This window comes from Silene latifolia, chromosome 1, assembly GCF_048544455.1.
Source record: "Silene latifolia isolate original U9 population chromosome 1, ASM4854445v1, whole genome shotgun sequence".
NCBI lineage: Eukaryota > Viridiplantae > Streptophyta > Magnoliopsida > Caryophyllales > Caryophyllaceae > Silene > Silene latifolia.
In genome coordinates, this window is record NC_133526.1 from 16,713,213 (window position 1) to 16,785,301 (window position 72,089).

Consider the following 72,089-nt stretch of genomic DNA (forward strand, 5'->3'; position numbering starts at 1 on the left):
AAGAACCAGTTGAGTGAAAGGGAGTACCAACATACCATATATACATACCAACACGAATAAAAAAAAACACTACTCGACACCATATAATATTTTGATCATGCTCGAAACACAATGTTAATTACGAATATCCACCTCCTTAGCTTGTCTTCCGATGTTCACAAAATTCATTTTTCTAGGCGAAATTCGAAATAATTGTATAAATTTACTTCAATCGGACACAAATCATGTACAAATTATTTTTTTCATTTTATAGATAATTCAGTCTTCATTTCAAATATATATATATATATATGTACAACACTGCAGACACTACAGACAAGACACATCGACAATTTATCCTTTCCCCTCAAAATTGGCCATATCAAACATTTTCTGCTAAATAAAACTAGCTAACTATAACATAATCATATATTATGTGTAGGTTATACTACCTCACTACATTGCAAGTAATTACACTTGTTTTAAAAATAGTGGAAAAAAAAAAGGACTTTATTAAGTGTTAATCCTGTCACATAAGAGAGCAAGCATTAGGATTTTCATCACTGAACATTTGAGGAGGCTGTGAAAATTCAGGAGCATGCCAATATTCAACAACTTGGTGACCGTATCCTTCCCTTTGTTGCCTTGGATCGTAAGCGTATGAATATGCTTGGTCGTATCCATACGGGTTATACTCCATTCTGCTAACCTCAATTCTAGAACTGTTATCCTTTGATGAGCTTGCCTCGGCTCCATTATTACCACCTTTCTTCTTTTCTCCCCCACCACCCTCTTTCTTGTCGCCTCCTCCCTCTTTCTTGTCGCCACTGCTGTCTTTCTTGTCGGCATTGTCTGATCCTTTAGGTTTTTCTGATTTACCGCCACCTTCTTTGGGCTTTTCGTTCTCTTTACCAGCGTCTTTAGTCTTTTTATCTCCAGCAGCGGCTTGGTCTTTCTTTGCGGGAGCAAGTTCTACGGCTCTCTTTAGCTTGACGTTTAAGTAAGGCAAGAGATCTTTCATATTCATTGTCCCCTTTGTTGTGATTAGATCTTTTTGTAAGTCAACATTTACATCTTGAACTCCTGTAATCAAAACGATATCCAATATCAGACAAACGATTAAAGCATAGTTTACGAAAATAAAGATGACGGCTTTTATAAAGCATAGTCTGAGCGCAAATCTATACAGTACTTATAATAGCATTTCACAAATTTATGTTTGAATTATTAAAGAACTCTGCCTTTCTCTGATATAAAAAGCAGGGCAATCGAAATTATGATGAAAAAAAATTATTAGAAAGATACGTCATGGATCGGAGGGAAATAAACCAAAAGAGCCAGCCAAAATTATAATCACGCTTACTGATAAGGTGTCAATTCAACCTAATATGACATTAAAACAACCCCAAATATAATTGATTAATAAAGTTTTAAGTTAATTAGCCCTCGGAAGAATGAAGAGTTAGTTAATCACCTTCGCACTTGCTGACAATTTTCTTAATCTTCTGAGCGCATCCTTCACAGTGTACCCTTGTCTTTAGTTGTACAGTAGCGACAGGGGGCTGTACAAACGAATTAAAAAGGATTAGTTAATTAATCAATCAGGCGGAGTTCAATAAACTTTCTGATGACGATTAATATTAGTATACAACAGAATTCAAATAAACAATGGTATCAAAGGATTAGTTAATTGATCAATCAGGCGGAGTTCAATAACCTTTCTGATGACGATTAATATACATCAGAATTCAAATAAACAATGGTATCAAATTGGCATCGGAAGATTATATAAATTCAATAAACACATCATTATCATAATTCTTGCATGGATTAGCTAACAATAGTGGCATGCAACATGTACAAGCATAATCCGAACAACAACTACCTCGAAAACAAACAAATTAGATTACTTCATAATGTTTAAAAATTCAGCTGAACTACTCCAACTATAGAACATACTAAAAACAATTTTTTTTTGCAAGAATATACTCCACTAGAATCATATAATTGAAGCTTAACCACAAGATCGCGAGCAAACCAAGAAAAGCAGATTATGACAAGTTTGTGGTGTTTATAATTAATTTGATTACGTAGGCAATCATTGTTAACAGCTTCATTTTTTTATCAAAACATAATAGAAGCATCTAAAGTTGAACTTGGCAAAATAAGTAAAGACCCGATCCTAAGCCGAAAAATATGACGTAAGTCACAAAGCCACTGGAAACCGTATTCATGTGAACCAAAAATGAAAGCTCGTAATTTATGTTTCTTTGAGCATGTATTTGCTTCTGTTGATGATGTTTGTCGTTGATTACTAACGGATTGTGTTAAATCGTGGCTGCTACTGGCTATATTAACTAAATGAATGTATATTATCCAACCCAATATTAAGTCATTTAACCCTGATAGTGCACCCGATCCCTAAATGACTCTATCCACCTCAAAACCAACCCGAAATTTTGATGGTTCTAAATGACTATTAGTTGCTTAATTTGGATTTATGAAACTTGTCCCACTTTTGTATTCAATCTCAAATATGAACACCAAAGTGATACCATATGGAGTAGTAATAAGAATTTATGGTATGCAAAAAAAGAACACTAATTTTCAAATGAGACGGTCTCACGATAAGATTATCATTAAATTGATCCGTATAATAAGATGACTCTAATATAGCATGAGATTGTTTCCTAAGAAATCTCCTCATCTCCCCTCCTTGCTAAGAATTGACATAATCTAAATACAGAGTATAAAAAAAGAACTTCGCGGCTTAAGTTCACACATAAAAAAAGAACTTGGCGGCTTAAATTCACACTACCTCATCGCTTATATAGCAATAAAATGAATAGACTAACAAAGATTCAATTAATTTGACTAATCTGCTTCCATTCTAGGCAAAAGTTTTATCTAGAATGTAAATGTACTCAAAGGGTAAACAATGTCTACATTCACTGATTCACCTATCATAATCACGATTTATTATTTACCTAATTGTTTGCTAATTGTCGCTTTTCCTTCAATTTCACTCCTAGCATGATTATCATGAAAATGAAAACAAAAAATAAGATTCAGTCTAGTCAAATAAGGCAATGAAAATTCATACCTCCTTAGGCTTCTCCTTATCCTCTGACTTTTTCTTATCATCGGATTTTCCCTCAGACTTTTTCTTATCATCGGCTTTTCCCTCAGACTTTTTCTTATCATCGGGTTTTGCCTCCGATTTTTTCTCCTCTGGTTTTTTGTCATCGGATTTCTTTTTCCCACCATTGTCCCCACCACCACTGCCGCCTTCCTTGGCAGATTTGTTCGGTTGGAGAGACACCAACTCCGCCTTCTTTTTCATCTTCTCCTCTACCTTCTCCTTAACCATTACCGGGTCAACTTTCCCTGTCACCATCAATTTGTTGTTGGAAACATCTGTCTTTACGCTTTCCACACCTACAATTTCATAGACCAAACTCAATGTTATCACATCACCACATAAGCTAACATATGATATATCCATACGACTATACGTGTATTTATCCAAAACAGCTCGAATTTTAATTTATGCATTATGAAATGTATATTCCCACAATTTCAGCCAAAGACTTCATTGTTCCGACTTCCAAATACTCCTCGCACAAAAATGCTAATAAACTTTATTAATTGAATTGACGGAAATAAATCAATTAATATCTACAACCTAACATGCACCGTACCAAATACAGGTCGCGACACTGAAACATAACCAAATTTTCTAAGTTTTCAAAGTACTACTGTACATTGAGCCAATATTAGCCGCATTTATAGCAAACCAGTCGATATCAGGCCGCTACGTTTCCATACAAGATAAAAGTCTAAAACCGAGATGTAACACTACAGTACCATAGGTCTATTGTACCTGACTACCTTCGTCTTAACAACTATGCAGCTAACCGCCTAGCCTATACTCGGTACAAAATTGAAACTAGCATGGTTAATATTGTATGCCGGATCAAAAAGTAAAATAACTCAATTCTTAACAATTGCGCAATTTGCAAATATAATATACACGTATTCAAACAACTTTTAGTACGGAGTAAATTAAGTATAGATAGACATTATTATTTAGAGCACGAAACATAATCATGGGTATGATGAAACTATGACATATGACATGTGTTTCAATAATTTGTCCCAATTTTTTAGTCAAACACTGAACATTTAGCTGACCCTTAAGTAAAAACACAAAATCCGTCCTAAGCAAGAATTACTGAGAACAATCAGATACACACAAATTCTTATGTAAGACTGTGTTTTTTTGTTAGTGGATCCGTTTTATATTACATTAGTGTAAAACCGACTCAATAGACTAATGAATGAATTAAACGGATGAACAAACAGTCAAAAAAAAAACAAAAGAGGCCGAGTAATACGGATCTCAGACTAGTAACCGTTAAGAAAAATGAAATCACGAAACAATTAGGGAAAATAAAATCTGGGTATTGTAAAAGACATGATTTTGACAAATGGGTAATCTCAAAATTTTTAGAAATTTGAGAAATTTACCTTGCAATTTATTGATGGATTTTCTAACTTTCTTAGCACAACCTTCACAATGCATGTCAAATTTAAGTACAATGGAATTAACACCACCGTCACTTTTCTTTTCTCCTTCATTGTTCTTCGCAATTTTCTCTTGTTTCTACAAAATCAAAATCAAAATTGATTGTTAATAAAATGGCAAATTATATAATCTCATAAGACAATTCAAAATTTGATGAAAAATTGAAGAGATAAGGAGTGAAAAAGACAACTAACCTCACCCATGATATGATTTGAAATTAGAACAAAAAATTGAGTAAATTAGTTTGATAAAGGATGAACAAATGTGGGTAATTTGGTAAGTGGGAAGTTATAGGAGCAGTTTTGTTAATGTTTGGAGAAAGATGTGAAACGGTAGGGAAGTGCATGAATATATATAAGGTAATCAAGTTTATGGAAAGTTTTTTAATCGTGTTTTTTTACTATAGTTTTGGTGTTTGGTGTGGGTCATGAGGTGAATTTTAAGAGGGGTGAATATTCAATATTGGCCTTTCTAGAGTTTCTACTTGTAGAATGTAGAGGCATAAATGAAGATCTACTTGTAAGCAATGGCTTTTGTCCTTTTGTACGCTGATGCAAGACTCGTTTAAGTTGGGGTGATGGGTAATTAAAATAGAACATTCGTATCGAGAGGCTAATAGAATCGTCGAATGGTTAGCTAATTTACATTGTCCGCTGAGTTCGAATTGTTTATCTTAGACTCCTTAGTAAGGATGGTCTAATTTAGGAGTCTTGTTGTCAGCTAAGTTCGAATTGCTTATCTTAGATTCCCCTTTAAGGGTGGTCAAACCCTCGGACTAGCCTGTCTGACTCCAGGTGGAAAGGGGTTGGCTAGGCGGACCCGGAACCAGCCCTGGTAGAGTCGAGGGTGGGCCCGTGTCAGTCGGGGGGTGGGGGTTTAATTTCCTGAACCCATAACCGGCCCAGGATGAAGGGGGGTCGGGCCGGGTAGCATGGCGGACCGGGTAAAAAGTGGACCGAGAGGCGGGCCGGGTCGACACTGAGGTTTGACCAACCCTACTCCTCGGGCCTCAATTTAAGATTCGATCTATATTATTTTCAAGTGTTGATTACCTGACCACTTGCTTAAGAGACGAGAGTCCTTACCACTCACGATAACCAACTTTGGTAGATTCGCCATGTATGATGATGTGTTTGTTGCTGTTTTTCCTCGTTTGGTTCTATTATAATTGACGCTTAGCCTCTCTTTTGTACTTAAAAATACATGTGCTTGATGAGGCACTACAGGAATTAGGATTTTCTCCACAACCTTCTCTCTATCTTTTTTTGTATTGATTCTAATTATGGCCATGTTTGGTAAACAGCGGATTAATTTCAGCATAAGTAGATTGCAAAAGCAGATTATAAATGACAGATTTTATCAGAAGGTTTGACTAGCATATTATAATTAGCAGAATTAATTTGAGTGTTTGGTAAATGGCAAATTACGATTAGTAGATTGTTAGTTTTCTTTGTAAAATGGAGAAAAATTTCCTATTTTACAATATGCTAACCAATATGTTAGAGTAAGCAACATATTGTAAAAGAGCATATTGACCCCAAATATGTTGTTTCAATATGCTGTTTACCAAACACTAAAATTAGCATATTGATTGGTCAAACATGCTAAAACCCTTGAATATGCTAAAAATTGGCCAATATGTCGTTTACCAAACAACGCCTATATCTTTTTAGTAATTTAATACCCACGATTTCAAGTATTTGACATTTTAACGGCTGAAATTATTTAAAGAGCTTAACAATCATAATTTCAATAAAAAGAAGTGAATTGAAGAGAAAAAAATGATGATAATCTTGGGTCGTGTGAAAGCAACCAAGATCTTTTTTATTCTCTTTCCTCTTGCTTCCTCCATTTTCTTTAAACATAAAAACAAATGAGCGCGGTCTTTAGTAAGTTATTAAGATATTTTTCATAAATGACTCATTGAGCTTGTATTCATAAACCATTTTACATTATGTGCATCCATTTCAATGCTTTTAGTAACATTTTAGCATTAAATTGTAAAATGGACTTAAGTAAGATAATGACTAATGAGCGTTGTCTTTTAGACACCCTATTGAAATCCTCCTATTTTTATTATGAGTTTCAATCAGTACGTTCAATATTAACAAATTTTCACAATAAATAAGTTGAGAAATAAAACACTGAATAATAAATATAACTAAAATATTATATTTATTATAAAATGGTTTTTTAGAAAATATATTTTCACTGTCTTGAAGACAACATATTTCAAAAAAATTAAAAGAAATAAGTTGTGGACACGCCACATCGGTTTGGCTATTTCGAAAGACTCGATTTGAGGTTTTCGATCGGATTAAAAATTTTGGTGTACGTCATCACCAAACTTTGTGGAAGTTTGAACACATGCAAATCTACTGCACACTCTAGTCAAAAGAGCACGAAACAAAAATGACTTTAAAGCGATAGAAGCTATTAGATTCATCCCTAGCCATTCTAAAGTTAAAATGACTCTCGCGATCAATGGTTAAACCATAGATGTTGGTTGAGTAAAGGGTGAATGTTCGTGTTGGAAAGCCCTTTAATCGGACATTCAACCTCCCTCGCACATTCAGCGGCCTTTACTAAGTCAATTGTCGGTTGTTCAAGTGAAGAGTGTAGCTAATACGGAGATGAAATACAAACACCTTATTAAACCCTAACATGTCAATTGTTTCTAAGTCATTTTAATGCAATTTAATTTGAACTTTGGTCAAAGTTGTTTTATTTAGAATGTGAGTTTGATTAGAAAAAAAAAAATAGAAGAATAAATAAACAAAAGAAAAGAGAAAAAAGAGGTTACAACTTCTATCCCGGCAATTCGGTCGGGTAATATCACTAAGGCGGTAAAGCTCTCCGTTATGAGTTTTAAAACCACTGCATTCCCAAAGTTTAATTTGAACTCAAAACCTCTAGTTAAACTATAATAACTAGAGGCTTTACCAGAATTTGGGCGTCGGGGTGCATAAAATTAACGAAATTACGAAAATATAGCGGATTCAAGTTTTTAACAATGGAAAATATGGATCTAACATAATAATTTCATATTTTATTATGTAAATTACATAACACAAATGGTTAAAAAAACATTGAATAAAAAATGTTCACTAGCTAGAAGTATTGAATTCATGATTTGAACTAATAAAAACTGCCTACAACCATTAAACCAACATAATTAATACGGAGTATATACTTTATTGACACAAAGTTATACTGTAACCGAATATGTCTTAGTCTAGTGGATAAGACGGAGGTATTGTGGATAATAGGTCCCATGTTCGAATCCCCCTTCCCCTTTATTGTAATGCGACTAAGTGCGCGCTTCAATTGACAAAAAAAAATATACTGTACTTATTTTATAACAACAGCTAGTTTTGCTATAGATGGATAAATCCGTCTATAGCTAAAGACGGGTCAAATAGCTTGAAAGCAGTGACATTTTTTGCCCCCACCACGGCACCACCCCACTTGTTATTTGTCCTATTAGAAATGTGGTATTGTATTTGGCCCGTCTTTAGTTACAGATAGGGATGGCAGTGGGTCGGGGACCCGACCCAGACCCTGAGGGTCGGACCCTAATGGGTCAGGTATGGGTCGATCTCATTTTTTCAGACCCAATGGGTATGGACCGGGTATGGGTCTTAAGAAAATATTTCGGGTCCGGGTCTAAGTTATGAGACCCATACCCGACACTGGCAGACCGGCAGACCGTAGAAACCATAACTTTTCCGAATTCATACTGGCAGACCGTAGAAACCAAAGCAACTAAAGTCTCTTTCTCTTCCCTCATCCCATAAAGTGATAAAACTCAACCAAACTCTTTTGACAATATCACTACTCCACGACACAAGGAAACCACCACCACAGCACTGATACGCGACTAACAACCACCTCTCTAATAGGCGACGACCGACAACCACCATTAACGGCAGCCATCAACGGTCAGATGGAAATGACTATCAAGTACGGTATTGATTTTAGGGTTCCGAGTTTGATATTATAGACCCCATAGCTGTTAATCCTGTTATTAAAGTGGCTGAAACTCGGACCCGCGGATAGACCCAGACCCGACCCTTACCCATAGGGTCCGGGTATGGATCCTCAAATTTTAGACCCTTGCGGGTATGGGTCGGGTACGGGTCCAAAGGGAAAATCTCGGGTCCGGGTGGACCCGACCCAGACCCTACCCATTGTCATCCCTAGTTACAGACGGATATGTGCCGTGTATAATGAGATTTTGAGTTATAACAATAGGGTGTGAATGCATCAATTGCACCCTGTTATAAACTCCCCTGAGAACAACCCCTAATCAGTTGGAGTTAGTCTTGTGTAAAACTTTTTACACTAATACACTTGTAAAACAGATCCAAGCACAACCCCATTAATGGGTAAAAGTAGTTAATAAAACATTCCATTTTATGATAAATATAATTTGTATAAAACCGACATACACAAGTATTTGCCTCGTCAGTTAATCTAAATGCTCATAATTTTTTTAGAGGGATATTTAACTACTCTAGCAATGTTTGAACTCTCGCAAAAACTCATCATAAAATCATTTCTTATATGAATAAGTGATGATATTGATGGGGCATATTCTGCACCGCTGACCAAGTCAACAAATTGAGCAAGGTCAAGGATATCCACAGCAAAGTCAACGACTTAGACAGTCTAGCCGATGCAACCCATCGGCCTGTCACCTGGGGTCTCGGCCGGCAACCACCCCGGGGACACATGTCCGCGTACTCATATCCAAGACCCTCGGCCGGCCTGCCATGGGTCCATCGGCCGAGGGTAGAACGGTCTTTCCACCTGCTAGCCACTTGGCCACTTGGCCACTACGTGACAAAAGGTGAAAGTCTATAAATACTCCTCAACCTTCATTGAGGAAAGGATCCATAAATTAACCTAAGAATCACTATTCATCTGGTAATATCTTCCTTATCTCTCTACAATATATCCTTAGCCAAGTAATAACAACTTATCCCTCTAAGTTTACTGACTTGAGCGTCGGAGTGAGTACGCTGCACGAGCCAAGCCCTCGCCGTTCATTGTTGCAGGAGAGGCCGAGAGGAACGATAGAGACGAGGCATCCAACTCAAGACATCATTCTACAAGCCACGGGTGGTAACAATACTTGCTCTGTAATTACACCCGGAACAATTGGCGCCGGGGGGTTGAGAGAGACACTAGAAGCTAGTCACATTCATTCCAAAACAAAAATATACACACAAAAAACCCACCCCAAAAGCCAAGAAGATGTCGACACAACAAGAGGCATTCGTGACTGACGAAACCGAATTCTACCAAGATGATACCGTCCACAAATCTGGAGTTGTGCAACCCTCCGCCGGTCAAGTGATTCAACCGGAGTACGGGATGCCAATAATACCGGACACTCCGTCACCCGACCAGTCACCATCATGGGGCATGTGGTTGACGCAAAGAAAGTCAAGATGCTCCTGGACCTAATTGGGAGTACGCCGCTCACACCACACGCCGACAAGAGCGGCGGAAACCGTCCCAGAGGCCAGGGCCCGAAACGTGACCCCAAGAAACTTGAACGGAGCATTAGGAGAAGCCGACCCAAGACACACGGAGGAGCCCAAAGTGGTCGTGGTAGACCTAAGTCCTTCTCACACTCGTGAGAAGATGCGTCGCCGCGCACGACACGAACGAGGCACACCCCGGAGGAGCGAAAGAAGCCCAACTCGTCAAAGTTGGAGAAGAAGCCCGACTCACCAGAGTCGGAGGAGAAGTCCTTCTCGTTACGAGGAGAGAAGCCGGACTAGGAATGCGAGGAGCCGATCGCCGCGCGTCGTCCGACATGTGGTCAGACAGCCCCTCAGCGCCTACGTCCTAGATACCCCTGTGCCGACTAAGCTGAAGTTACCACCCATAGCATACAAAGGGGAAGGTGACCCGACCGACCACGTCGAGGCTTACGAGTCTCACATGTCGGTATGGGAGCAACTCGATGAGAGTTTGGTGCCGAATCTTCCCAACGACGCTGCATGGGATGGCACGAGTTGGTACAAGGGGCTACCCGACGGCCTCGGTATCTTTACGCCGACCCAAAGGACGCGTTCCTAGCCCGAAGATTCCCGCAACAAGAGGAGGGCCGTGGAGACATCGGACCTCCCGACTATCGAGCGAGGAGGGAGGCGAGTCTCTCCGGTTATGTGAAGAGGTTCGACGCCAAGGTTCAAGAAATTCGTGAGTGAACAATGAATCGGCGGCCTTCGCGGCGATGAAAGGCCTCCCAAGGGGAGACCTAAAAAACGAGCTCATCAAGTGCGGCGGCCTGACCTTTGACGCCGCCGCAGACAGTTGGGCGATCAAGCCATTAAAGTGGAGGACTATCACAAAACCTGGTAGGCCCTAGCGAGGCCAAACCCTCGAAAAGAAGAGCGCCGGGAGGACAACCCGGATGAAGGACGCCGTGACAATAATAGGTCACGGTCGATAACCGCCAGAAACAGGACTCGACGGCGCTGGGTGGAGTTCGGGATCGTACCACCGGAGGCGGTATAATGATAAGACCCCCTCGTCGGATCGGCCGCCGAGGTCTTCGCCCGAGCAAAACGAGGGCCGAAGGGGAAAGGCCCCCAAGCCGAAGGGAGACGGTGACACGAGCCGATCGTGAGTACCACGGCCACACCGGTCACCTTATCGACAACTCGCCGCATCCAAGAATGCCATTGAAGAGCTGATCCGGAAGGGGAGCCTCGGCAAGTACGTTGCCAAAAGCCAAAAGACCGACGCCGGCGTTCAGATAAGAAATCCGTCTTTGAACGGATAGGAGTGATTCATGTTGTCATCGGGGGCAACGAGAACGGAGGGTCCGCTCATGGGCACAAACGGCACCTGAACGAGCTATATCAGGCCATCAACTTTGTGCCCAACACAGCGATCCCCGCTTCCAACATCCCCGATATGACTATTGGAAGGAAGGACTACGAAGGAGTCATCGCTCCTCACAGCGACCCACTTGTAGTCAATTTGGACATATCCAACCACCTGGTCAAGAGGTGTCCGATTGACACAGCGCCTACACGAACATCATGTTCGGGAGTGCTTCCTCGGCCTCGGTCCTGAAAGTCAAGGACTTAAGCCCCCGCACCAATCCACTATACACTTCTCTCGGGGCCGGCCTGGTACCACCGGGGTCAATCGATCGCCTATGATGTTCGGCGAAGGGAATGCGGCTAAGAATGTCCTAGCCGAGTTCGTGGTCATTGACGGCTCGTCCGCCTACAACGTTCTCATAGGCCGAATCACTCTGAGCGAGGCCGACGCAATGATGTCCATCCGGGCCCTAACACTGATGTATGTCTCGGACCGGGGGGAAGCGCATAAGCTCGTCTCCAAGGACGAGAAGGACGAGGTAGTCAACGTCCAGATAGCTGCGAGAGGATGCAACATGCAATCCCTCAAAGTGGCAAAGAAGTCAGAGAAAGGAAAAAGTCCGTCCTTACAACAGGAGGGCGACCTCATGGATGCAACTAGCGGCTGACTGGGAAGGTGTGCCTGTGATGAGCCATTAGGACGCTGGTAATCTCGGGAAAACTTTGTATGGCGGCGGAGGTGTCCAAGATAGCTGTGGGCACTCCAGCGCATGTTTATACCTAATGAAAAATCGTCCAAGTCTTCCATCAAAGTATCCATTTTTTCCCATCAGTCATTAACAGGAAGAAGATGTCGGCTCACACTGTCACACCGACAAGAGCGGTAGTCTCCATAAAGAAGCAGGCGCCGTCGCAGTCACCCCAAGTAGTAGACGCCACGGCAGTCATCCCAAGAGGTTTGACGCCGTCACAGTCACTCCAAGTGGTAGACGCCACGGCCGTCATCAAGAAATAGACACCAGCTCACACTGCCACACCGACAAGAGCGGTAGTCTCCATAAAGAGGTTTGACGCCGTCGCAGTCACTCCAAGTGGTAGACGCCACGACCGTCATCAAGAAATAGACACCAGCTCACACTGCCACACCGACAAGAGCGGTAGTCTCCATAAAGAAGCAGGCGCCGTCGCAGTCACCCCAAGTAGTAGACGCCACGGCAGTCATCCCAAGAGGTTTGACGCCGTCGCAGTCACTCCAAGTGGTAGACGCCACGGCCGTCATCAAGAAATAGACGCCGGCTCACACTGTCACACCGACAAGAGCGGTAGTCTCCATAAAGAAGCGAGCACCGTCGCAGCCACCCCAAGTAGTAGACGCCACGGCGAGCACCCCAAGAGGTTTGACGCCGTCGCAGTCACTCCAAGTGGTAGACGCCACGGCCGTCATCAAGAAATAAGACGCCAGCTCACACTGTCACATCGACAAGAGCGGCCGTCATTACCAATAAGCAGACGCTGGCTCACACTGTCACACCGACAAGAGCGGCAATCACCCTCAGGAAGCAGACACCGAGGCAGTTACGGCCAGCGCAGTTGATACTCGCAGAAACGATCAAAACGCCTTAAAAGCGTTTAAACACAATGTGGATGCGCACTCTAGACTGCCTCGGCCAGGCCGGGGCGGAAACAAAAAGGCAACTCAGACGAAGACGAAAAAAAAAATACCTCGGCCAAGCCAGAGGCAAAGTGAAGACGCTAAGTACAGTTGATACGCTCAACTATTAGCGCAAGGAAACTCAAAGTAAGGGAGAGACCTCGGCCAAGTCGAAAACAAAAGAAACGAACTCTTATTAAAAATGATAGGTTACAAGTGAGGAGAACACAGACGACGGCCGTCCCCATAAGGATAAGCCAAAACACAACCTACCAAAGTTGTACAAAATACAAGGAAAAGAAAAACAAAAGATTACAGGTATCATTTGAAAGCGCCAAAAATGGCAGGGAGGGAGGCTTAATAATTGGCTCCCGAACAGCTGAAGCTATCCGAGACGCCGGGTGAGCCTGGTGACGACCGCCCGTCTCCCTATGCCTGTTGCTGCTTGCCATCAGCAGCGGTAGCAGCATCTTCTTCGATGGGCAACCCAGCGGCGTTCTTAGCAGCCTCAGCTTCAGCAGCCTCAGCCTTAGCCTCGGCAGCCTCAGCTGCCCTTGCCCTCTCGGCTTCCTTCTTGGCCGCCTTAGCCTTCTCAGCAAGGGCTGCACTCTCCGCGGCCGCCTCTTTCTCTATCTTCACCCTCACCGCCTCCTTGGCCTTCTCCTCCACGACTTTCTCCTTAGCTTCGAGCTTATCATCAAACAGCTCGTCAAATTTGCCCCACGGAAAGGGAACCAAAGAAGAGGGAAGAGCTCCTCAATCACTTCCCCGGCAGGCCTCTTCGGCCGATCCCGGAATCGGTACACATGTTAGGGAGCATGACGGTTTGGAGCATCTCAATGTCCTCCTCCTTTTGTCTAATAATGGCCTCCTTGCTCCGAATCACCTTCCCCGGATCTGAAATTTGCCCCTAAATTCATTCCTCTCGCAAGATAAAGGTCGGCGTGCCTCGAACAAGGTCACACTTCTCCAAAGAGCTTTTTTGCAACTTCGGCCGCAGCGGCCTCGGCCTTGGCTCACAAGAAAGGACCTCCTTTTCGGCGTCCTCCCTAAGTTTTCTCTCGGCCCAAGAGCGCTTTCTCAGCATCTCCCTAAGCCTCTGCTCATTGAGGAGATCCAGCCTCGCCTTCGCGGCCACCTTCTTAGTGGCATCAAGCTCAAGAGCGGACCGAGCCACGACCTTCTCCTGCTCTATAATACGAGCACCGGTTAGCTCATTCCATCTCGCCAGCTCCTCGATCAACCTCGCGCTTTCCGCTACTAGCTGGGAGGGGGAAGCCTTCTGGGATGAAGGGTCAGTGGTGACGTTTCGATCACCACTGCAGTCGGGAGGGGGAAGCCTTCTGGGATGAAGGGCCAGTGGTGACGTTTCGATCACCAGCCTGCAGCCGGGAGGGGGAAGCCCTCTGGGATGAAGAGTCGGTGGTGACGTTTCGATCGCCAGCCTGCGCGGGTTTCTCCTCCACTTGCTGCTCTTTAAGAGCGACGTCCGACAGCGGCCGATCTGCAAAATTTAACGAAAGCATCAGTATCAACATGCATAGACATGCCAGAGAGCCCGTCATCAGCAGCGCCTAATGAACCGGCTAAATCTGAGCCACAGGATAGATCAGTACCATGCTTGGCCTTCTTGGCCGAAGGACGCATTTCCTCGCCAGCAGCAGAAGCAACGACAGCGGTAGAGGCTGTCTCCTTTCTCTTACGGACAAGGGGAGACCCCTCCTCATCGGAGTACTCCCCATTGGTGATATCAACGATCTCCACCGTTGCCTTCTGAACAGGGCGAATGGGAGGTGGAACTGATGTCGACGCCATCGCCGCCGAAGACTTTGTTTTTCGCGTATGGCGCGGCATGTTGCTAACAACCTTCGCCTGGGCCTCCACCACATTCAAGCTTTTCAGCTGCTGATCCATGAGATCATTCGGCGACGTCCTGCGGTCATGGGTTAGAGCCTTGGGATGCAAGTTCGCAACGGTTTTATCTTTGTGCAGTCCCATCCTCCGGAGGATATCCTCAGACGGGTCCGGTCCAAAGTGATCTGCGAAAGAAACAAAGCAAGAGTTAAGTAGAAGAAATAAATCGAAACTCGAGAAACAGGAACATTGAGAGCGGTGATGGGCCTCACACCGGCCCCACTCACCCTGTGCTAGGGCCGGTATGAGGCCGACATGGCAGAGCGGCTCATCCTGGAGGATGATCTGCGTCGGGGGAATCCATCTTTTCGGCACCCCACTCTTGTCCGCCTCAAAGAGCCTCATCGCCAGCTTCTCATCCTCCGAAAGAGGGACCTTGCCGGCATCCATCTTGAGCTTTTTCCGGGTGACCCATCTGTCGTGCTCCGCCTTAGTTTCACAACGCAAATTAACTTGGTGCTGAAAGGAACGGGGCAGCGGATAGTCGTCCGGCACCTTAACATACACCCACCGATCTTTCCAGTCCTTGCAAGAAGTGAGTTTGTCAACAGAGACATAACCCTGCTCCGTTTGCACACTGTACCATCCGACGCGGCCAGAGATTGATGGCCGGAGATGATGGAGCCGGCGGAATAGATTCACCGTTGGGGCCTCTCCCTTGAAGAGACAAAGCCAGACAAAGCCGACTATGGTCCTCATAGCCAACGGGTGCAGTTGGGCAACAGCAACGTTCATGGCCCTAATGATGGCCATAACGTACTCATTCAATGCGAAAACCGGAGCCCGTACTCCAAGTGCCGAATGTATACGCCGGTGTAGCCGGCGGAGGGGCAACAGGGCTGACCCTCCTCGGGGATAACAATTTTGTATCCCCTGCCAAAGAAAAAATGACCCTCGAAAAATCTCTCGCCGGAACAACTGGCGAACTTATGGGTCCAAGCACGGTCAAGGCGGACCTTACAGGCGTCGCCGTGATCCATAACGTACTGCCTCCCCTCATTAGGACGAGCCTTTTCAGCATCACCACCAAAATCGTCTGCGTCATCATCGACATCATCGTCGTCCTCCCATTCCTCCAAAATTTGAGGATTAACTTCGGGAGAGGGGGACCTAGGGCCCCCAAACCTTATCGGGATGGCATCTAGTATCCCCTCCCCATCAAGGCGCGACGGGGAACCCCCCGGCGCAGAAGTGCTAGTCCCAGCGTCAGCAGAAGACATGATAGCAATGATTACTTAACAAAATAAGAAGGAAATTTGTTTGTTTACCTTGAAGAAAAAACACTCGCCGGAGTAACAACTCTGAAAATTAGAAGACAAAGAAGCCCTTGAAAGTTTAGAGAGAAGAAAATTTTAGAGAGAATGAAATTGGTGGCCAATTTCACGGAACCACTGCCCTATTTATAGGGAAAAGCCCATGAAGAAGGACCAATCAGGGAACAGCCCATGAAGCGTCAGCCAATCAGCGAACAGACACGTGTCAGACATGCAACCACGGAATGTCAATCGTCGCAACAGTTAAACGTCAATCAATGCAACAGTGATCAAGCGTCTTCAACACGCCCCTTCATATCTCTGCCTATTCATCTTCCTCAACAAATTCTTAGGTATCTGTTCTCCGCCGGCCACGTGATCAACCATGCTAGGGAGCACCGGCCTGGGGGCAATCAAAAACAACCGGACTCTCAACCCCGGTCTCGGCCAAATCACTTTCTCTTCCACATCGGATGCCCTTTACACATCCATGCGGAGGGGGGATATATATGGTACGGCCTAGTAAGAACCAGGCCGAGGTAGAAGAAGCCGATACAGAAAAGTTTCAGAAATTACTTGCGCAGAATATACGCTCGGCAAAGATACATCGGAGCCCATACCACGGCATGATAGACTACGCCTGGGGCAAATTGATGGGGCATATTCGCCCGCACCGACCAACCAAGTCAACATATTGAGCAAGGTCAAGGATATCCACAAGAAAGTCAACGACTTAGATCTAGCCGATGCAACCCATCGGCTGTCACTGGGTCTCGGCCGCAACCACCAAAGGGACACATGTCCGCGTACTCATATCCAAGACCCTCGGCCGGCCTGCCATGGGTCCATCGGCCGAGGGTAGAACGGTCTTTCCACCTGCTAGCCACTTGGCCACTTGGCCACTACGTGACAAAAGGTGAAAGTCTATAAATACTCCTCAACCTTCATTGAGGAAAGGATCCATAAATTAACCTAAGAATCACTATTCATCTGGTAATATCTTCCTTATCTCTCTACAATATATCCTTAGCCAAGTAATAACAACTTATCCCTCTAAGTTTACTGACTTGAGCGTCGGAGTGAGTACGCTTGGCACAGAGCCAAGCCCTCAGTTCGTTCATTGTTGCAGGAGAGGCCGAGAGGAACGATAGAGACGAGGCATCCAACTCAAGACATCATTCTACAAGCCACGGGTGGTAACAATACTTGATCTGGAATTACACCCGGAACAGATATATTATCTCAATATTTCCTTCCTCAATGGTCTTTCTCAAAAGTCAAAACAGATGTATCTATCTCAAAATAATTAAAACGGGTCAAATAACATTTCATGTAGAAAAATAAGACAAATAGTTTAATAGCACCTAGGAATTTTATTTTTGTCTTTTATATCATATTTAACCCTTTAAGTGTAAGATGAATATGCCCATTTTAAATAAGAATTTCGTTTTTTAGAGATTTTTCATAGAGTATATGTTAGTATGTCGCATATTAAAGGGGTTTCAAAAATGACGATTAATACCACATATCCTTTAGAGGTGGTCAACATAACTATTTTTATTTTTATGTGGGATGTCTTGCACAAATCTTGTATAAACACTTTTCACAAAGATAGTTTTGTTAAATAAACAATCATATTCAATTTCTATTGATTAATGTGGCTAATCACTAATCATAGTCCTTTTTTTGAGCACTACTAATACACATGATATAATTGTTTAGATATATAGATAGATAACTAAAAGTCCAATACAAATACCCTAATGCATTATAGATGGGACATGTGTGGGACTATGACTAAGAGTGTGGGACGAGACAACTTAAGAATTTGGACATATTTGTGCCTTTCTAATGGATAATCTTTTATCTTCTTGGCTTATTATGCATGACTAATTACGCATTTAGGTGCTATAATTAGGGTACCTTTGTATTTTATTTGCTAAAGGAATTCGTAGCTTGTACGGTTGAATTCCCTTGAGATAAAGTATCATGAAGCTTATCCATAAGAGTTAAGAGACTAATTAGACTCAATCAACCATTTAAAGAGAAGCACAAAAAAATTAGATTGGCCATGAAAGCAAAGTGTGAAATTGAATCTATATAAATTAGCCAATATGTCAATGATTGGAGATTATATGAAAGATGGATTCTATTTTGTTCACGTGTTATGTGGTCACGAGTTGTCACGAAGTTTAGAATGTCACTTTGAGATCCAAAACCCCTATCTATTAAAAGAAGAGGTTAATTCACAAATTTTCTCTCCAAAAATTATATTTTTAAATAAGGAATCTATTGATAATTTAATTGTATTCACTAAATAAAAAAATTAATAATTATGATGTATTTCATTATATAATTCTTTTCATTAAAATTAATATTTTCTTCAAATTATATAATTTTCACTAAATACTAAACTATAATATTTTAATTAAAGTATAAATAATATAAAACTATAAACTATTAAATCTTTTATTGATTGATATTATTATTTGAGAATAACTTAACTTATACTCCCTCCATTCAACTCCAAATGATAGTTATCTTTTTTGTACACTATTCACAAGTAAGAAGAATCTTCTCATTTCCTCCCAATATATAAGATAAAATATATTCATGTGGGATCTTCTTTTATTCGTCTTTAGGAGTACATTTAAAATATCAAACTTTTATAATTTTTACAAATGTGTAACTTCAGATATTTTCAAAGTAAAACTCGCGTTGGCGAACGTGAAAAAGTGATAAGTACCATTTGGAGTTGAATGGAGGGAGTACTATTCATACTATGTATGAACAAGAGTATAAATAGGTTTGATTACTTTCATAACAAACAAAATTGAGAGAATTTATAAATTGGAATCATTAACTTTGTGGTATAAAAAATACTTTATAAAAAAAATCAGCACATTATTCAATTCTCTTGGATTAATATAATTTTCAGTTTTTTTTTTTTTTTTTGCCCGAAACAAAATACAATAACGAGAAAAATGAACAATTAATGAGATATACCACTATTATTTTAGAGTTCAATTTTACTCAGTTTTCTTGAATTATTTTACAGATCAATTTTTTTTCCTCATATCAAAATATCATGACCTGAAATATGAAAAACTAATGAGGTGTTAATTTAGCATGGTTAAGTAATATAAAAAGGATTTTTCTAAAATGTGCCCTAAGGGCACATGTTAATAACCTTAGTATGTTAAGATTGACAACATATTCTCATGAGATATTTAAGTATAAACTCATTGTTTCCATAATTAGTGAGAATATATTGTTAATCTTAGCATATTAAGGTTATTAACATGTGCCCTTAGGACACATTTTAGAAAAACCCAAAAATATGATCAACCAAATAAAATTTTCGTATAAAATCGATTTACAAATATGATCTAATTATTTTATAAGTCTAACTAGTTTAGACCCCGTGCAATAAATGCACGACATATAGAGTTTTTTTTTTATTTCTATTAAATTACTTATATAATAGTGGTATCTCATTAGTTGTCCACTTTTCTCGTCATTGGAGTTTGTTTTAAGAAATAAAAAGTTGAAACTGAAAATTAATTAAGAGAATTGAGTAGCGTGTTGAAATGTGTTTTTTAAAGATTTTTTTTATATTGCAAGGCTAATAATTCCAATTTATCAATTCTCTCATTTTTTTTTTGTCCCTGGTGTTTGAAGAGGATGTAGCTAGTAGGGGATTAGGCGACATAGGTGGCCGAAGAAAAATGGGAGGGGTTGGAAGATGATAAGAGCATTTTCTATACATTTTAACCCCTTATATTAGCTTTATTTCACATGTCATTTAGCACTTATCTTAGTGTTTTATAAGCTAATATGTGTATTCTAGTATCTTTGCTTGTCTTGTCATATTTTGTAGGTACTTAAACTTTTTGGAGTTAAAATATTACAAATAAGCTACTAGAAGAAATAAGCTAAGTAAGAGCACAAGTTTGGGCTAAGTGTTGGAAGTGCATGGATTTTGCATGAAGGAAGTGTTGGATCAAAATGAAAATACAAGCAAAGTCATTGTGCAAAGTCAAGCCCAAATTCAAAGTTCAAATTATGGTGGAAACTATTGGATGCTAAGAAGAGCTTAGGATGCTAATATCACATCTAACCAAGTGAATTATGATGGAATTAGTGGCTCACTTAGGATTCCTTTGGTAATTAATCAAGCAATTAAGAGAAAATATTTGGGGTTGACTCCTTGTATTTACTCTATGTTTCATCCCTTATTTCTTATATAAAGGGTGTAGACTTCAACACACCACACACCATCTTTCTACATATTTTTCCATCTAAATTCTCTCTAAATCTTAGTAGTTAGTTTAGGTTAGCTTAGTTTAGTTTAGTTTGTTTACATTTCCTTTTGGCAATTACTCAAGAATTGAAGGAAAATTAAGAGTGTGCTTAGGATGCCATTTTGGGATTCTCTACAAAGTTTACTCCCTTATTTCCTATATAAGGGGTGCTAATCTCACACACCCTTTACACAATTCTTACACATATTTTTATTCCAAAATTCTCTCTAAATATTAGTAGTTTAGTTTAGTTAATATTAGTTTATTACAACATTTCTATTATCAAGTTCAAGATTTATTCCAAGTTATTTCCAAGTTACTTCCATTTGTAATTGTTCTTCTATTTCCATTCAAGGTAATTCTATCTTTATTTTAATTATGTTATTTATCATTTCATTTAGCATTAGTTTAGTTTATATTTTCACAATGTTAGAATAATTTACCTTTGTCTAGGGAATAAAGGAAGCCATGCATGATTAAGTAATATGTAAATGTCAAAATGAGGTTAAGCTAAATTGATAAATTGTTTCTATCACATGTTTGCACCTTAATGTTTAATCTATGTTTAAAGGCCTTATTCATTGATTAAGTTTGTTTATTTGTTCTAAAAGTCGAGAGGCACGGAATTGAATTAGACTAAACATGTGTAATAGAACGACCTAGTTATGGACGAGAGTTTCTCTAGGACCAGGTGTATGGTTGACACTAATATCGTAAGGTGGGTGTCTTTAAGCCTAAACATTTATCCTGAAATCAACTTCCTAACTTGACATAAACATTTACGTAATTAGCATGTGTGACCCGACCTCCCTAGACAATTTCTTTTTATTGTTGTTTTCATTTTATTTGCATAATCAACCAATCAATCAATCAACCGCATCTACCAAGATAAAATTCACTCCATAACAACTAATTAACAACTCCCGTCTCTTTGTGGTTCGACCCCTACGTACTACATTAATTTGTGTCTAGGGTATAAATATTATCTTGTATAGGTGTGCGATAGCCTATCAAATTTTGGCGCCGTTGCCGGGGAGACGGTTTTGTTTGCTAATTAGTTGTTGAATTTTATCTTATTTTATTTTGTCTCGGAGAATACTTGTTCCTTGGGATCATCTCACGGTTTTCTTTGTAGTTTTAGTGCCTATTTTTGTAGGTGATAAAGCTATTGGCCTTACATAATGAGTTACGAATTCATCCCACAACTCCAAGATGAGCCTTTTCCTGACTATCTTGATCGATTCTACTACTTTTGCGATAGTCTCATCTCCTTTGGACATGTCCTTGATGGGGATTACTTGGGTCATTTCGTGCTTGGCGGCATGGATTCTGAGACCCGTGGATTGGCTCTAAAATTGAGTAATGGGAGTCTCTACTACATGATTGGGCCGGAACTTTGGAATTTCTTAGATTTCATGGCTTCCGAATGTCGGGAATTAGCACGCCAATTCCATTATTGGCGCATTGAAGAAGAGCTTAAAGTATTACAGGCTCGTTTGGGAAGAAATTCTCAAGGGAAACCGAGACGACGTGAGCCTATCTTCTCTCATTTTGCTTTTCTATCTCCCCATTGTGAGTCTTTTGCTATTAACGATTTTGAGCTATTGGATGATGATGATGGTCCGATTTTATCTTTTAAAATCCCCCCTAGTGTCATTCAAATAGAAAATATAGAGACTCATGTTGATGACATTAACCCCATAGTAGATGAGTCACCTTCTATAAATGAATTTGTCGAGATTCTTTGTAATTCTAATGAGGTTTCTCCCGAGTCTTTTGACCCCATTGACAATTTATTTGTAGAAGATATTGTTGATCCATTTGAGGAGGATAGAGGTCTAAGCACTTTCGACTTAGAAATTAAGTGGGATAAACCTCCCATTTTTGATGATCCTCTCCTCTTTTATTCTACTTACCACCCATTTGAGACCATTTATGATTATAATTTGTGCTCTAACGATTTATTGTATGGTCTTAAGCATGATGCTTCATCTCTTGCTGACGAGTGGAGTGATACGGTGGTAATATTTGAAGTCTCTCTTGCGCCCCTCGATAAGATTTATAAATTTTTACCCTTGGTCTTTCATGTTTTAATCTTATCAATTGCGTATATATGTTTTCATGTTGCTCATGCGCAGATATACGATAGACTTCTAAGGGCATTGATGTGCTTTTTAGAGGATGATGGATGATTCATTAGAAAATAACTAGTTTGTTTTGTTTTAATTTTTACGCAATTTCATGTTTTATTAGAATTAGGAATAAATTTTAGACTAATTAGCTATTTTGAGTTGTGACTTGTAGGTTTTTGAAGGGGAGAACTGGAGAAGAGGTGTTTTGAAGGATAGCATACTACCCCATGTTGTAACCCTGTTCGGGGTCGTAACATTTCCGTTTCCAAAAAAAAAAAAAAAATTTTAAAAAAAAAAAAATGACATCTGGCAAACAAATTCATAATGACATAAATTTTAAAGAACATCCCAATTTTGAGCATCCCATCACCAAAAGACATAGCTACTAGCTTTAACAAGGGTAGACTATTTTTCATGTAGTTAGGGAATAAGAATATGTGAAGGGGGCTAGAAAATGGGCAAATTTATCAATGTGAATTTGGCTTCAAAAATGCATAGCAAAATGAAAGTAAAGCTTAAAAGAGATGAAAAGAAGACCATATTTGTGCGTTTTTATGTAACACACACCATAAGGAGACCTACCACTCACTTAAGTGAGACCAAATAAAGATGAAATGACCTTTAAGGAGGTTCTACCTTACCAATTTTGTAGCTTGCCAAAAGTCAAGATCAAGCCTACTTGGTTTAATTTCCATCTTCCACCTACTATGTCAAGACATCCCCATGCATGCTAAATCCCGTCAAACATAGTGAATCAAAAACTATCAAGCTAAACATGAGATAAACAAGGGGCATAAGTAGGACAAGCAAAGAATTAGAAGCAAAAATTCACACAAATTTTTCAAAAATTCTCACTAAATTTATACTAACTAAATGCAAACTAACTAATATGCAAATGCAATCTCCCCCAAGCTAAACATAACATTGTCCTCAATGTGCCAACAATCAAATTACCCAACTAAACCATAAAAATGGCGCAAAGCACATAAACAAGAAGGACAAGAGGTCATATTTAATGGGTTGCGAGAAATAAACTAAAGTGTAAAACAAATAAAACTTACTAGACTAACGAGCCTCCCCCAAGCTAGCATAAACATTGGGGGATTCGTCCATTTAGCATCTCATCAAAAAAATGGGTCAAAATTCCGGTGGGTACTTTGTCCTTGATGCTAATAGAGGTTTTCGGAGGTGATTTGATTGAGAAATGAAGAAAAATAGAGAGGAGTACCGTCCTTTGCTTTTGAAGCATATGGAAAAGATTAGTATATCCCGTCTTTTATTAAAACGCGTAACAAGGAAGAAAGTCACGACCCCGATCGGGGTTGACCGTTGACTTTTTTTTTTTTTTTTTAAATTTTTTTTTTTTTTTTTTTTTTTGGAAACGGAAATGTTACGACCCCGAACGGGGTTACAACATGGGGTAGTATGCTATCCTTCAAAACACCTCTTCTCCCCTTCAAAAACCTACAAGTCACAACTAAAAATAGCTAATTAGTCTAAAATTTATTCCTAAATGCCCCTTGTTTATCTCATGTTTAGCTTGATAGTTTTTGATTCACTATGTTTGACGGGATTTAGCATGCATGGGGATGTCTTGACATAGTAGGTGGAAGATAGAAATCAAACCAAGTAGGCTCGATTTTGACTTTTGGCAAGCTACAAAATTGGTAAGGTAGAACCTGCTTAAAGGACATTTCATCTTTATTTGGTCTCACTTAAGTGAGTGTTAGGTCTCCTTATGGTGTGTGTTACATCAAAACGCACAAATATGGTCTTCTTTTCATCTCTTTTAAGCTTTACTTTCATTTTGCTATGCATTTTTGAAGCCAAATTCACATTGATAAATTTGCCCATTTTCTAGCCCCCTTCACATATTCTTATTCCCTAGTTACATTAAAAATAGTCTACCCTTGTTAAAGCTAGTAGCTATGTCTTTTGGTGATGGGATGCTCAAAATTGGGATGTTCTTTAAAATTTATGTCATTATGAATTTGTTTGCCGGATGTCATTGTTTTCCGGTTGTGCTATGAAAGAAAAAATTAGAGTTGAAGAAAAAGAAAAAGAAAGAAAAAAGGATGAGGACAAAAATGAAAAGAAAAAAAAAGAAAAGAAAAGATTTGTTTGAAGAAGTTGATATTAATAATAAGTGGTAGAAGAAGAAGAAGTTAAGATTTCTCATATGGTTAATTATATATTTTGGAGAAATTCTTAAGGTTTGTAATGTAAGAAATCATTTGTCTTCTAATTGGGCTATTTTGGGTTGGAATGAGCATTTTCACATGGTTTTGTTGCTAGCTTAACATTAATTCCACATATCCATAATCATTTGTCCTCCTTATGTCCCATATCACAATAAAGCCTTCTTCTAACCCTTTGGCTTCATTATTTGCTTGCATTTGATTGTTTTGGCTTATGATTTGATTGTTTGCCATATTACATTGCGGGCACATTCTCATGAGTCGAGGATAGCTTGAGTGATTATTCACAAAAATGTCCTTTTCACAAAATTGAGTTATGAGTGGATCGTGAGAGTCCGAAAGTCAAAAGATCACGCAAGAGCCGAAAAGTTTACTTGAAATCGACCACACTACGCCGCCATGTAAATCTCATCCATGATTTTGCTTATCCTTATGCCCATGTTGTTTCAGGATTTGAATCAATTGCTTGTTAACTACTTGGGATTTGCAATGTTGGGATGATCTTGCTTGAGGACAAGCAAGGACTTAGCTTGGGGGAGTTTGATAAGTGCATTTTCTATACATTTTAACCCCTTATATTAGCTTTATTTCACATGTCATTTAGCACTTATCTTAGTGTTTTATAAGCTAATATGTGTATTCTAGTATCTTTGCTTGTCTTGTCATATTTTGTAGGTACTTAAACTTTTTGGAGTTAAAATATTACAAATAAGCTACTAGAAGAAATAAGCTAAGTAAGAGCACAAGTTTGGGCTAAGTGTTGGAAGTGCATGGATTTTGCATGAATAAAGTGTTGGATCAAAATGAAAATACAAGCAAAGTCATTGTGCAAAGTCAAGCCCAAATTCAAAGTTCAAATTATGGTGGAAATTATTGGATGCTAAGAAGAGCTTAGGATGCTAATATCACATTTAACCAAGTGAATTATGATGGAATTAGTGGCTCACTTAGAATTCCTTTGGTAATTAATCAAGCAATTAAGAGAAAATATTTGGGGCTGACTCCTTGTATTTACTCTATGTTTCACGCCTTATTTCTTATATAAAGGGTGTAGACTTCAACACACCACACACCATCTTTCTACCTATTTTTCCATCTAAATTCTCTCTAAATCTTAGTAGTTAGTTTAGGTTAGCTTAGTTTAGGTTAGTTTGTTTACATTTCCTTTTGGCAATTACTCAAGAATTGAAGGAAAATTAAGAGTGTGCTTAGGATGCCATTTTGGGATTCCTCTACAAAGTTTACTCCCTTATTTCCTATATAAGGGGTGCTAATCTCACACACCCTTTACACAATTCTTACACATATTTCTATTCCAAAATTCTCTCTAAATGTTAGGGGTCGTTTGGTTGCCACTTAGAAAACATAGGCATTGTAAAATCCCATGATTTTGAAAAACATGGGTTGTTTGGTTGCCATAAATTTTGGAAAATGTAGGAATTAGAACTTCCCAGGAACTTCCAATGCCTACATGATGTAGGAAGTTGCTTACCTACTCCCCCCTTGGTCATTGGAAGTTCCTGTGGTATTTAATTTCTACATGAGCAACCAAACACTTTTCCGAAATTCACCCGAATTGGATGAGGGAACTTAATTCTCATGAATAGTATTTTCCTAGGAAAATTAAGTTCCTTGATCAACCAAACAACCCCTTAGTAGTTTAGTTTAGTTAATATTAGTTTATTACAACATTTCTATTATCAAGTTCAAGATTTATTCCAAGTTATTTCCAAGTTACTTCCATTTGTAATTGTTCTTCTATTTCCATTCAAGGTAATTCTATCTTTATTTTAATTATGTTATTTATCAATTCATTTAGCATTAGTTTAGTTTATATTTTCACAATGTTAGAATAATTTACCTTTGTCTAGGGAATAAAGGAAGCCATGCATGATTAAGTAATATGTAAATGTCAAAATGAGGTTAAGCTAAATTGATAAATTGTTTCTATCACATGTTTGCACCTTAATGTTTAATCTATGTTTAAAGGCCTTATTCATTGATTAAGTTTGTTTATTCGTTCTAAAAGTCGAGAGGCACGGAATTGAATTAGACTAAACATGTGTAATAGAACGACCTAGTCATGGACGAGAGTTTCTCTAGGACCCGGTCTATGGTTGACACTAATATCGTAAGGTGTGTGTCTTTAAGCCTAAACATTTATCGTGAAATCAACTTCCTAACTTGACATAAACATTTACGTAATTAGCATGTGTGACCCGACCTCCCTAGACAATTTCTTTTTATTGCTGTTTTTATTTTATTTGCATAATCAACCAATCAATCAATCAACCGCATCTACCAAGATAAAATTCACTCTATAACAACTAATTAACAACTCCCGTCTCTTTGTGGTTCGACCCCTACGTACTACATTAATTTGTGTCTAGGGTATAAATATTATCTTGTATAGGTGTGCGATAGCCTATCAGAAGATGAGCAAAGAGATATGCAAAGTACACTCCTACGTCCGGATCAATTGTTTACCTTTGGTATAAAGACAAAGGAAAGAGGAGCAAGCCAATTATTAGATGACAAGTGGATCAAATTACTCATCAAATCATTCATAAAATAGAAAAGTAAATAATGAACCGAGACATCCCAAAATGAAATAAGTAATCAAATGACCGGGATGAAGGGAGTAATAAATATTATTTTACAAAATCGTAAATGATTGAATAAAAATTGCACATAGTTTTAATTTAGTAAAAAAAAAAACACAAAAGAATCTTTCAACGAGAAAGTTGGATAATTCTTATATAAGGCCGTTTTATACAAATTTTAGTGTTAAACCACAAGTTAATTGTATTAAACATATCCCAAAAGTAACTACCCATAGTAAGTTATTTAGTGATTTTACATGTAAAACGTTTTTACATGAGACTCTCTTGGAGAAAGTAACAGAGCAATTCTCCTAAAAGCATTGGGCCGGGCTTGGACTATATAATGAGGTACAATTGCACAAATAATAAGCCCATCATTAACACCACCAGTTTTAAGCCCATCTTGGCCTACTAGCGTAGTCGAGCACCTCTATACTAAACCCGCGATCTCTTATCAGATTGTCAAAAAAATCCCCAAATTCTAGGGTTTCTCTATACACCAGAGCGCCAAAAACCCTAGAACAAACAAATCGCAATCACTCAACAAAACAAATGGGAGGAAAATGCCCGCATAGGAAGGTAAGTAAGCGAAGATACTCCCACAAAACTAAACGTCGTTCCAAATTTGAACTGATGGGAGACGACGCCGTTTACGACACCCTCAAGAAAATCGAAAATGGCGAAGGGAAGCCATTGCCGGTTGATGAAGATTTGCCTGGTATGGGTCAGTATTACTGTCTTCACTGTGATCGTTATTTCGCTAATGTTACCGTCAGAGACGAGCACTTCAAGACTAAGCGCCACAAGAAACGGTATTTTAATTTTAATTTTGTTATTTTGCTCTGTTTTTTTCTTTTGTTGTTTGATGATTGTTTGCGTAGGTTTTTGTCGTTCGTTTGTTTGTGTTGGTGTTTGATTACTGTGTAAGGGAGAGTTAGTGATGGAACCAGGATTCGTAGTTAGGGGCTAAGACGGAGATGGGAAATTAGTCGCATCGTTTCATGAGTGGGAACTGGGTACTTAGTGGGTAGGTTGGTGAGAGTCGAGCCGACTACGTGATTTTGGGATGAATAAAAGTGAGGTAGAGTTATTGACAGGATGAGGATTCGTAGTTAGGGGCTAAGACGGATAATGTGAAACAAAGCGTACAATCTTTGAGGATTCGTAGTTAGGGGCTAAGACGGATAATTAGTAATGTGATAGAGTAAATTAAATTGTAAATGAAAGTTTTTAAATATTTTTGTTTTTTCATTTTTTTCGTTCATTAGTTAGGGGGCTGGACTAGTCCCCTCATTCCATGGCTGGTAGTATTGGTGAAAGTTGAACCGACCAAATTAGTCATGAGTAAATCAATCTCTCGAGAGACCATCTTTCATTAAGATAATGTGAAACAATGCGTACTATCTTATCATGAGACTATCTCATATAAGAACTAGTGTTTGGTTATTCGTGTGTTTTTAATTGAAGGGATAATATGAGTTGCATGGTAGATTGAAGGTTTGCAGTTATTGGTTAGTTTTCCAACCTTTTCAATAAACAGGTTTAACTTGAAAAGCATGAATCGTTGGACTTACTAAGTTTGAGCTAAATGATTCTGAACCAACACAAATTCGCAACTGAATTGAATAACTTATATTTGGTGTATAGTTAATGTTTTTTTTTTGCAATACAAGAGTTTAATTTGGACTATACTGACAAAGCGCTATTTTACTTTAGTGCCTTTTGTTTTCTTGTTGGAGGTTCTTGGTTGTGATTAGCGAGATGGTGACAATGTGCAACATAATTTTTTTTTTGGTTATGTTGGTGCAAGATATTTTCATGTTTCAGATATTATTGCTCACTCAGATTGAAATAAAATTGATCTCTAGGACAACATTTAAGTCAAGTGGCTATATGGGCAAATTTCATTATAATGTTAATGAAAGAACGAGGAATTTGCAAGTCTAAAACTGTTTTGCATTTTTCCTACTTGGAAGAGTGTGCTTTCGCTTTATGACGTTATCACCGATAACCTTTCTATCGTACCACCATCCGCAACCACCACCACCACCAAGCCTAATTATAGGAGTGGGATGATTAGTGATAGGGGTGGAATGGTTAGTGATAGGGAGGTAATGGTGTCGGTATGGGTGAGATTCATTCCCCCACTAAATTTATCGACCGTGTCTCCCTCATTTACATTTTGCGCTCTGATTTCTATTCTTTCGATCCACTCTTCTAATGGAGTTCCGTAGTGAGAATGCTATTCATTTGGTTGCTAAATGTATCATTGTCTTTCTTTTTCTCTTATTCCTTAGTAAGAAGACAATAGAGCAAATGCTTGTCACTTGAATTAGCTTTCTTCTGTTGATTAACAATTAGCAAGTAAATATTAGTAATGGTGAATGAGACATTGAGAAGAAATAGCATTTGATCATATTTATTGTGAATTCTACTTTCAAACCTTCTAGGAGTTTTATCCTATCTAGAAAGTCCATGAATTCTTTCGTAGACCTTGAATCCTTTGATTGTTAAATGACATTGCGAATAATACTTCCTCTATGTTAAGAAATTAATGTGTTGACAAGAGTTCAAACTTTTTTCAACAACATGATTATCTTACCCACTTTTTTCACTTACTCTAGGTTATTATTTGCTAATAAAATTGCTTAAGTCTAATCTTCCGACAAGAAACAAACAAACAATTGATACGGTTTTTACCTGCCAATCTTCACTTACCTTATCCAAGACACTTCCCCTATCCAAGATGTCGTTTGGACCAAACATGTCCGGGTTTGTTGATTTAGCACATTACTTGCATTTTGAAATCTACACAAGAAACATGTTGGGGTATTGTTGATTTTGGCACGAATTAGTTGACATATATTGCATTTAATCTTTTAATAATCAACTCATGTGAAGCAAATACTTGCATCATTTTCTTTGATGTCACTGAAATTGTTTCTTGTGTCTTACAAGAGAACCTTTGTTTACTGGGACAGTTAGTAGATGCACCAATGGAACGGGGGTGGAGTTTCGTAATTCTCTCATATACTAATGCCTAACAAAACTGAACAATAATACACTTCAAAATTAAAATTGGATGTAATAAACATAATACTCTCTAAATATTATTCAAAAAGTAATCCTAGTATAATAGGGAAAAGAAGTAGAGACAATTTCTTTTGGAGTCACGGGTTTGTTCAACTTCTAATTGACGTTTTTCAAAGTCTTTCTAATGTTCTCTATTATAGCCTTCGCCCAATGTCTATTCTTGCAATGATTGTCGGCCAGGAAATAAAATTTAATCAACTATATAAAACGACATCAACTTGTTAAAGTCATTCTAACTATTCTCATCCCCAATTGACAATTGACCTTTTCTCTTGGATTATCACGAGTTGTCAATTTGGAATGATAATAATCACAATGACTTTAAGAAGTTGATGTCGTTTTATATTGTTGATCAATTTTAATTTCGGGAAGGCGGGCCGGGGGGGGGGGGGGGCTATGTCCCTCTTCTCATATTAATCTATCCTCGTATTTAACTGGGAATAATCTCATCTTTGACGTCATTTAACTTGTAGTACACCAATGAAAGGGTTACCTAGACAACCGGTTACCCTTGTGTATAAAACTAATTAACCTATCTAATTAACTTATCTCCCAACACTTTAATTCCCCAAAGTTCTCTCCAACTCCACCACCAGCCACCACACACTCCCACCACCGACCTGCACCCACAACAACACCCACCACCGACAACAGTTGTAAACCGCACACCCCCTCTACCCGACAACACCGCTGCCGTCTACCTCCTCGCCACCAGCCCACACACCCGCCGTCACCACTCCACCACCTCATGAATAATGACAATATGACATACGCGACCTTCTTTTCCATTTCTCCTGCTGCTTCTTATGTCATCCTTCACTTCTTCTTCTTCCTTCATTTTCTCTATATATAATTTCTTCCTTCCTTATTTCGTTTTTTCTTCAATTTCATTAAAGGTAAGGTATATACAATACAAAACCCAAAAAAATCAAAATCACAAACCCTAATTCCCCTGAAATCCCCAATTCCTTTTAAAAAAATTATGTGATTCAAATTAAAAATTGGATTTCATTTGGATATATGGGCTTAATTTGGATAAAAAAAAAGTTGATCTCAAGACCACCGGCTAATTTTGGTGCCGAGATGGATGATGTTTTTGAGGACAAGGATCGATTCCGGACTATATTTTTTGGCAATTGATTGCGTCTCCGAAGGTGAGGGTCGATTCCGATAGGTAATTTTCGTTGGTGGAAGATCGTTTTTGGGGACGAAAGCCAATTTTCCGGCTAGTTGGAGTGGTTGGATGTGGGTTGTCGGGCGATGGGTGGTGGATGGTGTGGTGGTAGATAGTGGGTGCCGAGTGTTGGTTGTGAGGTGTTGTCTGTGTTGTACTGTTGTACTGTTGGTTGGTAAGAAGAAGAAATAAAGAATTGAAGAAATGAAGAAGTTAAAGGGGTCACTTGTTTACAAACCGGTAGTCTTAGGTCAAAAATGGGGTTGGTCTACTAAAAGTTAAATGACGTCAAAGATGAGATTATTGCCAGTTAAACACGAGGATAGATTAATATGAGAAGATGGGATATAGGATGGATTATTCCCATGAAATAACCCTTTATACATTTAGATCTATTATTATTATTTTTAATTTTCGTTTTCAAACTCTTTAACTTCAGAAGAGTCGGTTAACCCTAATCAAACTCTATTAATCGATTCGATTAATCAAAACCTAATCCATTTCGATTAATCAATTCGATTAACACTAATTCAATTCGACTAATCAAAAACTAATTCAATTACATTAATCAAAATCGATAGTTTAATCAAAACTTACTCAAAATCGATTAACCGTAAGTTTTTAATCAAAACCTAATATTTATTCCGTTTTTTAGTTAATTTTATATATTCAACATTTTTTTATATTTAACATTTTTATTTAAAATTTATTTTTTAAAAATTATTGTTAGCTTGATTTTAGGAAAGATTTTGTGAAGTATATCATTCCATTTTAATGGCTATTCTGTTTTTAGTTTATCGTAATATATTCATTATTTTCATATTCTTTAATTAATATTGATTTTCGGATTTTATGTATATAATTTACGTATTATATTAATTTTTGGGGGAAAAGCTTTAGGGAAAATTTGATTAGGGTGGGACGGTGGGTCTATATTGCATATAAAGAAGGGGCGTGCTTTTTCACATACGAATTTTACTCTTTCACACACATTTTACAATTATGTCCTTGTCATTTTTTCCTCCCTCCCTCATTCAATTGAATTTTTTTTCTCTCCCTTCCCTTCACCTCCCTCCGGCAAGCCCCACCGTCCAACCTTACTCCGACAGCCAGTTCTCCAGCCAACCTCGGCGTCCCATTTCTCCGACAACCCTTGATTTAATATACCCAGTTAATGGTTGTTAATCATATACTTTTGTTATCTGCACAAATTTAGTGGTGTTACGCTATTTTGGCAGTGGACGGAGGGCCACTTGTGCTTTGACAAGAAAGTTCACATTTTTTCACTCTTTGCATTGTCCTTTAGTTGATACTGCGTGCAATTGCTTCTCAATTAAAACCATTAACCATTTCTAGTATAAAATTTTCTCATTTTACCTTCATATGATCAATTTCAATTGATGTGGAACAAGTTTTTGTCTTTATTACTGTGCTTGCCTGCACTTCCACCTGGGGTGGTGATTTTGTATGATTAATTGTTTTAAACATGTCATACAGTTGTATGTAACAATTACTTGCAGCACGGTTGAATGCTATTGTAAGTGACCGGCATAAAATACTTGCAGCCATAACCGTCCACTACCCTAACCACCGCGCCTTCCACTAACCATAAACCCTATTGATGATACTCCGTAATTGACAAACAAGTAAACATATTAATTTCAATAACTAATAAACCCTAATAATACTTTCAGCAAAACATATTAATAATTGCAAAAAATTGGAGAATATAATCCATTATCAAGTTTTTAGACAATTAGATTCAATTTTTGGGAAAAAAGTTCATATAAGACTAAATTTGTTTAGGTTTGAGGAAAAGGGGCATGATATGGAAAGTTTATGAAAAAATGTATGTGAAAGAATAAAATTCGTATGTGAAAAAGTAATTCCGATAAAGAATTGTTAACTTCATTTTTAAAGCTAACACACCGAAAAACTAATCAAACTCACACATACAAGTCTTCCTACAATCATTTCATTTCGATTCCAATGTCCATTTTCCCTCTACAATGTAACAATCGTGTGGTCATACCCTAATAACAAAAGCACTAATTACCTAATGTAATGTTAATTATACTAATATTACCTTATACCTTACCATAGTAATTATACGACGAGCTCCCGTGTTAAGTTAGCAATTTGATTTGTTTCGTTAGCCGTCGGAATCGAAATGAAGTGAAATGAAATGATTTGTATGGAGATTTTTATGTGCGAGTTTGATCACTTTTTGGGTGTGTTAGGTTAGCTTTAAAAATGAAGTTAACAACTGTTTATTTGCAATGTATACCCACACTAATCAAATTTTCCCTCCAACTTTCCCCCCAAAAATTAATATAATACGGACTACGTGACTTGAATCAAGCATTTTGGGACTATGTAATAAGAAAAGGAGTGAGAAATCATATTGATCTAACGAGTATGAGTTATGATTTTTTTCGCGGATACTAATAACGTGTTACCGTTTGTGGCTAGCTGTTCTAGAGGGTGGTAGTTATAGACTTATAGGCTCCTTTATTATTCCCTTGCGTCTTCAAGAAAATAAGCAAGTTTTATGATTGTGAGCTTGAGTCAGCATGAGATTCTCATATTATCAGAAATTTACTGGACAAAAAAAATTATCAGAAACTTAAAAAGGTTACCTGCACCGAGCAATTTAGCGTGACAATCCTGATATGAGGAATCTTCTTTTGGTTTCGTTTACCCAATTTCAGGGTACTCATCACTCGTCAGCACCCCTCTTGTAGAATTAATGTTAAATGTAGAGCTCAATTTATAAGATACTAAAGCAAATACAACTCTAAGCATTTGATTGACCAAGTAACTGATAATTTCTTCCGAGATGCTATCTGCTTAGAAAATGTAATTGATCTTCTCTTTCACATAATGCAGGTTGAAGACGATGTCGAGTGATGTTGCACCACATTGCCAAATTGATGCAGATTTAGCTGCTGGTATGGGCTTGCCGGACAATGGTCCCAAGTTGATGTCCATGTGAGATTATTTTACTACTTTACAATTATGCTTAAAATGAAAGAATATGTCAATTACAATTGGCAACGAAAATCATTTGATTCCTAGGAATTATTTCATGTATTATGTATGATGTTGGCCGCCCTTTTCCTTACCTTCAAGTATTATGTTCATAGAAATGTCGACCAGTTTCTTCGTTTTTATCATTTTCACAAAATTTGTCAAGTTCACTTTTCGCGGTAGATCATTGAATTTTAATTTATCGTATTGCTGAAGTTATCCAAGGTCTGGGCGTCCGGCAAGGGGTGTTAACGAGCCGAGCCCGAGCTTGGCTTGGCTCGGCTTGTGCTCAAAAAAGTAAAACTCGACCTCGAGCCGATCTCGAGCTTACCTGAACTTGAACAAATTGTGTTCGTTATCAAGTTCGGGTAAGCTCGAGCCTATATATAATTGTTGAATTTTCGTTTTTTCTCTCTCTATATTTTCAATGACACTCGGAAAGTTTTATACTTCCTCCATTTCATTCAATTCCAATACATTTGCTTTATACACGTATATCAATGCTCGTTTTCTTTTATTCATATCTTTAGTTACATATTAGTAAAAACTATAAAAATTTGTTATTGACAATTTATTCTGTAAGACAATTAAAACAAGATCTCTATCGAAAATTCTCCCTATTTGTGAATAGTGTTAAAAAAGAGAAATGTATGGAATTGAATGAAATGAAGGAAGTATACAAATATTGGAAAAACAATGGGACATTTTTTATGTGTAATAGAAACATATAATCATGACAAAATATTTTAATAAAATATGGGTAATATCTTGTCTAATTATACAAGTTCGAGTCGCTCACGAGCTTTTCGAGCCGAGCCAACGTTAGCTCGGCTTGACTCGTTAAGCTTTCGAGCCCGAGCCGAGCTTTGAGCGAGCCGAGCTCGAGTTGCTCGCGAGTTGCCTCTTCTCATTAGCAGCCCTACGTCTGGCAAAACAAACTGGAAAATTAAGTAGGTAAAGCCAAATTGGAATCTAATGCGAGATGCTATATCGTCAATAAATGCAGTCCTTTTATTCTTTCACCAAAAATGAGTTCTGGGAAAAAAAAATATCTTTCTTTTATTCACAAGGTAATATGCTGTCTTTATATTATTTCACCCAAAAAGACGATTGTAGTTCTGACAGATGAGGAATGAATTCAGCGAGTTCACCGGTTAGTAATGACTCTTGAGTAAGACGATGTGTTTGGGACGTGGGGGTATTCATCAGATGTAGCGAGGTAACAAGAACTGGACTGCTGGAGCTAGAAATGACTCGAGTAAGACAATCTCATATGTGAAATAAGCTTAATTCCTTATAGTAGGTAATGGGTTAGTTTCACGCGTATGATTGTCCCATGTCCGTTTTTGTGCACGGTTTAAAGCTCATACCCAATTTTCTTTTGATCGGAATTTGAACATTTTATCGATAAACTAGAAATTGGACAAAGATTGTAGTGATTTCGATCACGTTGGATGTATTTATTACTGCGTGTGGAGAGCCTGTTAGATGATCGTTACAAAGTTCGCTTGTGTAGGTGAATGTACTTTTGAGTTGCGAAGATCATGGGAGGCCTGCTTAGTTTTTGAGTGAGGGAGAGGTGTGGTGCACGTGCAGGGAGTGGGGGTGGTGTCGTGGTGGCCAGGTTGGGGTGGCGTGCGGGGTGGGGATAAGTTGTAGGAGGTGAAAGGAGAGGGATTTTCAAGAAAACAAGAAATCTCTCCGTGGAGAGATGCATATTGAAAATCAAATCCCAATAAAGGATGGACGGGGAAAAATATTAGTCCTCGTGAATTTCGCATTTGAGAACATTGGTCATGTATCTACTCATATATGTTCTCTCAATTTTTTGTTGGGTGACGAGGGAACCCGCAGCCGCTATCTTTAATGTGCACTGGGTAAACGCTTGTTTAAGCCACCCAAGAGTAACAAGTTCGAAGTTTAGAAGGTATAGACTCAGGTCATAAATACTCTACAAGATTTGCTATATTAACTCATGCAAATTGTTTTATATCCAACTTAATCAAGTGCCTAGGAGTTCTAAAGAAGTGATGTATCTTTCAAGATACACAAATTTTACGATTTATAGTAGAAACAACCCTCCAAAACGTAAAAAAAAATAAAAAAAATACTTGTATTAATGCAATAATGATGTAATAGAATAAGTGATATTTATGTACATTAGGGCAGAGTATGGATCGGGTATTTGATCCAAAGTGCTAGTTCAGATCGGATATCTATATTAGAAATCTTGAAGTTAGATATCCAATATCCAAACCAAATGTCTCGGATATCCAATGTTCGGGTATCCAAAATAATCGGATCGGATGCGGATATCCATCGGATATCTATACTTTTTTTTTTTTTTTGAGGGGATATCTATACTTTTGAATTTACTTTAAAATTAAGTTTGAAACACGATTATATTCATAGTTTTACATGATGATTTTCTTTCGTATTCCTATTCCAAAGTTCTCGCTATAAAATTTAAGTACCACATGGATATTTCTCTAATATTTTAAACATTAATTAAGTTGTTGTATCAAATAAAATTTTATTTTCTCGAAATTATACTAGAAAACTATAGTTTCGGATCAGATCGGATATCCAAATGTTTTAATTCTAATATCCATATCCAAACCAAAACCAAAGATTTCGGATCAGATACCCAAACCAAACTTAACTTTCGGATCGGATATCCAAAACTTCGGATCGGATTCAGATCGGATATCGGATCAGTTTGGATAATCGGATTTTTTGCTCAGCCCTAATGTACATACTATCGCGCAATAACAAAAAAAAATATTAGGAGAATAATTAAATTACACCTTTGAAATGGTGAATAATTTGAAAAATAAATAAAAGGTTGGAAGTTAGTTTTAAAACGAACTCATATAAATGGATTGCATAAATAGGTTCTTGTATTGTTTATGCTTTATATATCTACACAAATTCTCATTATAGACGGGAGATATCCGTCTATAGTTATAGACGGGTCAAATATCCACAAATTTTAAGCATAAGACAAGCAACAAGTTTCATGACGGGGCACAAAAATATCATCACTTTAAGCATATTTGACTCGTTTTTCACTAATTGATATATATCTAATGTAGAATTGTCTTTTGTAAGACGAACTAGTAAAAGGTGCTTTACATATGCTAGGACAATTTTTGTTGTGACTTCAAATTTTCTCTGACCACATAATATTTTATAATGACTAAATGCTTACTCCGTATTTAAATGTGTAGTCATATAAGAACAAAACAAAAAAAAAAAAAATCTTTTTTTTACTTTGTATTTTCCTTGCTTTTAACAGTTCTATTAGAGATGGAAGTGGGTCGAGTCGTGTCGTGTTGTGAAGTGCTTCGTGCTAACCCATCGTGCCGGGAGATAAAAATGGCAAGCACGAGGCACGGGAATGTGAGTTTCATACCATGTCAGGTCGGTGAAATGGAAATGGCAGTCCAGGCACGACCAATGATGTGACATGTCATGTCGTGTCGTGTCAAGCATGCACAAGCAATTCCTCCATAACAACCTTATCTCTGTCTTTTGAGCGTGGTCAAGTGTATCGTACCCAGATGGGTCGTGTTGTGCATGGGCTAGGCACAATCTCCTTTCTCGAACTTACCTTAGACACTACTCATGGCGTATTGTGTCGTACTGGGCTGTGTCGATCCCGTGTCATGTTAAAAAGGGTCATACCATGCTGGGGCGTGCAGCGTGCTAGCCTATTTCTAGTCCTATGTTACAATTTATATTCTATATTTGACATCACTATAAATTCACTATTCTCCTCATAAAATACAATTGACATCACTAATAAATTCACTATTCTCCTCATATAATTCAAAAATAAAGGAGCATAAAAAAAAAAAAAAAAAAAAAAAAGGACCACTCACACAAAAGTCATAATTATAACAGCAAGTCTTGCTGATGGCAGACATATTTGGTCTTCAGCTGAAGACGGGCAAAATGTCACCCATTTAAGATGAAAATGTAACCATTTTAAGGTAAATAATTTTTAAAGCTATAATAGTTTGTCATTAAAATGGTAACGTTTTGTAGTTAAAATAATGACGTTTGGCTGGCGTCTTGGTTGAAAGACAAATATACTGCCATCAATGAGAATTTGTGTAATTATAAACCGTTTTAACAAATAGGCATATAGGCATGCTTTTAAAAGCAGAATAATTAGACTGTCATTTTCTTCCTCCTACATTTTTTTGTTCCTTTCTTACCTTTTTTTCTATTCCTCACCATATTAACCCCACCTTTCCCTGTCTTATTTTTAGCCTAATTATAACATCTTTACAGTTTGCATTCTGTCAATTCTAACACACTCACCCTTTACCCAAATTCTTATTTATGAGATATATCCGTCTTAAACTCAAAATGGGTCAGACAATATTAATAAGACAAAACTAAAATGCCTAAAAATTAACAAGAAAACTTGTTAAGTGGGATGTTATTTAACCCTTTTTAATCTTAAAACTGGTTAAAACGGATACGTTCATTTTAAGGGAGATAAGTGGCGAAGCCAGGTTGTGAAGTCAGTGGAGGCGAAAAGATAACAGTTTAAGGTAACCTAGACCAAATTCGAACATTTTACTAAAAATTTCGAAATTTGCAGACACGAGCCCTGCTAGCCCCCTCGCTTTACCAGGAAGACCTACTCTACTCTTTAGGTTATATTTTTGAAATTATTATGAACGTGCAACCACCACTAGGTACCAAAAAATAATTATTTTGTTCCCCTTTACTTCACTTAACCCGCATGCTCTGTCACCTAAAATTGAATGATAGCTTCCCATAATTCATCTTGTGACCTAGTGAAGACGACTACCATTTCCTTACAAATTAATGGGGTCCCTTTTTCCATTTGTGCACCTTGATTATGATTCATTTTGTACACATTGTGCCTTACAATTTAGTATTGTATTGTCCTACATCTTCTACTTGGTACTATGGTGTTTGATTATGGTGTCTTTATGTGACACTCTAACCGGTTGTCGTATATACTGATCTCGATTGTCTGCCATGGTTGTTATCGTGTTACTTTCGTATGTAGTTATGATACAATTTTTAAGGGGTTGTAAAACTGTTTCGATGTTGACGAATTTTGAACTTAGCTTTACAGAAGTCATCCTATTTTTGGAGGTTTGGGATAGCGAGTGCTGCCCTATTACTTCACTTTTGCATAATTTTAGTTGTTTTTTCCAAAAAAATCCGCGTTTTCTTCGATAAGAGGAAGAAATTGATTCAGGAAAATGAGTTGAATAAGAACTATACTTGATAAGCTAAATTAGAGAACACATACATTGGATGATGATATATATGACAGCAAAAATCAAGAATTCCAAAATGAAGAGAAGGGATCTATCATGGCTATACTCTTTTTGTTTACTTAATTTAATCCAATATAATCCCCTCTATGTCATTATCAATTTACCCTCCCTTCTTCTTCCCTTGGATGAGCCGAAGAGGTTGATCCCGACGTCATCCCAACCGCTGCTTGCCCATGTGAAAACCGTTGCAGTTGTATCATTCTGGCGTAACATCCATCCGGGTAGTTCTTCAGCAAGTGTGAATGAGATCCTTGCTCGGCTACTTTACCGTCATCTATAACTGCAATAACATGCGCATTTCTAATGGTTGATAGCCGGTGAGCCACAACAATGGTGGTCTTTCCCGAGCAAGCACGGTCTAAAGCGTCCTGGACTGACCTTTCCGACTCTGCATCGAGGGCACTCGTGGCTTCGTCTAATAGTGTGATTTCCGCTTTCTTCACAAAAGCCCTAGCAAGAGCAATCCTTTGCTTTTGACCGCCTGACATTTGAACGCCTCTCTCTCCCACTTGTGTCTTGTATCCATCAGGCATTCCCGATATGAACTTGTGCGCGTTTGCTAAGGTCGCAGCTTCAGTTATCTCAGCCTCGGTTGCATTTTCATTGCCATACTTTATATTATCATATATGGTAGTGGCAAAGAGGCATGGTTCTTGAGGGACATAGGCTATGTGTTGCCTTAGGGACTTGAGGTTGTACTTCCTTATGTCCTTGCCATCGATCATGACACGACCTGATGATGGATCGTAGAATCTAAGAACAAGGGAGATGACAGAACTCTTACCGCACCCGCTAGGGCCAACTAGGGCAAGCGTCTTTCCGGCTCGAGCTCGCAAGTTGAGATCTCGGAAAATGGAAATGTCTGGTCGAGTAGGATAAGTGAAGTCAACATGCTTGAGCTCCACTTCTCCACGGAGTCGATCTGGAACAGGGGTGGCATCAGATTCATCGGGTTCGATCTCAGTTTTCCGATCAAGAAGCTCAAACACCGATTTCATTGCACGGCCGCCTTTAATGAAGTCGGGAGCCAGAGTCAAGGTCTCGGCCGCACCATTAGCAGATACCATAAGAACCATGAAAACTCGGATTGTCTTGGAGAAATCAGAGATTCCGTGCTTGACCAGCCACGAGGCATACCAAAGCCCAAGTGCATAAGAAGCATAAAGGGCAAACTGAGCTATGCCATATCCACTTCCAGCAATTTGTCCTTTCCAGAAGCAACGTCGAAGAGGTATTTCAAGGTTGGCGATGAAAAGACCCACGATTTTAGCTTCAGAGTTGAAGGCAGCTACCGTTCTTACATTGGACACGGCCTCTCCTGCCAGTTGTGTGGCCTTGGCATGAGCGGCTTCTAGGTCTCCAGAGAAACCTTTCAGAAACATTTTCTGTCCACAAATCAACATGTCTCATTAGATGCACAATGTAAAAGATGTCGTATTTGATTTATCGAAACAGCCATTTTCGGACAATCATTTTCAATTTGTAGCTTTTATAAATTGTGAAAAATATCCGCCTATTTTCTGGTGACTAAAGAGGGAGAATGGTCATTAACTGTAAAGAATCAGCTAAGGTAACAAACCTGGAGAACAGTGGCAGCAACAACGACAGGGAAAACAGCAATAAGTAGAAGGGCGAGACGCCACTGCAGGACGAACCCAGCTGTACAAGCAACCAGCAAGAGGGCACAGTTCTGCATTATAACAGAAATCCTATCACCAATTGCTGATCTGACATTATTGGCATCAAGAGCAAGCCGTGCAGCAACCCGAGCACTCTCGTTTTCTTCCTGGTCAAACCATGCCATCTCATTCTTCATAACCGCGGTCAACATTTTCTCCCTCACTCTTTTTGTCAGGTTCTCTCCTACGACATCCCAGAAGAAATGTTGTAGTGTATTGAAAATAAGAGCAGCTGATGATAGTCCAATTAATAGATAGCAGTATTTGGCAATTTCTCTAATCATGTAAGCATGATCCGGACTGTAGTAGACGCTAAGGACAGCACTTAGAACATAGGCGAAAAAGGCACTTAGTGAACCACATATGCAAGAACCTATGGAACCAACCAACGCATAGGGCCATTCGGGAGCATTCATTTTTGCAAGCCGGCAGAATGAATTGGCCTGGTCCTTGAAGGCTAGCTTCTCGAGCCTGTAATTTGCATGGGAGGCATCAAGGGAGAGGCTAAAATCGGAAGTGGAGAAGTCAGAGAGTCGACGGGAGTAAGGTGAGCGTCCATAAGATGAGTTCCTTGCAATGATTGGCGAGCTCACAGAATTCCTAGCACTAGAAGGCCTGCAAAATCATGCAAAAGACATACATCTCCATCAATTTCACAATTCTCACTTTACTGTACTAAGACGACAACGACAAAAAATCAACATCGGTATCTCATTGCATCAATAGTTATTCCTGCCTAAAGCAAGATAAAGGGAGCCAGATGTACGCAGTCTTACATCTACATTAGAAAATAACGAAATATTGTTCATGAGTGACCCGTGATGACAATTGCGCCGAGCAGCTTAAGAATAAGAAGTGCAAGCAGTTTAGTGAATGTTCTACTTCATCCAATCATGTTCCAAAGCGAAAAAATAATAATGCTTTTGTATGCATCCGAGAGCTTAGATGGAAAGTTCTGTGACTAGTATGCATCCCTTCTCCACAGTTGTGTCTGACTAATAAGCATTAAAATTGTCACCACACAGGCTTATGTCAATGAGTATAAGCAAACATTTATTTTGGACTTGACTTGTGGGCTTGAACCATAAGTTACGGTTAATACCTGGCACTACTCTTTCTGGCATTATTAATTGCAGTTTCATGTGCAGCTTCTTGCATGCGAATGAGCTTAGAATACACACTATTTTCCCCTTTAGCCATAAGTTCATCATGGGTTCCAATTTCAGTGACACTTCCCTGTTGGAGAACAGCCACAAGATCTGCTTTGCGGATGGTGGAAAGCCGGTGGGCAATAACAAGAGTTGTCCTACCAATCATAAAACGATCAAGGGCTTCCTGGACAAGCTTCTCTGACTCGGAGTCTAGTGCACTTGTTGCCTCATCTAAAAGTAGTATAGCCGGGTTCTTAAGCATTGCCCTTCCAATTGCTATTCTTTGTTTCTGTCCTCCTGAGAGTTGCAAACCTCTTTCCCCAACCTGCCATTTTTATTCAACATATTATATCGTCATTAACGAAACACACAAATGTCAACTAGCTTAACCCGTAAAGTCATTGGTTTGTGATACTAATCACCTAAGCTCAAAACCGTCAATCCCATCAGACAGAAACTGTTCTTGGGACTCATTTAACACCAGAAAGTCATTTACAAGGCTTTTCCCGGTTGAAATTACTTCTGGTTCACATTCACATTATTTTATTATTCAATATAAACAAACTCGACGAATTATTGAGCTTAAGAACACTAATTGGTCAATGGTCAATCATATCATATTGATTGACAATTTTCTCAGGACATATTTAAACTCAGAATATTCAGAAATGTAAACACTCATAACACGGAATCTTGTCTGATTCCCATATCTTAATATCGTCATTAAGTCACTAACCCGAATTAATAATGCGTCACCCGAAAACTCTAGGGAATTGTAAATTAGAAGGAAATAAGAGTGCTTGAATAAATAATATCAAGTTGAAAGTAGAAAAATAAAGAAATATAACAAGTGCAAGAACTGACAAATGCACTAGTCCAAATGGTCCTGGTTTGTGAAGAGGAAAAGAGCATGGTATTAATAACTTCACATGCATTGTTGACTGTAACCATGTTACCCTTCCTTTTAGATGTAAGACCAAACACTTTCTCCTCTTTGACTTTTTGTTACAAAATGTAAGAGTTTGGTGTTTTTGTTGAAAACAATGTCATTATCATCCCATTTCATACATACTTCATTAGATAAACTCAAGATAACTTCTACTCTTGATGTAGATATATTAAGTACTACTATTGAATGACTATTGATTGAAAGAGCGGTATCGAAAATCAGTACCACCCCACGTCCCACTTCACGTAATAGAGCCAAAGTAGAGCAATCGAGAAAAATAGATGAGTCATTTTAAATAATACAGTAGTTTTTTTTTTTTAGTGTAAAGAGAGCCACAAGGGTGAATATGATGCTGACGAGGTCTTGACTCTTGAGTAACACCCCTCATGAGTCATGACATACCGGCGAAGCTAGTTGACAAGCTGACGGCTAAGCTAGTTGACATATGCACCATTTTAAATGATATAGTAGAAATACAAAGATATATTTGGTGTCAATGTTTGGTGTCCTACCATGGACAAAGAGCATTAAAGCTACATTAAATACTTTTACTATTTAGACTTCAAAAATAAAAATACCTTACTATTTAGATACATGGGTGACTTGAAACAATAGCCATTGACTCCTATAAAACCGGGAGATGTAGGATATCATGAAACTTGACCAAAGCACAAAAAAAGTCAAGTAATATTAATTTAGTTAAATAACTAATTAGACATATTTGTTTAATGGTCTAAATATTGCAAATACAAGAAAAAAACCGAATGAAAGAGGTAAATGAGTTACAAAAATGGTCTAACCTGAGTGTCATAGCCGTCGGGGAGCTTAATAATGAAAGAATGCGCATTAGCGACTCTTGCAGCTTCTTCTACCTCGACAAGGCTAGCATCGGGTCTACCGAGAAGTATGTTTTCCTTGATGGTGGTCGCAAACAATGCCGGCTCTTGGCTCACTAGACCTATTTGTTGTCTTAGCCATTTAAGTTTCAATGTCTTTATGTCATGCCCATCTAATAGAAGTTGTCCTACACAACATATTAACAGTGATTACCAAAGATTCCTTTCCTTTGAAAATTAGCAATCAAACCCACAAATTCCTGCTTAAAAACAAAGCTAATAATTAAACATCATTAAGCTTATAGAATAAAATAATTAGTAGTGGAGTACCTTCAGTGGGATCATAAAATCTCTCAATCAGAGAGACCACTGTGCTTTTTCCGGATCCACTACTTCCAACCAGAGCTATGGTTTTCCCGGCAGGGACTGTGAGCGAAAAATTGCTTAGAATCTTGATATCTGGCCTAGACGGGTATGAAAACTCGACGTTTTTGAGCTCGATTTGCCCTGTTACTGAGTCAAGTTCTGTGCCTGTTTCGTTGTTTCGGTCAATGGTCGGCTTGTGATCAATTACCATGAAAATCTTGGCAGCTGCCACTTTTGCCTTTGCAAATGCACTCATACTTGGAGCAGATTGTCCCAAAGCCCTGAATGCATTCAATCACATAGTTATTAACTACAAAAATTTCTAACTAGAGCAGAAAAAACAGTCGGTTTTCAAAAAAAAAAATTGAGGACTTACAGTCCACCAATCATGACAGCAAACATAGTGGCAATTGCAAGGCCTCCATTAGTGTAATGATGCCGAACAAGGTAACCGCCATACCAAAGCAAAAGAGCATAACAGCAAAACACAGTGAAATAAGTTCCTCCTAATCCCAAACCCTTGGCCAACCCACTTTTATACCCAAGCCTTTGAGCAACCTTCAATGCAGCTGAGTACCCTTGAATAGCTCTCGATTCGCCCACAAAAGCGAATACAACCCTGATTTGAACAAATGTCTGCAAATTTGGCAACAATTTATTAAACCCAGATGCCCAAATTAGCAAAATAGTTACCCAAGATGAAATTTTGGAAAGATGTTGACATAATTGAAAGGGATTTGCACCTGTTCGACGATATTTCCGGCTTCAGATAGAGCACCTTGGCTCTTGGAGGTGAGCTTGGCTAATGTGGTAGCATGAATCCCTCCAATTACAGCAATTACTGGAACAACAGCAATTGTGACTAGTGATAATTGCCAAACAGCAGTAAATCCCACCACAAAACCAGTCACAAATGTTGCCATGTAATGAATGAAACTACCCAACTGTCAATTCACATCAAAATCAAACACACATTTTTCAGATATTGAACTAATCCATTGTTATCCACAAAAAAATATATAAAAATATCGGAAATTGAGGGAAACAGCCTCTTTGTGTTGCTAACACAAGGATAAGGCTGCGTACATCCGACCCCTCCCCCGTCTACACCACAATTGAATTTGCAAGAGCCATTGAGGCACTGGATTAATGTCGTTGTTGATCGGAAATTGAGAGATGAGCTAACCTTTTCACTGATAGCATCCTGAACAAGAGCAGCATCAGTGTTAATTGCAAAAACAATGTCAGAAGTTCTAACTTGAGTATCAAAGTACTGAATATCTTGATTTAGTGCTGCTTCTAAATATTTGATCCTCATTTTTGTTGTTTGTCTTTCTCCACTCCACATCCAACAAGCAATTTCTGCATCATTTTCAACTCAAAGTTACAAACTTTACTCATAAAATCCCAAAAAATAAAAACCACATTAATCATTATAAAAAAATCATTAAAAAAAACCCACCTGCCCATGAAGATGCCCATATTGCAGCTCCAACAATAAGAAAGTAGTATGCATACTGCCCAATAAAAAAAATCCCAAATTTGTTAAAATCAAGTCCCATTACACAAATCTGCTAATTTCATACGTTTGATTAAAATACGTCTCACATATATTAAACAAATGTATGGAATTGACTCGAATCAACGGAATATAATAAAAACAAGTGGTTAAGATGGTACCAACCTTGAGAACTTCTTGCATCATTTTATCAGGATTATTAGCATAAGAACCAAAGGAATTAACAAGATCAGCAAAGAATCTAAGAAAAAGAGGCAAAGAACATCCATGAACAAAAGCACCAATAGACCCAATTCCCATTAATACATAATCTAAAGTATCTGCAAATCTGAACAACTCTTTGAAACTAACTCCTGGAGGTCCTTCCTTTCCCTTTTCTCCTCCTTCTTTCTCCATTGTTGTTGTTCTTGTTGTTGTTGTTGTTGTTGTTGGTTTTTCTTGTGTTGTTGAAATGTTGTTGTTGTTGTTGTTAGGAGAAGGAGAATGGAGTTCAATACCTTGCATTTCAGACCATCTCCATTGTTCAATACTTGTAGGACTAGTTGGACTACTACTCTTTATCTCCTTTGTATAATCTTGTGACATTATTTGTTAACAACCCAATTTATGGCCTCCTTTTATAAGCTTAAAGTAAGGAAAGATACAAACTTTTGCATTACCCAAGATTGCTTTTTTCTAAATCATTTCATTTTTTATAATTTATTTATTTAACTACAGTCTCAAACTCTTTAGGCTCCGTATATCTGATCCTCCCTTATTTCGCAATCTACGTGAACAATTGTGACACTGAGTATTGTTTTACATCTGATCCCAAACTACGTATATCCAAATCCCCTACCCGCGGTTGTATTTGTTTAACTAGAGTATAATTTAATGTTGCAATCAATGTTATACTCCCTTTTATTCACTAAATTCTTCCACATTTGTTTTTGGGTGGAATTTAGTGGTATGGTGATATATGAATGTAAATGAAAGTAAGAGAGAAAAAGTGAGGCTATGAGTTATTATAACCACAAATAATAGATAAATAAGAAAAGTGGAAGATCTTAGTAAATTTGCCGTTTTAGGAAATGTGGAAGTTCTTAATAATACGAGGGAGTATTATGCTAGCTAAAGACTTAAAGGGTAATAGCTTGTTCAAAACACCATCTTTTTTAGTGGTATTGGAGGAAACATTTACTGATATAAACACTGCGTACATCCAATCTCCCTTATCCCGCAAGTTACGTGAACAATTGAGATACTGGGATAATGTTATTATTTTACAATTTACATTGATCCTAGACTATGTACATCTGAATCCCCTATCCCGCGGGCCTCGGGTGTATTTCTTTAACTAGAGTATAATCTAATGTTGCAATAAATGTTATGTTATGCTAGTTAAAGGGTAGTAGCTAGTTCAAAACACAATCTTTTTTAATGTTTAATGTTATGTACTAGAGGAAACATTTACTATACAAAGATAGAATTACTACTTACTAGTACTACTACATTTGTTAGTGTAAGTTTGTTTTTTGTGGAAGAGAAGATGGATAAAGAGAGAGCATGTTTGAGTGATAAATTTGGTTGCTTGTAATGTAAAAAAAACAAAGAGAAGAGAGCAGAAAGTGACAAATGATAAGAAAGGACTAAAAGAAGAGACGAGAAGTGATGAGTTTTTTTTGTGTAATTTAATTTTGTCCGACAAAGTCTACTGTGGGAATACTTCAATCAACTCTTCAAATGTTTGTTCAAAGTTGAAAAAACTAACCTTCGCATTTTTTTTTGTTTTTTTTTTTATTTTTTTTGATAAGGTAAAGAAACGAGGTTGATTGAAAATCTTTGCTTGGTTATTTCCTACTTGTATTACACAAATTACTAGGACGATAACTTATTGCTTACGATGGATGTATAGGCCTTAGTTATAAAACCGGTTAAACAATATGAATAAAACAAAATTAAAATACATAGAAAAACAAAAGATTTGTTGAAAATGTTCACATGTAATGATATTTAACCGTTTTAATGTTAAAACGGATATCTTTGCTTTAAGGGAGACTAGCTGACTTACTAGTGACAAGTGAGAAAGGAGAACCTCAATAGTCAAAGAGTTTGTGATAATGATTCACAAATTACCTTATCATATCAAAGTTGGTTAGTGTGAGTGGTAAGAACTTTCTTCTCTTAAACAAGTAGTTAAGGGTTTGATTCGTGACTCTTGCTAACGAAAAAACCAAATTTGGGAGAGGTATACCCATTAAGTTGCCTTCATTACCCGATGGAGATTACCTCAGCTATCGGCAGGACATACTCTTGGTCAACACAAAAAAAAAAAAAAACAAATTACCCTATCATGTAAATTTAATGAACTCAATGTGTTTTGAAACTTTATATAATTAGGCCATGTTTGGTAAATAGCGGATTAATTTCAGCATAAGCAGATTGCAAAAGCAGATTATAAATGGCAGATTTTATCAGAAGGTTTGACTAGCATATTATAATTAGCAGAATTGATTTGAGTGTTTGGTAATTGGCAGATTACGATTAGTAGATTGTTAGTTTTCTTTGTAAAATGGAGAAAAATTTCCTATTTTACAATATCTTTAACCAATATCTTTGGGGTAAGCGAGATATTGTAAAACAAAGATATTGACCCCAAATATGTTGTTTCAATATCTTTATTTAAACACTAAAATTAGCATATTGATTGGTCAAACATCTAAAAGCCTTGAATATCTTTAAAATTTGGCCATATCTTTTTTACCAAACAAATAAATACTAAAGACTATAAGAGTGTCTTCTTGGTGAAAATTTGCCACTTCATGTATTTTTTTTTTCAACAACTTATAGTCTAGGCTCTGAAATATCGCAGTAGATATAGGGATTTTCGAGATGTTGATCTTCTCGAATTAAACATTGGGCAAAGTAGTTATAGAATGCAAAAAAAATTAGAGAAAATATGAAACCGTCTTGCTCTACAATTTGTGTTACTCGAGTTAATTTGAATAGAATGTTTATCAATTGAAGTCTATGGGAATTAAAATCCAGATAAGTTATGGGGATTATTAGGAGTAACTAGTAAGGACTACTAAAGTTTTTGTTATAAATCTTTATAAAACTACTCGTAACATTCCCTTAGTTGGTAATCACGGGGTTGTGTTCACCGTTTAATTTCCTTAAAATCCGGCGTTCTTTTTGGTTTCACGGCATAAATAAAAGGTGTTTTACATAACTTTCTTGAGAATTCACTCACTTTTACTGTTACACTTTCTCAATACAACAAATAAAATAAAATAAAATAGGAGTGCACTCAATAAGCCTTGACCAAATGATCTTACCGTCAATTTATTATAAACAAAAACAACAAATGAGGTTTATTATTGTTTTATAAAACCCGAATTTCTTTAATCCATTAACCAAAATTTGTGATGATGAACATCAAAAAATTTTATGCCTTAATATTAGTTACGAAGTATTATATTTAGACTATGGTGTTGTCGACTTAATTTTAGTACAATTTAAGATAATTAGACTAAGCTAATTTATTTTTAAGATTACTTAATTTTAACCAAGTTAAGTTAACTAAATTAATCTTAGTTAGTTAAGTTTAGTTAAGAGTGTAATTAATTTAATTTAAGTTAAATAAGTCAACTTAAATTTAGGTAAGAATTTAGTTAATTTAATCAAGTTCAGTTAAATTTAATTTTGTTAGTTTGTTAATTTAATCAATTTTGTTAAAATATAAACGTGCACCTTCAAATCTTCAACTATGAGCTTAAGCTATCTGACTAAAAGATCACGGGTTTAAATCTCACAATCCTTATTTGTAAGAGAAATTCTTGCGTCCTTCCTACATTCATGGTAGGATTTTATATTATTTAATTTCCATTTTGGTACTCCTCCTTTGTGTGTAGGGAGGACGCAAAAATTTATGTATTTATAAAGTGAAATATTAAACACCAGTTAGGAGGTCTACAGTCGCCTAGGAAGCCTGGGTGTCACGGTCCGCTACTTTTGCCGGACCGTGGCGCGCACCCTTGCCCGTCTCAAGGCAAGATGCAAGCGACAAGGATCTTCGTACTAGTGAGGGATCGCCCACTAGCACGATACTCGGGTCTCGGGTCGGTGTGTGTCGGGAATCCTAGTCACGATTATCAAGTCCGACACACGAAAGCAATAAAAGTAAGCAATACGATTATTGAAAGCAAGCAACAAGCAACAACAAGCTTTTGGATGAGAAGCGGTTTTTCATTGACTAGCACCTCTCAAAGAGGCAAATTTGATAGTTTGGTCCTGGTAGCAGGAAACATTGAATTTACAAGTTTAGTTCAGAATAGCGATATACCTATTTATGGAAACCTACTCTAAAACTACTAAGAAAATACTTACTACAAATGTACAAGGGAAATGAAAATACATAAGCATAAATAAATCTAAGGGTTCAAGTGTGCGGATCGTCACACTCTCCCCCACCTAATCTGTTGCCGCCCTCGGCAACACAAAAAATCTTGAATGGTGCTTTAGTGAGACATCCTCGGTGAGCTCTGACCGTCCATGCAGTGTTGGGGATTGGCTTGTACCACTCGGCTTGAATGTGCGCTTCGTCCCAAACAATGACTGGCCTCTTCGTCCCTTCAAGGATAGGCTGGAGTTCTTTGACATAGAAGCTGCCGAACATCATGTTCTCCAAGTCCACCACGTGCTCCTTGTCTCTCGGGAACGCCCACTTTGCCGCCGCTGAAAAGTGCTCTCTCGGGCTTTCTCCAAGTCGCGGCTCCAACGGACCTTCACTTTGTCTCTCCTCACTTCAAAGACCGCATTCAAGGGAATGTGAGATCTCCGGACGCCGAATCGGCATTTCGGCGCGCCCCGATGGTACGAGGCCTTCTCTCTTGGGTCGACTGACCCGCAAACCAGGACGTCGATTCAACACATCGACGCGGCCCCCTGATGGTACGAGGCCTACTTCTTTGGGCATCTCGGCCCTCATTGTCTACTCCTCGGTGAGGGGGTAGACTCTTCTTTCGTCCCCCAAGCCACTTAGCATCGTAGTTAGCCTGGGTCTTGTTCGCCCTCGGCTCCACCGAACCTTTAGGCATTCTCCAAGGTCGCATCCCTTGTTTCGGCGTCGGTATCACCCTCATAGCCGAAATTCGATGCTGCCCCTTGTCTTCGTCGCTGTCTACCGTCTTCACTACGATAGACCCCATTAGTAGCATCGATCCGTCACTCGGTTTCAATACCACTAATGCTTTCTGAAAGAACTGCATCCCGAGTACTAACTTGAAGTCATCCAAATGAACGTGGTGAAGTCGAGCTCCCCCGCCCACTCACCCACTTGGACCGCGACCTTCTTAGCCACTCCTTGGACGCATCTCATTTTCCCATTGACCGGCTTCAGCAAACATTAGCATCCCGCAAAACTAGCCCCAACCGATTAGCTTCTTCTTTCGTAACAAAGTTGTGGGAGGCACCCGAGTCGATCAAAGCTCGTGCGTGCTTCCCATTCACCATCATGTCCACGTACATGAGCCCGTTGGATTTCTTGGCGGAGGAATCTTCGTACTTCCCCATCGCGCTGATCCGTTGAAGTGAGCCCATCCGTGGTTGGTCTTCACCATCACTCGAGTCTTCGTTACACTCTTGGTGATAGTCGGCCAACACCCCATAAAGACGTTCTTGAGCCCCTTTCGGCATCTTCTTGAGCATGGCATTGAACTCCGCGTTGTTCGGACAATCGGCCATTTTGTGAGGACCCTTACACACAAAACACGCGAACGGTCTCTTCGTTGTGGAAGCAGTAGAGTTTCCCGCCTTCGAAGACGAGCTTGAGGGCGAGTTTGTAGTGCTCGCCGATTGGGCTTGACTTCCTTGCGAGCGGAACCAACTATTCCCAACTGAAATGGCGCTGTTTTGTGGCCTTTGTCCATTATACCCACTTTGTGACGTACCAGCATTCCCCGTTGGTGCCACAACTCTTGGTGCCTCTCGCTCCCCGTGAAAGTCGAGCAGGCGCTCCGCAGCCGATATGGCCGAAGACAGAGTTTTGGGATTCTGCCTCATGACCTCCTGTTCAACCCGTCAATGAATTCGAATGTCCTATCCGTCTCGGACATTTCGCTAATCTCGAGCATGCACGCTGAGAATTCTCTCACATATTCCCGGATTGATTTGGTGTGCTTGATTTCCTTCAACTTCTTCCGAGCAACAAACTCCGTGTTCTCGGGGTAGAAGTGATCCTTCAAGATCCTCTTGAAGTCGGCCCACGATGTCACCGTAATCGTGCCCGCATCGATTTCCTTGTACCTAGCCCTCCACCACATCTTGGCATCGTCGACTAGATACATGCTTGTCGTGACAACTTCCGCGTCTTCGTCGAGCCCACTTACTCGGAAGTATTGCTCCATATCGAAGATAAAGTTATCCACCGCTTTCGAATCCCTCGCCCCATCGTAGGCACGAGGTGGAGGTGCCTTCACCTTATGGCTCCCCACAGATTTCCCGTCATTGGCCACCGCTTTCACGAGCGTGGCGCAAGTGTTCTCTAACATCTCGACCTTTCGATGCAGATGATTGATCTCTTCCTCCCGATCGTCGGGGATCGCACCACTGATCACTTGGATGCGGGTGTCCATCCCGTCCACCTTCGTCTCAAGGTCACAAACCGTCTTTTGCAACTCCTCGAGGCTCGCGGCCATTCGCATCACGATGTCCTCGAGTTTGGGAAGCTTGACGTCGATTGCGTCCTCTAAGGCATCCACTCGGTCCTCGATTGTTCCGCCCATTTTCTCGATCTCGATGAACAAATGCGGCGTGCAGAAACCCGTCCGAAGACCGGGCTCTGATACCAAATGTCACGGTCCGCTACTTTTGCCGGACCGTGGCGCGCACCCTTGCCCGTCTCAAGGCAAGATGCAAGCGACAAGGATCTTCGTACTAGTGAGGGATCGCCCACTAGCACGATACTCGGGTCTCGGGTCGGTGTGTGTCGGGAATCCTAGTCACGATTATCAAGTTCGACACACGAAAGCAATAAAAGTAAGCAATACGATTATTGAAAGCAAGCAACAAGCAACAACAAGCTTTTGGATGAGAAGCGGTTTTTCATTGACTAGCACCTCTCAAAGAGGCAAATTTGATAGTTTGGTCCTGGTAGCAGGAAACATTGAATTTACAAGTTTAGTTCAGAATAGCGATATACCTATTTATGGAAACCTACTCTAAAACTACTAAGAAAATACTTACTACAAATGTACAAGGGAAATGAAAATACATAAGCATAAATAAATCTAAGGGTTCAAGTGTGCGGATCGTCACACTGGGCGGCCCTTGAATTGTCGCCTTAAGAAGACAGAAGATGTACGAAATGTGAAGTGTAGTCGAGACGATCGAGAGGCCTTTGATAAGTATAGTGTCCTCTAATTGTATGAAGACGCCAATAGAAAACAACAAACTAATTTATAATTCACTTGTTTTGTCTCCTAATTGATAGTTACTTGAGAGCCTTAACGACGAAACCATTGGCACGTATTTTAACAACTTTTAACTTTTAAGCATAATAAGGAAGAATGGCCCTAATCCACACACCCATATATGCATGATGCATGCCAATTACAATGCCATCTTCCGACAAACAACTAACTTAAAAACCTCAATTCCAAGCAAATCGAGTATTTTTTACATGAACATCACGCACTTTCATGTAAAACCTTTTAGGAGTATCAAGGGCATGAGGGGTCATGAAAATTGTTTTCTTAGACCATCCCCAAGCAGTGATCGCGCTAACTAGGTCGCGACCCGATTTTACTCTTAATCCTAACTTATTAACCTTGACCCATTTTCACCCTCCCAAGCAGAAGGTCGCGACCTAGGTCATCAACCCAATCATTATCCACTTTACAACATTCCCAATCATTGTTTTTTATTGTTTTATAATTGTTCAACTAATAAGCAATTGACACGTAGAAGGTCAATAAGACCCCTCTTTTGATCAACCTTGGTCACAAATTGACCAACCTTGGTCACAAATTGACCATTTCTTGTTTTTGGTCACAAATTAACCACCCTTGGTCACACATTAACAATACTAATTACTTGATTAACCGTGACCAAGCAAGGTCACGACCAAGCAATTGACCTTGCTTGGGGATGGTCTTACTAAAATAAAAATGATGTTGAGGACGCATCGATTGATCGTTATGTTAATATAACCACGTACGCATATTGAGTCATTTTGCTTTACATCGCTATAATCCAAATCAATGAGTAACGACTCAATAATTACATTCGAACTGGAAATTAACGGTACAAAATATAACTTAAGGCAATTTTACTGATTCCCGCATTCTTGGTTTTAATTCTATCAATAAGTTCATCGTATGTTATAAATAAAATAATTATAATTAATAAAAACAAGTAAGAATTAAACTTCATCCTTCACATACATTGTAATAACCCACTACGTTGTCAGTACCATCGCCATAGATTCGCTGATTTCAATTAAAGTCATATTGTTTTTATTTTATAAGCTCTTGAACAATAAGTTATAAAAAAATGAGTTGTTTTCTTAGCTAATATGTATTTCAAAATCATGCAATCAATTGAACATATATACTTTTCATGAGGCGGGGCAGGCCGAGGCGGGCTGGGTGTCACGGTTCGGTACTTTAGCCGGATCGTGGCGCGCACCCTTGCCCGTCTCAAGGCAAGATGCAAGCGACAAGGATCTTCGAACTAGTGATGGATCGCTCACTAGCACGATACTCGGGTCTCGGCAACACTCGACAGGATGCAACGAGAGCGTTAGGCTCTAGTGTTTGTCAGGCACTAGGCACTCGTAATCGGTCTCGGGAGTGTGAGTCGGGATCCTAGTGTCGATCCCACAAACACGGCTTGTTAGTAAAGTGAAGGCTAAGAGTCGTTCACAACAAAGCAACAACAAGCAATACGAAGGCACAAGGTAGGAAGTAGATTTTCATTCACTAGTACTCCCTAAAGAGGGAAATTTGATTATTACATCCTAGTAGCAGGAGACATTGATTTTACAAGTTTAGTTCAGAATAGCGATATACCTATTTATGGAAAGAAAAGCTATTCTAAAACTATGCTAGACTAAGAAATTATTTACTACAAATGTACAATGGAAATGAAATTACATAAGCATAAATAAATCTAAGGGTTCAAGTGTGCGGATCGTCACACTCTCCCCCACCTAATCTGTTGCCGCCCTCGGCAACACAAAAATCTTGAATGGTGCTTCAGTGAGACATCCTCGGTGAGCTCTGACTATCCATGCAGTGTTGGGGATTGGCTTGTACAACTCGGCTTGAATGTGCGCTTCGTCCCAAACAATGACTGGCCTCTTCGTCCCTTCAAGGATAGGCTGGAGTTCCTTGACATAGAAGCTGCCGAACATCATGTTCTCCAAGTCCACCACGTGCTCCTTGTCTCTCGGGAAAGTCCACTTTGCCGTTGCTTGAAAAGACCTCTCTCGGGATTTCTTCAAGTAATGGCCCCAACGGACCTTCGTCTTGTCTCTCGTCACTTCAGCACTTGCATTCAAGGGAATGTGAGATCTCCAGGACGCCGAATCAGCATTTCGGCGCGGCCCCCTGATGGTACGAGGCCTTATCTCTTGGGTCGACTGACCCGCAAACCAGGACGTCGATTCAGCACATCAACGCGGCCCCCTTATGGTACGAGGCCTTATCTCTTGGGTCGACTGACCCACAAACCAGGACGTCGTTTCAGCACATCGACGCGGCCCCCTGATGGTACGAGGCCTACTTCTTTGGGCATCTCGGCCCTCATTGTCTATTCCTCGGTGAGGGGGTAGACTCTTCTTTCGTCCCCCAGGCCACTTAGCATCGTAGTTAGCCTGGGTCTTGTTCGCCCTCGGCTCCACCGAACCTTTAGGCATTCTCCAAGGTCGCATCCCTTGTTTCGGCGTCGGTATCACCCTCATAGCCGAAATTCAATGCTGCCCCTTGTCTTCCTCGCTGTCTACCGTATTCACTACGATAGACCCCATTAGTAGCATCGATCCGTCACTCGGTTTCAATACTACCAAGGCTTTCTGAAAGAACTGCATCCCGAGTACTAACTTGAAGTCATCCAGCGGAACGGTGGTGAAATCGAGCTCCCCTGCCCACTCACCCACTTGGACCGCGACCTTCTTAGCCACTCCTTCGACGCGTCTCAATTTCCCATTGACTGGCTTCAGGCAGCTGTTAGCATCCCGCAAAACTAGCCCCAACCGATCAGCTTCCTCTTTCGTAACAAAGTTGTGGGAAGCGCCCGAGTCGATCAAGGCTCGTGCTTGCTTCCCATTCACCATCAAGTCCACGTACATGAGCCCGTTGGATTTCTTGGCGGAGGAATCTTCGTACTTCCCCATCGCGCTGATCCTTTGAAGTGAGCCCATCCGTGGTTGGTCTTCACCATCACTCGAGTCTTCGTTACACTCTTGGTGATAGTCGGCCAACGCCCCATCAAGACGTTCTTAAGCCCCTTTCGGCATCTTCTTGAACATGGCATTGAACTCCGCTTTGTTCGGACAATCGGCCATCTTGTGAGGACCCTTGCACACAAAACACGCGAACGGTCTCTTCGTTGTGGAAGCAGTAGAGTTTCCCGCCTTCGAAGACGAGCTTGAGGGCGAGTTTGTAGTGCTCGCCGATTGGGCTTGACTTCCTTGTGAGCGGAACCGACTGTTCCCAACTGAAATGGCGTTGTTTTGTGGCCTTTGTTCATTGTACCCACTTTGTGACACACCAGTATTCCCCGTTGGTGCCACAACTCTTGGTGCCTCTCGTTCCCCATGAAAGTCGAGCAGGCGCTCCGCGGCCGATATGGCCAAAGACAGAGTTTTGGGATTCTGCCTCATGACCTCCTGTTGTGCCCACCTCTTCAACTCGTCAATGAATTCGAATGTCCTATCCGTCTCGGACATTTCGGTAATCTCGAGCATGCATGCAGAGAATTCCCTCACATATTCCCGGATTGATTTGGTGTGCTTGATTTCCTTCAACTTCTTCCGAGCAACAAACTCCGTGTTCTCGGGGTAGAAGTGATCCTTCAAGATCCTCTTGAAGTCGGCCCACGATGTCACCGTAATCGTGCCCGCATCGATTTCCTTGTACCTAACCCTCCACCACATCTTGGCATCGTCGACTAGATACATGCTTGCCGTGACAACTTCCGCGTCTTCGTCGAGCCCACTTACTCGGAAGTATTGCTCCATATCGAAGATAAAGTTATCCACCGCTTTCGAATCCCTCGCCCCATCGTAGGCACGAGGTGGAGGTGCCTTCACCTTATAGCTCCCCACAGATTTCCCGTCATTGGCCACCGCTTTCACGAGCGTGGCGCAAGTGTTCTCTAACATCTCGACCTTTCGATGCAGATGATTGATCTCTTCCTCCCGATCATCGGGGATTGCACCACTGATCACTTGGATGCGGGTGTTCATCCCGTCCACCTTCGTCTCAAGGTCACAAACCGTCTTTTGCAACTCCTCGAGGCTCGCGGCCATCCGCATAACGATGTCCTCGAGTTTGGGAAGCTTGACGTCGATTGCGTCCTCTAAGGCATCCACTCGGTCCTCGATTGTTCCGCCCATTTTCTCGATCTCGATGAACAAATGCGGCGTGCAGAAACCCGTCCGAAAACCGGGCTCTGATACCAAATGTCACGGTCCGGTACTTTAGCCGGATCGTGGCGCGCACCCTTGCCCGTCTCAAGGCAAGATGCAAGCGACGAGGATCTTCGAACTAGTGATGGATCGCTCACTAGCATGATACTCGGGTCTCGGCAACACTCGACAGGATGCAACGAGAGCGTTAGACTCTAGTGTTTGTCAGGCACTAGGCACTCGTAATCGGTCTCGGGGGTGTGAGTCGGGATCCTAGTGTCGATCCCACAAACACGGCTTGTTAGTAAAGTGAAGGCTAAGAGTCGTTCACAACAAAGCAACAACAAGCAATACGAAGGCACAAGGTAGGAAGTAGATTTTCATTCACTAGTACTCCCTAAAGAGGGAAATTTGATTATTACATCCTGGTAGCAGGAGACATTGATTTTACAAGTTTAGTTCAGAATAGCGATATACCTATTTATGGAAAGAAAAGCTATTCTAAAACTATGCTAGACTAAGAAATTATTTACTACAAATGTACAATGGAAATGAAATTACATAAGCATAAATAAATCTAAGGGTTCAAGTGTGCGGATCGTCACACTGGGTAACTAACTCAGACATATATACTTTTCTATTGTCTTGGAAGGCATGTGCGGGTCGGGCTCCATTTGGGGGACCTGGCCTTAACCCGTTACATATCTAACTAAGGTCCTATTCTATACAATTTAATTTCAATTTATTTCAGCTTAGTTCAACTCCATTCAGTTCAGTTCAGTTACGTACAGCTCATTTCAGTTTAGTTCACTCTATTCAAATTAACTCTTCCTTCAATTTCATTCAGTTTAGGCATTAAGCTCAGCTTCATTCAGCTCAGGTCAGCTTCATTCAGCTCAGCTCAGCTTCATTCAGCTCCATTAAGCTCAGTATAGTTCAACTCTTTCGACCAAAAAAACGGGGCCTTTAACAACGAAAAACATGGACCAAAATAACTCTATTACAATACTATTTCGTTCCTCCTAAATTTTCTAATCCTATCTTCATTCAGTTTAGGCGTTTAGCTCAACCGCTCAACTTCATTCAGCTCAACTCCATTAAGCTCAGTTTAGTTTACCTCATTCAACCAAAGAAAAGGGCTTTCAACCATGAAAAATACGACGGTTTTGATGGTAACATTAGAGACATTAAATTGGTTTTTTTTTTTTTTTTTTTATCGAAAGTGGATATATGAAAATAAATGGGCGTGAGTTGCATACACAGTTTAATTTGCATGGACCACCTGAGGAATCAGCATATCTTGTGCGAAATCTGCTGATCTATAATGACACCAAATTACTCCACTTTCTTCCATCTTAATTAATTAATAATCTTACAATTTTAGTGTTTATTTATAAAATATAAACTTAATTTGTTTATGAATGTCAGAACTTCTTAGAGTTTCATACTAAATATTGATTGATTGATGCTGTATGCCATGCCACATTGTATAATACAAGTAATAATAATAACAATATGCTCTCTTTTCAGATAAAGCAGAATTAAAAGTACTTCTTTACTAATTATACTTTGCTTCTTTACAAAATGAGCTAAGTAACATGCTCTTCACTTGTGAACAAATTTCATAATTTAACTAATTAAACTTCTTTCTTCCGTACATTTCTCCTGGCATTTTGTTTTTTTACATAACTTTTTCACATGAAATTCTTTCTTTCTTTATTATTTAAATTTATATTTATGATTTGTGAGGAATTTTCTCGGATATTTGATAAACGAAGTAATGGTAACACCCAGTGACGGAGCTAGGATTTGAAGTCACCGGGGATGAAGTGGTTATAGTACAAGGCAATTTTTTCAAATTTTTAACTAAAAATTTTAAATCTTTTAAAATCCTGCGAGGGTGAGCGACCTTGCCATATTTAGAAAATAAAATTCTTCTCATTGGAAGGTAAACCATCAACATCAGATGTTTGGAGTATTATGATGGTTTTGCTCTTTTGGACTCAATGGAGCTCAAGTGAGCTAAACTGAACTGAATTGAAATTAGTTGAAATGAAAATAGAGCTGAAATAAGCTGAGCTAAACTGAAGTGAGTTGAATAAGAGTTGAAATTAAGCTGAAAAAATAGGGCCTAAGGGGTGGTCTCCTCTTAGGTATCAAAAATTTTGAAATTATAGTTTTTTTTTTAACTGAACGTCTTTCATAATGTTTCGTTCCCTAAAAATTTTCAACTTATAACTAAATGATAGAACATTAAGGATAAATCATTTAAGCAAGTATTACTGTTTTACCCTTTTTTTTTAAAAAGATATAGTTGTGAAATAACTTAATTTAAAGTACTTTAAAAAAATGCATTGAAATATGAAAAATTTCGGTTCACCATTTTAAACAAAATAAATGCCTTCTAAGTATATTGAAGGGTTATTTATTTGAGTTGAGGCATATTAGGTTTGAATTGTGATAAATTGGGTTGGCATTTACGTTGGTTGGAGTTTATGTCGAGTCATCATCACATCGAGTGACAAATTGGATTGGAGTCGTTCGAGTCATCTTATGAAAGTGTTTGTGTCGGTTAGGGTTTATGTACGCACATTTTATCTTATATTTTGATGTTAAGATCACTTTTTGGTGCATATATTATATACCATGTATATTAGACCATAGTTAAAAACAATTAATAAAAATATCAATTTAATCTTATTATTTGTGTCATTATTATGCTAATTCGCCATCTGGTTATCTAACGCGTTGAGTCATCATTTGGCCAGCTTTTCATCTGGTTGGGTTAAGACGACAAATAAGATCGTTATCGGTTATCGATTTGACCTAGGACTGGGTTAGGTCGATTTCAGATCATCTGATCTGCTTTTCGAAGTGTATTTGAAGAAATTTCAAGCAGTGTGACTTGGATTCGTTGAATCCGATCAGCATTTCCAGCACGTACTAGCAATCATCAGGTAAACTACTTCAGCCATCCCTTTTCCATCGCCCTCTTTTTTCTGGAATTTTTATTTCATCTCCTTATCCCCTAAGCAGTCGTTTGGCTGCACATAGCAAATGTACTTTCAAAGAGATTTTCAATTTACATGATTTTTATAAACTTACTGGTGGCATGTAGGAAATTCCCATTTTCAATATCATACTCAATTTAATCAGTCCTACTAGAAAACATATATTGTAAAAAAAAAAGGAACATATAGTACAATAAATTTGTAAAACAGATTTATTAGGAGTAACAGTTTTTTTTTTTTTTTGAGTAAAGTAATAGTTTAAGTTTTTATTCAAGTGAGTTAAGATATTTGTATTAGAAAATTTACTGTACACGAACAAACAACCTCACGTAACACTAAGAGAGAATAAGAATTAATTCAAGTTGTAAGATCAAATTTACTCAGCTCTAATCATGAAGTTGAAGATTCCATTCAAGTTATTAAAACTTTTAACAAATAAGTAACGTCATTACCAACCAAGTCTTTCATCATTTCGACATAAATTTAGTGAGTGGATAGCAACCAAAGTTATTGAAATTAGACGAAACCATCATGCATCTTAGACAAATAATAGAAGCTTAATATAGAATTAATAATTGTATGTTAATGTTACTAATCACCCAACAAGTACGACATCAACATAAAAGACTAATATGACCGTTGGATTATTCAGATGAGAAAACTACGTTTTTTTGTTTAATAAATAAACTGACTCAAATATTTAAGATTCTTCCACTATAACTTCAGTTGGCAGACTTCAGTGTGACAGCAAATCCTACCAGAAATGCACTTACATCATTTACTCCTTGTTTATTCAGGTTAATAATGTTTTTTATTGGGATAAATAGACCATTCAAGTCATAATTTAATGGAAGTTAGGAGCATAAAACCTACAAGAGGTCTCATGTTCAAAACCTGAGAGTGGCATAATGAATGAGATCATTTATTTTGGACCCCAGATACCGAAAACTAAATAATGTCCAAAATAGTCTAATAAGTTTTTTTCTTAAACAAGAAGACGTTTTTGTAAAAGAAAAAACATAACATTACCGTCAAAATCTACCATAAAATATCTTATTTTTGCCAAAAAAAACTAACTTTTAGTATTTGATAGAATGGATTATCCATTCATGATCGAAATTGCTAAAAGCACGAAATTTATTTTGAAAAATAGACTTATGGTGAAAGTTTTTGAGAATTATCGCAAAAGGAGGGGGTTTTGGAAAAAAAAAAAAGTTACGAAAAGTGAGAGTTCTAAACATAGGGTATATCAAAGATCGGAATTTTGAATCAAATGACATTTTTGCAAAGAAACTCGCATATTATCTACATGTGAGTGTCACACTATATCACACGTTTGATAAAATAACGAGGGAGCTCACTAGTTTATAAAAGTAATAGATTACTCCTCTTCTCACTAATTAGTTTTAAGATTTGATCATCTTAAATTTACAGAATGAGCTCTTGCAATATGGTTGTGACTCAAACCCGATTTAACAATTTTTACACCCTCATTAATTTGACATTAGTGAGAAACAATGGATAAAACAAAAGTATTTGGTAGTGTTACTTTAATTAGCTGGAAATTTCGTAGAAACAACTACTTAAGATGTAGTAAAGCACACATGGTTTTGCTAGCTAATACAAAACCTTTTAAAAGCAAATAATTACCATAAAATCTAGTAGTTAGTACAAGAAATATTTAATCACAGCACTAAAGTTAACAACATTACATGTCTTATTGTCTTATAAACGTCATATTTCCACAAATTCGTACAAGAACTAGATGTCTAAATAGTTGGCAAACCCATATGCGTTAGTTTGCACCAAATTAACTTTGTTCATCAGTTGGTCTCCATTCAGACTGGTCATTTTGTTCTGAAGCAACAAAACGGAGTTTGGAGACCATTTTATAGTCAAATATGATAACTTTTGAATAACAATAAGACGGGGTTTTGAAATCATTTTACAAGAAGTAGATGTCTAAATAATTGGCAAACCCATATATGCGTTAGTTTGCACCAAATTAAGTTTGTATGTATTAACTTTATAAATGCTTTTGATTAAATCATAGCTTAATTATTGATTTCTCATGATGCATGATTAATTTTATCTTTAGAAGCAATCATGTTGATTTCATCAGGTGGTGTGCAATATACTCGTAGCATTTTAGTTCAGGCCACAACCTAGCTGTTTTATTGTACGTAATAAAGATAATATAAGTTGAAAGAATCTCACTTGAAAAGAAGAGGACAAAAATAATATGAGTTGAATTATGGATGATTAATTGAGATGAGAATAAAAACATTAGGAACACGAAAGAAAAATATATGACTAGGTTTTATCTGCCGCCCCAAAATAATTTGTTTTGAGTTCTCATAATTATTTAGAAATATTATCATAAGAAAATTGTCTTAACAACTTAGGTTTACAATTAACATGTTTTCAATAGAGCTGAATGAAGCTTAACTGACTTGAATGGAGCTGAATTGAACTGAACAACTAAACTGAACTGAACTAAGCTGATTGGAGTTGAACTGAACTGAAATAATAACAATAAATATAAAAAAATTAATTATAAAAAACTAATAATGGTAATAATAATAATAATAATAATTAATATAATAATTAATAATAATAATATAATAATATTAATAGTAGTAATATTAATGTAGTAGTAATAATAATAATAATAATAATAATAATAATAATAATAATAATTATTATTATTATTATTATTATTATTATTATTATTATTATTATTATAAGAAGAAGAAGAGCATTACTAATGATAATATTAATAATAATAATTATAATAATTTGACTTATTAGCTAGGTAGCCACCACCAACTGTAAATTACCATCAATCCTAATTAGGTGCAAGAATGGAGCACCGATTTGCTATATTGTTGCTCAAAGCCTAGCTTGTGTATCATCCTAATTTGAGCCATTAGGTAGCCACCACGAACCACCATCAATCCTAATTTAATTAATTAAATAAATACAAATCAACAAACCTTAATTTCATCTTTAACAAACAAATAAAATTTCATTGGTTAATTAAACAGAACAAATAATATTAATAATTGATAAACAATTAAATTACTTTATAGATATCCATCTTTTAAGTCATTTGAGCAATTAGATTAAGTTTTAGAAAAAAAAACGTTGATTTAAGAGTTCATTATAATAACAATAATGAGGATGATTAATTAACAATAAATCAATAATAATAATAATAATAATAATAATAATAATAATAATTATTATTATTATTATTATTATTATTATTATTATTATTATTATTATTATTATAAAAACTATTAAGTTTAAGATGAGTAGAATTAAAATGGGCTGAACTTAGTGGAGCTAACTTGAATTGAGTAAAGATGAGCTGAATTGAACTAAACTAAATGGAGCTCAACTGAACTGAACTTAATTGAGCTTAAAAACTGAACTGAATTGAAGAACTGAAGTGAATAGAGCTGAGCTGAAATAAGCTGAAAATAAGTCGGAAAGAACATGGCCTAATTTATGGTGTGTATGATATAGATGCTAATTTAGTCTATTATACCATTATAAATATTCCTATTATTTACCTTTTAGACAAGGGTCGGAATTGTGAGTTGGATGATGGTATCAGCTATCATCAATAAAATAAGATGATTTTTCCTAACAAAAAACATAATGAAAAATAAAAATGAGACAATTACAATAAATAAGCTAAAAACAAAACATGGCGAAATTTTCAAAAACTCGGGAGGAAGTACTTAAAGACCTAAAATAACGGGAGAGAAATAGAGTTTTGGTGGTACGTTCGGGTGGTTAGAAGGTCAAATAGAGTGGAAATGGAGTAGGGACAAAAATGGGGTTGAACCATGAAGATTACTGGTTATGTAATGAATAATGATCTATGTCCACTGCTTTCTTTGTCAATTTGTCAACGAACAGATTCATGGGATTTAAAGTGTGAGGTACTACCACTGTACTAGTCTACTACTATTCCACTTGCGCCTGCCTGTATTATTGCTGATTATTGCCTACTTATTGGATTGCTTATCGTCAATTGTACGGTTTCTAGAAATTTGATGCTTCTTTCTTTGGTCACCAACTTTCATATATGGGTGATTTGTATCGCAAATTCTTATTTCAAATCGTTTAAGTTAAAACAGTACTTACAAATTACAAGACTATTTCTCCTTGACGTTATTGGGTAAGCTCCAAGATCAGCGCTTTCTGACTATTGATCGTATTTTGGAGATTATAAATGTTCACCGGAGATTAAATGGCTCGGTGTCGGTCCGTCCTATGGCGTCGTTCTATCTCTTCACCTTTTCATCTTCGCAAGATTATTCTTACTTTCGTCAGCGGCAGACCGTTAACTTCGATGGAAGTCTGCTTGTTCTTCGACCGTTGTCGCCTTCTTCTATTCCGGATAATATGTTTTTCCACATAGTTCCGATTTGGGTTTGAGTGAAGCATCTACCGTTTCATTTGATGAACACATCCGTTGTTGCTTTTCTTTTATCCCACGTTGGCGATATATGTGAGGTAGATTCTTTCCTTCTCTGATCCCTCCAAGTAATTTTATTCAGGTTAAAGTATGGATTGATCTTTCAAAGTCGTTAATTCCGGGCTGTTTTTTTATGCTTAATGATGGAGAGCATAATTAGATTACCTTTTCTTATGAAGGAATATTCCAGTTCTGTAAATTTTGTGGCAAAGTTGGTCATCGTGTTTCCTTCTGCCCATCTGGGAAAGTTGTTGGTGCTCGTAATATTCGTGCTCGCTTGGATGAGCTTTCGGCTCGTGGGTTAATGGTGATCCATGACCCACCTGGCTCGGCGTTTTATTCTCCTGAAATTATGGGTCTGCCTTCGCGCTACAAATATATTAATTCTAAGATTGATCTTATGGCCGCCTGTGACACTGTTTCTATGGACTCTACTAGTGAATCACCGGTTTTCTCTTTCTCTTCCTCGCCCTCTGATAATGGGAACTCTAATGGGGCATCACTGGGTGAGGGTGGTGCGCCGTCACCACCGTTTCATATCAGTGCTCCTGAGGCAGACTTTGATGACTCTCTTGTTTTGAGTCTTTGTGAACCTCCTGCGACACCGACATCTGTTGATGTTGTCTGCCTTTTTAGTGACTTGATCGCTTCTTCTTCAGGGGCTAATGCTGCTCCTATGGACTCTAGTGGTAGGAAGGTAACCTTTATGTATAAGAGAAAGGTAGGCACGGGTTTCAGCTATTTCAATCGTACTAGGTTTAAGCGTACTAATTGTTCCTCGTGTTTTGATTTACATGTAGAGGAGCTGCTAGTATCACATTTTCCTAAGTTGATATTAGCCCCATCTTTTATTCCTCCTTTTAGTTATGTGCGACCAAAGGCTCCTGACATTTTGGATCGAGTTACGTGTGCCTTTGCTAAGAGACAACTTAGTTCACTTGAGTTGTCTCTTTTCGAGCGTGCTCCGTCCAAGCGGATTCGACAAGATGCTTTCTTGTTTCAACAGCTTCTTGTTCAACCTCTAACTGTTCCTTCTTTATCTTGTACCAGAGATGAAGACTACTTTGCTGATGGTCTGGTGGCGGACCGTAATTCGCCACCATAGTATCAATGATCACCTTTTGCTGGAATTGTAGGGGATTAGGCGAGAGGGGTGATCCTACAATTCCTTTTCTAGTTTGGAGTATCCATAAATATGATTCGTCCATTTTGTTTTTGCAAGAAACTATTCCGATGAGATTTTGGGTCTATCTCCTATGGTGATTATTGGTGATTTTGATCAACTTGAAATGCATTCTGACAAATTAGGTGAATCAAATTCAATTCGCGGTCAACATGAGTTCACCTCTTGGAGACTTGACAACGCCTTACTTGATGTTTCTTTTTTTGGTCCGCCTTTTATTACTTGGCTAAGAAATAGATCCAATTCAAAGATTATCATGGAAAGACTTGATCGTGCCTATGCAAATAATGATTGGCTACATCTTTTCCTTTCAGCCTCGGTTCTACAACTCCCAATCCTCATTTTGGATCACGCTCCTATTATACTTAAGCTTTTCCCTTTAAAAGGGTTAGAAGACGCCCTTATCGCCTAGACAATTGGTGTCTTTCCTTTCCGGAGATTTCACAATTGGTTTTGCAAGCTTGGCAATTGTAATTTACTGGATCTTCGATGTTTGTGCTCTCCCGTTGCCTTGCTGTAGTTCGTTATTCTATAATGCAATGGGTCATTCAACATCGTATCTCACATGGCATTAATTGGTCCATGGTTGAAGAAAAATTAAATGTTTCTGCTTCTCAAATTGTAGATATTCTATCAGCTACATCTTTTCAGGATGATTGCTCTTCCCACTTGCAGTTCCTTCAAACACAACATGCTTACTGGTTACAACACGCTAAGTTGAAGAATGAAAATTTGATGGCCTTCCATCTCGCTTTCGTTTCTACCGTGTGAAGCAAAGATATGCACGTCAGCGCATTCTGGCTATTCGATCTCGTTCGGGAGACTGGCTGGACTCCCCTAATGAGATTGCTTTGGAGATTACCTCTTATTTTCAAGATATTCTATGTACTCCGCCTCCGACAGATCCTGGATTTCCGAAAGGTTTCGTCATTCCTCTTCTCTCGTCGCTTGATCTTCTCTCTCTCACCCAGACGGAGCGTTCCCTGTTATCTGCCCCTTCTCTGAAGATGATATTGTTCGGGCTCTTCGTAGCATGGATGGGTCAAAATCTCCCGAACCTGATGGCATTATACCGAAGTTTTTCCAGGACCCAAATTGGTCAACTTGTTACTTCGGCTATTCTTCGCTTTCTTAATACGAGAGTTATGCTTAAAGAGTGGAACAACACCAATATTGTTCTCATACCAAAGATTGAGAAACCCGAGTTGGTTTCTCAATATTGCCCGATTAGCCTCTGCAATGTTATTTACCGTCTCGCATCCAAGTGTATAGCCAACCGACTTAAGCAGGTTATTTCTTCTCTGGTTTCTGATTCTCAGTAGGCATTTATTCCAGATCGCCTTATAACTGACGGCTGCCTCATTGCTCAAGAAATCATGCATTATCTTAATAAAACCAAGAAAGGTAATGTTTGCTATGCTGCTCTCAAACTTGACATGCATAAAGCTTTCGATCGGGTATCCATCCTGGAATTTTCTGATTGCAATTATGCAGAAGTTTGGTTTCCCTACTCATTGGCAAAATCTTATTTGGGAATGTATCTCTACTGTCAATTATAGTATTTTGATTAATGGGGAGCAAACAATCTCTTTCAGACGTTCTTGTGGTCTGCGTCAGGATGACCCTCTTTCGCCTTACCTTTTTATCTGTGTATGGAAGTTTTATCCTGTCAACTTCGAAAGGCTGAACAAATGAGGATGATACAGGGAATGAAGATTTCTCGATGTGCCCCTCATATTTCCCATTTGTTCTATACAGATAATGCCTTTATTTGCTGTAAAGCAACTCCTAATTCCTTTGAAGCATTGCGAGATCTTTTTAAGTGCTTTGAACTTGCCTCAGGACAAATGATAATCCTGGATAAATTCTTTATTAAATCCAGTCCTAATGCACCTTCTGACTTCAAAACACATATGACTTCTATTCTCAAAACACATATGACTCCTACTAAGTAGATGACCGCGTTTCATCCCCTTCTGGATAAGATGACAACTCGAATTATTTCTTGGTCGACTCTTTCATCTTAGTCAGCCGTGTAAACTCCTCATTATCAATGTTATCCTGATTGCTTCAATTCAGCATCTGATGACTGCTACCCCACTTCCTCTTGGATTTTGCCGGAAAATTGATTCTTTGATTACTGCCTTTTGGTGGCGTAAAGACATGGCACACAAATCAATCCATTGACTCAATCGCGACTCGTTGCAACTCCCTAGAGAAAAAGGTGGTCTTGGTATTAAATCCGTTTCGTTTTTGAGTCACGCTTCTCTTATGAAAAATTTCTGGCGTATTCATCACCACCCCTCGGGCTTACTTTCCAGATTTTTGGTTCCCAAGTATAAGAAAGATCTACCAATTCCTGGTTCTAAATCTAAGGTGTCCCAACCTTCTTTTTTGTGGTCTGGCATATGTCGCATAGTACACGCATTCTCTTATGCCTTATCATGGAAGCTTGGTAACGGTTCTTTAGTTAATCTCCTCACAAGTCGTTGGGTGAGTGGGGATGTACCATTTGTACATCCATCTTCTCAGCAGTCCATACTCTCTCTTTCTGACCTTCTCTGTGAGAGTGGTGATTGGAATTCAACAACTATTTTTCGTGTTTTTGAATCATCGTGTGCAAAGGTTATTCTTGCAATGGAACCTCCACTACTAGAAATAGATGATTTTCTCTACTGGAAATTTACAGAAGATGGCGTTTACACTGTCAAATCGGGTTACTCATTTTTATTGTCACAGCAATCCGTCTCATGTTCTCCGTCTTTCTATGCTGATTTTCCCTGGGAAAAGATTTGGCAACTCCGCGCTTCTACTAAGTTTCCTTTTCTTGTGTGGCGTATTGTTCATAATATCCTTCCTTCCTTACAGAATCTATCCTTTCGTGGGCTCCAGGTGAGTACTTGTGTTTTCTGTCGCTCATGCCCGAAATCATTAGACCATTTATTTCGTTCATGTATTGTGGCTCGTCATGTGTGGAGTTCCTTTGTTCTCGGTATTAATTCAGTAGCCAACCCAAGTGTACCCTTTTAAAGGTGGCTGGCTAATCTCGTCTTGTATCTTCACCGTCGCTCTCTTAATGCTGATAACTGCTTGCTCCACTTTATGTGTATCCTTAAAGCTATTTGGACGGTTCGTAATTATGTTGTTTTGGAAGACGGCGTAATTAACCCAACTCGTATTCTTCAAATTGCTGATTAACTCTTTGCATCGCATATCCAGCTACCCTCTTTTCGGCCACATCTAATTATTCCCATTTCTTCGGCATGTAAAGCTGCACAAGATGCACAAGCTCACGTCTCATCTCTGGCCAACGTTTACTACAATATTGATGTGAAACGGATTAGTTTTACGGATAGATTCAGCATTGCGATAACAGACTCGCTCATTGGCATCACTGTTTCAGATTGTATTCGTGCCTCTTTTGTTGCTGCTGGTACTAGAGCTTTATTACTCGCCATGTACAGGTCCCATTCTGCATCCTCTCCTTCTGTGTCTTTTTGAATCACCTCCAGAAAACTATCTTCATTTCTGGCCTCCTCAGCGCCAGTACCAATCACATTGCGGCACTCGTTGTGCGCAATTCGATCTTTCCTTTGTATGTATCGTCGTTGGTCTGTAAGCTTAGCTACAGGATGAATTATTTTTGTACCAGATACGTCTGTTTGTTTTCATTTACCCTCTAATATATATACCAGGTAATCGTTGTTAAAAAAAAAAAGTGATATAAAACGGTCTTAGTCTAAGACCAGCTGATCAATTTATATACCTAAAGCGCTAAAGTACTCATTTTTTACCATCAAATGTTTGAAAAACATCTTTATAAGATGTAAATTAATGATTGAAACGAAACTAGTTTAGATCCCGCGTAATGAATTCGCGGTATTTATAGAGTTTTTATTTTTAGAGAAAAAAATTGAACTATAAAACTTATCAAAAAAATTGAGTAATGTCATAAAATATATATTTTTAAACAAAATTAAAGAAATTGTTTATAAATTTTTATTAGTATATCTTTTAGTTACAATTTAGCATACAAAGAACGAATTTTTTATTATAAAAATTTTAGAAAAAAAATTTAAAGAAAGGGATTATATCAAATAGGAAAGTAAATAAGAGATTTTTATCAAAATAGGAAATGTGTTTTAGGCGGAAAAAAATGGAGTTTCGTCTATTCATTTACTCCCTCCGTCTCGGTCATTTGTTATCTATTCATTTTGGCACAAAGACCAAGGAAATGAGAAAAAGTAGAGAAAACAAATAATAAACTAAGATGTTCTCTCACATCTCCACTTCCCACATCACACATCCACTTGCCCACTTGTGTAAAGATTACCAAAAGTAGAAATAGATAACAAATGAGTGATACACCCATAAATAGAAATAGATAACAATTGAGGGACGGAGGGAGTAGTAAATAGGGGATGAGTGATTTCATAACTTCCACGACAAATCCAATTGACTGATGACGTTATGGCTGCCTTTTATTGATGTATTAATTCAACGAGGTAAATCGATGGAAATACAAGCGTAAGTGAGAGGTGTGTATACATATAGTATATCAGTCCGTCTTGCTTCAGATCGCCTTATTTCAAACCGTAATAAGACCTCTCACAAGTGAGAAGCACATGAGTGGTGGGACACCCCCATGTGCTTTCCCACTCACACCCTAAATGGGTTTTTTGTGAGAGAAAATGGTATCCGTCTGACCATTTCAGACGGATATGGCGGTCTGAAATAAGAATTTGTGATAGTATATATATGTATACTATGCTCGACAGTCGACTCTCATATGCACTTGTTATTCTATCTATATATCGAGTGGATATAGAACATGACATGTTATATGATATGATACTATAAAACATGAAAAGTAGTAGTTGATGTTGATTTGCGTGCATACTTAAAACGAACTTGTGATGGAAAAAGTTTAATAACTTGTTGATTGATTTTAGGATAACCCTTTTTCCTAACTTAACTAAATCTTGCATACCTTGTTCATATGCACCAACAGGACATATTATGTTGCATTCTACATGTGTCTCACTTTAAAACTTGAGAAAACAAATGTCATTTCATAATTCAAATTATTGTACACAAATTCTCATTGAAGACAAACACTATTCGTCACAAACTGAAGACTGATAGTACCCCTCTCACAATATGCAAGTGGCACTATTCATAGGGTGTTCCATTTC

General features: G+C 38.5%; 3 protein-coding genes across 3 annotated transcripts; 1 reads left to right on the forward strand and 2 right to left on the reverse strand.

The window, feature by feature from the left end:
• Window positions 1–330: 330 nt before the first annotated feature.
• LOC141600039 (heavy metal-associated isoprenylated plant protein 6-like) lies at window positions 331–4,891 on the reverse strand. The gene is made up of 5 exons (XM_074420218.1): window positions 4,762–4,891; window positions 4,510–4,645; window positions 3,083–3,417; window positions 1,454–1,541; window positions 331–1,062 (listed from the first exon to the last, which is right to left on the reverse strand). The coding sequence occupies exons 1-5, from the start codon at window positions 4,768–4,770 to the stop codon at window positions 509–511; spliced, it is 1,122 nt and encodes a 373-aa protein (XP_074276319.1). The 5' UTR covers window positions 4,771–4,891; the 3' UTR covers window positions 331–508.
• A 23,025-nt stretch (window positions 4,892–27,916) lies between these two features.
• LOC141600047 (uncharacterized) lies at window positions 27,917–34,908 on the forward strand. Its single transcript, XM_074420224.1, has 2 exons — window positions 27,917–28,282; window positions 34,627–34,908. Exons 1-2 carry the CDS (start codon window positions 28,023–28,025, stop codon window positions 34,730–34,732), a joined length of 366 nt encoding a protein of 121 aa, XP_074276325.1. The 5' UTR covers window positions 27,917–28,022; the 3' UTR covers window positions 34,733–34,908.
• Window positions 34,909–40,020: 5,112 nt separating this feature from the next.
• Window positions 40,021–47,472, reverse strand: LOC141600055 (ABC transporter B family member 1). Its single transcript, XM_074420231.1, has 10 exons — window positions 46,763–47,472; window positions 46,541–46,595; window positions 46,265–46,440; window positions 45,822–46,022; window positions 45,455–45,714; window positions 45,043–45,359; window positions 44,677–44,900; window positions 42,879–43,252; window positions 41,677–42,391; window positions 40,021–41,482 (listed from the first exon to the last, which is right to left on the reverse strand). Exons 1-10 carry the CDS (start codon window positions 47,180–47,182, stop codon window positions 40,193–40,195), a joined length of 4,032 nt encoding a protein of 1,343 aa, XP_074276332.1. The 5' UTR covers window positions 47,183–47,472; the 3' UTR covers window positions 40,021–40,192.
• Window positions 47,473–72,089: the final 24,617 nt, after the last annotated feature.

What these genes read in the sequence shown, in the direction of transcription:
- LOC141600039 (XM_074420218.1), bottom strand. An exon ending in ATCCATCAATAAATTGCAAG is followed by an intron (nt 3,418 to 4,509) that starts GTAAATTTCTCA and finishes ATGAAATTGTAG; the next exon opens with GTGTGGAAAGCGTAAAGACA. An exon ending in AATTGTCAGCAAGTGCGAAG is followed by an intron (nt 1,063 to 1,453) that starts GTGATTAACTAA and finishes TTTTGATTACAG; the next exon opens with GAGTTCAAGATGTAAATGTT.
- LOC141600047 (XM_074420224.1), top strand. Translation starts at nt 28,023, where the DNA reads ATGGGAGGAAAATGCCCGCATAGGAAGGTAAGTAAGCGAAGATACTCC. An exon ending in ACTAAGCGCCACAAGAAACG is followed by an intron (nt 28,283 to 34,626) that starts GTATTTTAATTT and finishes CACATAATGCAG; the next exon opens with GTTGAAGACGATGTCGAGTG.
- LOC141600055 (XM_074420231.1), bottom strand. Translation starts at nt 47,182, where the DNA reads ATGTCACAAGATTATACAAAGGAGATAAAGAGTAGTAGTCCAACTAGT. An exon ending in ATGGGCATCTTCATGGGCAG is followed by an intron (nt 46,441 to 46,540) that starts GTGGGTTTTTTT and finishes AAAATGATGCAG; the next exon opens with AAATTGCTTGTTGGATGTGG. An exon ending in CCGGAAATATCGTCGAACAG is followed by an intron (nt 45,715 to 45,821) that starts GTGCAAATCCCT and finishes CCAAATTTGCAG; the next exon opens with ACATTTGTTCAAATCAGGGT.